The sequence below is a fragment of the Theobroma cacao genome, chromosome 2 (genome assembly GCF_053813885.1).
Source record: "Theobroma cacao isolate CCN51 chromosome 2, ASM5381388v1, whole genome shotgun sequence".
NCBI lineage: Eukaryota > Viridiplantae > Streptophyta > Magnoliopsida > Malvales > Malvaceae > Theobroma > Theobroma cacao.
Window position 1 is genome coordinate 39,499,792 of NC_142640.1, and position 72,089 is coordinate 39,571,880.

The 72,089-nt window shown below is 32.9% G+C and overlaps 4 protein-coding genes and 1 long non-coding RNA gene across 6 annotated transcripts; 2 read left to right on the top strand and 3 right to left on the bottom strand.

Moving 5' to 3' along the window:
• Positions 1-19,106: 19,106 nt before the first annotated feature.
• CLE26 (CLAVATA3/ESR-RELATED 26) lies at positions 19,107-21,046 on the top strand. Its single transcript, XM_007044376.3, has 2 exons — positions 19,107-19,693; positions 20,761-21,046. Exons 1-2 carry the CDS (start codon positions 19,401-19,403, stop codon positions 20,798-20,800), a joined length of 333 nt encoding a protein of 110 aa, XP_007044438.2. The 5' UTR covers positions 19,107-19,400; the 3' UTR covers positions 20,801-21,046.
• A 3,930-nt stretch (positions 21,047-24,976) lies between these two features.
• Positions 24,977-30,280, top strand: LOC18609327 (serine/threonine-protein phosphatase PP2A catalytic subunit). The gene is made up of 6 exons (XM_007044377.3): positions 24,977-25,634; positions 27,133-27,247; positions 28,868-28,976; positions 29,059-29,136; positions 29,499-29,690; positions 29,783-30,280. Exons 1-6 carry the CDS (start codon positions 25,382-25,384, stop codon positions 29,954-29,956), a joined length of 921 nt encoding a protein of 306 aa, XP_007044439.1. The 5' UTR covers positions 24,977-25,381; the 3' UTR covers positions 29,957-30,280.
• Positions 30,281-30,719: 439 nt separating this feature from the next.
• Positions 30,720-34,034, bottom strand: LOC18609328 (structural polyprotein). 2 transcript variants are annotated; one of them, XM_007044378.3, is made up of 4 exons: positions 33,781-34,025; positions 33,541-33,655; positions 31,991-32,260; positions 30,720-31,087 (listed from the first exon to the last, which is right to left on the bottom strand). In XM_007044378.3, exons 1-4 carry the CDS (start codon positions 33,876-33,878, stop codon positions 30,971-30,973), a joined length of 600 nt encoding a protein of 199 aa, XP_007044440.2. In that variant the 5' UTR covers positions 33,879-34,025; the 3' UTR covers positions 30,720-30,970. The 2 variants fall into 2 exon arrangements, with proteins under 2 accessions (XP_007044440.2, XP_088659352.1); XM_088803226.1 differs by lacking the exon at positions 30,720-31,087 and adding an exon at positions 31,137-31,349 and having other exon boundaries at positions 33,781-34,034.
• Positions 34,035-37,268: 3,234 nt separating this feature from the next.
• LOC18609329 (putative inactive receptor kinase At1g27190) lies at positions 37,269-39,577 on the bottom strand. The gene has a single exon (XM_018115029.2). It carries the CDS (start codon positions 39,340-39,342, stop codon positions 37,504-37,506), a length of 1,839 nt encoding a protein of 612 aa, XP_017970518.1. The 5' UTR covers positions 39,343-39,577; the 3' UTR covers positions 37,269-37,503.
• A 6,454-nt stretch (positions 39,578-46,031) lies between these two features.
• LOC148764258 (uncharacterized) lies at positions 46,032-48,371 on the bottom strand. The gene is made up of 3 exons (XR_016024771.1): positions 48,246-48,371; positions 47,513-47,596; positions 46,032-46,644 (listed from the first exon to the last, which is right to left on the bottom strand). It is a non-coding gene; the product is annotated as an uncharacterized LOC148764258 (long non-coding RNA).
• Between the last annotated feature and the right edge of the window lie 23,718 nt (positions 48,372-72,089).

A 72,089-nucleotide genomic window follows, 5' to 3' on the forward strand; every position in this document is an offset into this window, starting at 1 on the left:
CTAAAGCAGAACAAGAAGAATGATCGATTGCTGAAGAACAAAAAATAGCAAGCTCAAGGCTAAAGCAAGAAGAATCAACTTGTAAAGAGTAGAATGATTAATTCCTTAGAAACAAAATGCTCCAAGGTACAAAAGAATTGAATTCTCAAAAGGGCACTAATCGATTTTTGAAGATTGACAATTGTGACCACAACGTTTTGAATTTTTAATCCCTTTTTCTCTTTCTCTAATGGGTAAATTTTGAGAAAGGCTATAAATACCTCTAAAAGCTTATTTCAAACAAAAATAGAGGACCAAGGAAGAAAAAAGAGAAGATCTTTATTTTAAAAGAAGAAAAAAGCTTCCATTCTCAAGTTCACACACTCTACAAATTGCTCTCCAAATATAGCTTCAGCCGTTAAGCTTAAAATCATTGATTTGCATAACTCTCTTATACTCTAATCTATCGATCAGCCTATCTAAAGGCAGAAACCCTTGTAATCCACTGTTGATAAGCTATACCTCCTTGAAAAGGTACATAGGTTATACTTGAGCCTTAAAAAAGTAAGGTTGGTTATACCTCCATTAGAAAAGGTATGTAGGTTGTGCTTTGACCTTGAAAGGCAATGACTTGTTGATAAGTTATGCTTGATCTTGAAAAAGCACTTGGCTATAAAGGTTATGCTTGAGCTTATTTGAGAAAGGCAATGTTTTTAATAGATTCAAACTCCTTGTGGTATCAAAGGAGAGGACATAGGCATTGTGAAGCCAAACCTCTACAAAATTGTGGCTAAGTTCTTTCCCTCTTCTGTTACAACTTTACTTGCTGCATTTACCTTTCTTGGCATTTATATTTACTGTTCTTCTAGATTAGTAAATAAAGTTTTGATCTTTAACTGTTTTTCTAAGAAAGGTAAAATTTTTTTATTAAAAACCAACTCACCGCTTCTTGGTTGTTGTGTTACAAGCTTCTTCATCTAACAAGTATATTGAGCTTTAACACTTGGTATAGGAGTTGAATATAGTAATTTTTTCATTCAAGTGCTCATTGAACATCTTTCTCCAACAAATGGCATGTTCCTTATTGTGCTCACCTTTCTTGAACTTCATGAATGTTATGCCCACATTTTATTATATACATACATACATATATATGTGCGGCATATTTGATTATGGTCATCTCAATGTCTCAATGATTAGCCATAGTTGAGTGATTGAATAGCTATACACATGACTTGATGATTTATGGCTCAAGTGTATTAACGCCCACACCTCTAAACCTTTTTGATACAACAAAAAGGAAAAAAAGATTTATGAGCATATTTGAAACCTTTTTGAAACAACTTCCTACATATGTTGGGGGGGAGAATGTGGATTTAAATTCATTTTAAACTTTCTCACTTGAGCTTATATGGTGTCAAACAAAAGCTTAGAGACTAATAGAGTTAGGGGGAGCTTTTAAAAGAGGATTTCAAATGCAAATTATGCTCATAATTTTGTCATATAAAAAAAACAGATTGTTATCTTTAAAATGATTATAGTTTTAATTATGACAAAATGATCAAATTTGCTTGAAAATTATTTGACTGATCTTTGATGAAATCTAGAAACAATTTAACTCTTAGACATTCGTTCTCACATGACTTCAAGCTTGATTGTTTTTAGTTGTGTGAATTCTTGAAGTTATTCAACTCTCACACACTAACTTCATAAATGCCTACAAACTTGAATGACTTTGTTGTATGAAAGTTAAACTTGCTTGAATGGATCTGTCACGACCCAAATTTCGGGCCATGACCGGTGCATGGGCCTAATGGACATAGCCCACTAAGCCCAAGCAAGCCTATTGATATGACCTGTTTATCATTCCATCAAAATTTCTAAAGTCATATTTCATAATTTAAAATCAAGACAATGCTATTCATTACCAACTCATAATGGCATTAACAATCTAATATGCATGTGCTGTCTAAACATATGTATTAATAATTTACATTGGGTCTATCTATACACAACAAAAGAGTACTCGACTTCCAGAGGAGAGACTCGGACGAATGTACAGCTGCTGAATGCCAAAACACCTACCAAGGGTCGAATATACGAAGACACCTCGACCTAGTTACTAGCTGCCTCGTGATCTAAAAACATGAAGTTGAAAGCAACGAGTATAAACCCAGTGAGTGAACAAGGAAGGGAACGAGCAACAATAAGGAAGAATTTGAAAATCATGATGCACTTATTTCAAAACAATGCAATTTAATTTCATTCTTAGTAAAACCCCTTATTAGACCCTTAAAATAGTTATTCACTCGATAATGATGAATCCATACATAACAAAGAATTTGAAAAATGAGAGCTTCAGTAATACACAAACAAGTCCAATGAAACGACGAGTCCTCGCTGCAGCGAGAATGAATTTTTGCTGCAGCGACACTTGACTTAAATTATCAACTAGCCGAGGGTTTCTTAACTGGCCTAGGGTTTCTCACCCAAACCTCCTCATTTTAAACTTACTTCATTTATTCCTTAATGTTGGAAGTCCATGCTCAACTATGGTACCAAAGAAATGAAAAATAGGGTAGCAACCGAACCAAATGAGGAGCAAAACATAAAGTTTTTCATTGCAGCGAGATTGAATCTCACTGCAGCGAAATTTTGGTCACAAAACATAAAGTTTCCCGCTGCAGCCAGGAGCTACAGTAACTTTCTCGCTGCAACGAGAAACAGGGCACCAGCAAAAATTCCCCATTCCCTCAAGCAAAGGCCACCCTGTTCACATGACCAACACAACATGAAAGTCATATAATTTTCCAAAGTTTAACATGTCAAATTTCACATGCATTTCAACCATATACATATTCATGAACTTTCTATAACACACATATTTATACATGTATATATATATATATATATATATCATCATGCACACTCTCTCATCATCATCAGCTCATGTGCACTCCCCACTAGCACATGGCTGGGTCATCATTGACTTATGCGCACTCCCACTCGCACATAGCCGGGTCATCATCGGCTTATGCGCACTCTTACTCGCACATAGTCGAGTCATCATCGACTTATGCACACTCCTACTCGCACATAGCTGGGTCCACATCAACATACAAAGAAGCACCCAATGCATATCATACATATTATCATATTATGATAACACATAAACCATTGTATAGCACATTTTCACAATATAAAATCACTTCACCGAAGGCTTGTTCCCAAGGTACATTTTTAAAGGAAAACTAGATTAAATCTTTCAAATGTTTGTACAATTACATTCACATTCCCAAAGCAAATTTTGAAATGCAAGTCCACTCACCAGTATGTTGTTGGACCTTTAATCGACTATGACTTCCCTAATGGTCCAAATGGGGCGATAGAGCTTCTTTGGAACCTACCATTACATTAGCATCACCATTATGTTAATTCACATACTATAAATCCTAAAAGCTATCTTTTAGCTAGCTTTCAATTGCCATTTAAATGGCTATCTATTTTCACTACCCTAATCACTATAAAATGAGTGGATAACCTCAACTATAAAACATTCACAAGTCTACTTACCAATCATTCTCAACACTAAAAATCAACTTTAGTTTACTACTCACCTTGATAGCTTTGTAACCTTGAAATTCTTTCCAACAATTCCCAAGCTATTATAGGGGCCTTCTTTCTCTTTCTTTCTCTAAACACTTAGCTAGTGAGAGAAAGTATGGAAGGACATTTTTCAAGGGTTTTAAAGTGAGAAAGTGAAAGAGCACAACGGTTCTAGTCAAAAGGGCACAAAGGTATGAAAATTAGAGCTAGAAAGAGAAAGTTATGAAAGTTTCATATCAAGCTTCCATGGAGGATGGAAGCAACGTGAGATGGAAGAAGAAGAAGGAGAAGAAGTTGCTAGAGAATGAAGAGGTTGCTGGAAGAAAAAGATATTATAGCTTAAGCTTATCCATTCCACTTGAAATTACGAAAATGCCCTCGACTAGTTAACTTGTTCTCCTCTAATCCTTCATGCAATCTTTTTGCTCTTTTAACACTGGGACAAGGTCTATAATAATCTACAAATACTCGAGTTCATGAAAACTTAGAAATTTTTACTCAAGGTGAAAAATGACCATTTTGCCCCTGTTGTGAAAATTATTGAAACTTTTAGTTTTCTTTGTGTTTTCATCATTACTCATCATTTATAAGATCTTATACCTATTTAGACCTTAAAATATAATAAAAATTTCTTCTGGGAGCTTATTAGAGGAAATGACAAAACTACCCATAGCTTGTGTTATGGCATCTATGCCTAGTTACAAGCCTATAGAGGTTGAGGTCTCACAGGATCTTTTTATGATCTCCCTAACAATTACTCTTGAGATGACTAGAATTTCAAGATAGGTTCACAAGGTGAGGAGTTTACCTTAAGCCACTCAAGGATGATAAATTTCCACAACATTATGCTCAATACTTGACTACAAGGAACACATAGTCAACTATATGTACACAAATAACGAGAAAATGAAGGCAGCAGTCGACTATATGGCTTGGGTAATCGATCTATTAGCAGAATGCATAAGAAGCTTGAAGAAAGGAAGCATCAGTCAACTATAGAGGAAGCACCAGTCGACCCTTTGGCAAGAATGCATGAGAAACTTGAAGAAAGCTAGCACTAGTCAACTATAGAGAAAGCTTTAGTTGACTACTAAATGCAAAACTAAAAAATGAGGAGCTCTTAGGAAGTGGATCGACTATATGACTTATATACTCAACTATTAGAGTTAAAACTCAAAATTTTAAAAGCCATAGTCAACTGCCAGATGTCTATGCTCGACTACAGATGAATGTTGTCACAAACTTCAAAAGACTAATAGCTAGTTCTTTATCTGATTCAATTCCAACAGCTACAAAATTCTTTCAACTATAAAGAAGACCATTTGCAAGCATTTCAATGTGTGGAAAAAGAGAGAATAAGGTCAAACTCTTGAGAATCAAAATCTTGAAAAAAAAATAGAGAAATACCAAGGAAAATCAAGCATTCCTATTTGAGCAAAAATTTTTTTGTGCTTTCACTCTAATCTTTGTACCCATTATTTAGGCATTCTCCTTCCTTTGTACTTACCCAACAAAATCTACCTCTTAGAGGCACTCTTGCTATTCCTTATTTCCATCCTTGTAATGGTTTTAACTTAGCCTTGAAAAGTTAGTATGGGTTGTGCTTGCTCCCTTAAAAGGCATTATGACGGTTTTGATAACTCTTATGAAAAGGCAATTAAGGGCTGCGCTTGAGCCCACTAAAAAACAATTATAAACGTTATGGTTGAACCTTGAAAAAGCCATTGAGAGGGTTTTGCTTGATCTCGTTTAAAAAAAAAGCATTTTCCATAATGGATTTGAAACTCCTTAGTGATCCAAATGAGAGGACATAAGCACTTCAAAAAGCCAAACATCTATAAAAACATTTGTGTCATCATTTTTACCATTGCTTTGGTTTGTTGCACTTTATTTAAAAAACATCGATCTCATAAATTACTTGCGTTCTTATTTACATCTTTCACTTCTTATTTTGTGTTTTTGTTCAATTTGTTTTTCTCCTTTAGCATGTGCATTTCTTATTGAAAAGATTTTTTAGAATAGTTCTTGATTTGGTTTTCATAAACTTACACTTGAAAAATGTTTTAAGCAGTCTAAAAGTAATCTTTTTCGTATCTTCATTTGTGTAAAATTGCTATAATTTGGCATGTTCATTAAATCATTCAAGAAACTTCCTTTGCAATTTCTGAAATTGTTTGCTATTCTAGGATCGACTATTGAATCATCATAGTCGACCCTAAACTTGTTTTTTCAAAAGAATCACAGGCATAGTCAGCTATAGCACTCTATTTCAAGTTCTCTAAATTTTTAAAGTCCAATTCACCTCTTTTTTGGACATTCTTGTCACTTATTTACTAAGCTAACATTTCTAACGATAAGTTAAAAGTTTATGATATAACATTTTTGTCTTTTGATTCAGGACAATTGTAGGAGTTCTGTTTATAAGATAAGTAGCTGTCAAACTAGCATTATCCCAAAAATTTGGTTAATAATGAAGATTGAAATAAAAGAGATTTAGCTACCACAAGAAGATGTTGGTGTTTTCTCTCCACAACATCATTATGCTTGTGTGTTTCAACACAGGAAAGACTATGAACAATACATGTTTAAAAGTAAAAACTAGCCGATCTAAATTTTGAGCGATTGTCTCACTGAAATTGCTCGATTTTAGTATTAAATTGTGTAAGAACAAAATTATAAAAAGTAGGTATTATAATTGTAACATCAGACTTTGACTTCATCTAAAAAATCCAAGTAAATCTAGTTAAGTCATCCACTGTTGTAAGAAAGAATTGATGTATAGATTTTTTAGCACATGGCTCCCAAATATAAGTATGGATTAGATCAAATGATGCAACAACTGATTGAACATGAATTGGGAATGGAATTTTCTTTTGTTTAGTTAATTGACAGACGTGACAAACAGAATTCTCATTGAAAGAAACATGAGGATATAATTGTTGAACAAGTTTTATCTTCTAAATGATATATGACCTAGTCTATGATGCTAGAGGTCAAATCCTTCAAGAATTTTATTACAAACTAAAGCAAAAATATTAGAAACAAAAACAACAGGTCTTTGAGACATTTTATCAAATAGCTTGCATTGCATGAGAGACAGGCCAGTCTTAACTTCAACAAGACCAATTCTTGTCCATGAAGCTATGTTTTGAATCATGCAATACTTATTAGTAAATATCACACAATGTCTCTTTGAAGAAGTTAGTTGACTTACTGACAATAGATTAAAATTAAAAAATGGTACAAGAAACACATTATCAAGTATAAGGATAGAACTCATTTAGACTTTTCCTATATGTGTTACCACTACTTCTACATTATTTGGTAACTGAACTGTAACTTCTTTGCCAGGTCTATGACTAATGAAAAAATGTAAAGAACATGTTATATGGTCTGTAGCTCTAGTGTCCACAATCCATGATTTGTAATTAAACATGAACACATTTTGTGCAATATTTGATGCAAAAGAACATATATGAGAATTAAAATTCGAGTGAGTAATGATACTAGTAACAATAGATGGTTGAGATGATGTAGATACATGTTGATTCTGCTATTGATGGTTAATTTCTTGATTTTGTTGATGTGGTGACAAAAAAATTAAATTGACAAGTGGTGTTTACTAAGTAGGTATACCATCAAAGCCCTATAGATTGTGCTCATTGAGAAGATTCATAAGCTTCTAATATGACTTTTTTTTTAAAGACTAATTTGACACTTGACTATTTTCTTTATCTTCATGAGATTCAAACTCTAACTGATTGGCAGGATTACTAAATGACGAGACTGATGACATAGCTTTCTTAGTATTGTTTCCATTTCCTCTAATGAACGTAAAATTCGGAAGAAAGCCAATAATGCAAGAACATTTATCTTTAGTGTGTCCAACTTTTCTGTAATTTGAACACACCAAATCATTCTTGAACCTTTCTTTTCCCTTGGTTGTAGCAACCATGACTGTTGAATCAGCTAGAGGTCGAATTTGCAATTGATATGACCTCTATGTTTCCTCCCTCAAAACTAAGTCGTACACCTCAATTAAACTTAGGAAAGGTTTGAGCATAATGATATGCAATCTTAAACCCAAATAGCTCTCATTTAATCCATTAAGGAAGCAAAAAACATTATCTTGTTGCATCATATTAGCATATTTCTGAGTACAGCTTCAAGTACACTTACCACACTCACAGTGAGGCAACGATCTATATTTTTTCAACTTTTCCCAAATTCCACTAAAAGCTCAATAAAGTAATCATCCACATATTGAACTACTTGAGAAATATTGCAATATAAATTCTATAAATTGCATATTTTGGCCTCATCAAGTAGAAAAAACATTCTTTGAGAATTTTCTAGATCTCTTTAGCAGATTCCTCATAAAAGACATTAATAGCCATCGGTGGGGAGATAAACTCTAGCAACCATGCAACAATTAAGTTGTTCCATTGAGGGCATGGAACATAAGTATCATCTTTGACATCTGGCTTAAGAATAGATCTATCGTTGAAGCATGTTTTATTCTAAATTGAAAAAGCTAAAAGGAAATATCTACTTCATGAGTGATAATTTACAAAGGTTAATTTTGGTGTTATCACCACAAATCCATGATTATCTATGTGACAAAGATGAAAAGAGAAATGTGGATCTTCAGTGACAAAAACTTGTGATTTTGAGGTTGAATCTGACATTTTGATTGAGAAATTTGATGACCAAAGCAAAGATTAATGATCGATTGTGAGAATTTTTTTTATGAAAGTCAAGCTTAGTAAAAAATGAAAGGAACAAAAAATGAAAGAATCAAAGAATTGAAGAAATTTTTCAGAGAACCCCTAATCACATCCCCTCAAATACCATGAAAAAGATATCAAATGGATTTTTTGTATTCAATCAATAAAGTATGTACAAGAGAAAGGGCTTATATACTATCACGACCCAAATTTTCGAGCCATGACTGGCGCAAGGGCCCAATAAATGTAATCTATTAAGCCCAAGCAAGCCTATCGATTTATCCTACTTATCATTCATCAAATATCGCTAAATCATATTTCATACTTTTGAATCAAATAGTGATATACATTGCCAACTCGTACTGGCATTACTCCTTAAAAATTTACATACAATGTCTACAACATGTATTCTAATAATTTACATTAAGTTTGTCTATATAAAACAAAATAACACTCGACTTCCAGCGGAAGGACTCAGATGAATGTACAGCTACTGAATGCCAAGACACCTACTAAAAGATGGACACAGGTCTACAAGGATACCTCGTCCTAGTTACCGGCTGCCTCGTGATTTGAAAACATGAATTTGAAATGGTGAGTATAAACCCAGTGAGTGAATAAGGAAGGGAACAAGCAACAACAAAGGAAAATTTAAAATCGTGATGCACTTGTTTCAAAACAATGAAATTTGGTTCATTCCTAATAAAACCCCTTATCGAGCCCTTAAGTGATTAATCATTTGAAAATCATGAACCTATACATAACAATCATTTGAAGAATGAAAGCTTCAATATTGCACAAGCAAGTCAAATACAACAACGAATCTTCGCTGCAGCGAGAATGCATTTTCGTTGCAGCGACGTTGAGATTTAGTTATTAACCAAATGAGGGTTTCTCAACTGGCCGAGGGTTTCTCACTAAACCTCCTCATTTTAAACTTAACTCATTTAATCCTTAATGTTAGAAGTCCATGCTCTGATATGGTAGCAAAGAAGTGAAAGATAGGATGGCAATTGAACAAGATAGGAGACCACTGCAGCGAAATTTCTACCCAGAAACAGAATGTTTCTTGCTGCAGCGAGAAGCTACAATGTCATTCTCGCTGCAGCGAAAATGCATCCTCGCTGCAGCGAGTTTTTGGCCAGTGTACCCCTTCAAAACCCGAGAGTTTCTCGCTGCAGCGAAATATAGGGCATCAATGCAAAATTTACCTTTCTCCCAAAGGAAAAACCACCTTGCCAAAAGGTCCAAACCAACATGAAAACACATAACAATTTCTCAAAGTTTAACATGTCAAGTTTCACATGCATTACAACCATAACCCATTATCCATCAATTTCCTATAACACACATATTTACATGTATATATATACATATATACCCATCATCATCATCACCAGCTCATGCGCACTCCCTACTCGCATATGGCTGGGTCATCACCAGGTTATGCGCACTCCCTACTCGCACATAACTGGGTCATCCTCAACTTATGCGCACTCCCTACTTGCAAATAGCCGAGTCAATATAATTACACAACATTATACTCAAGCATATATGTATATCAACATAATGCAGCCACATAAAAATCCATAATAATCACATTTCATAACATTAACCTTTTCTCAAAAGCTTGTTCCCAAGGCATTCATTTTCATAAAAAATTGTATAAAACCAATCAAACACTTTGTCAAATCCATCATATTCCCAAAATCAGTTTTGAAGGTAGTCCACTCACCAATTGATTGTAGAACTTTTAATTGACTCAAATTCCCCTAATGATCCAATTGGAATGATGGGGCTTCCTTAAAAACCTAGGATCACATTAACATAAACAATATATTAATTTACACACTATGAACTCTAAAAGCTATCTCTTAGCTAGTTTTCAATTGCCACTTTAAATGGCTATCTATGTTCACTATCTTAATCACTAAAAAGTAATGAACATACTAAACAATAAAACAGCTCATAAATCACAATTACTAGCCATTTCTACAGCTAAAAATCAAACTTGGTGCATCACTCACCCTAGGTTTCCTTTGTAGTTGGATTCTCTTCCAATAGCTTCCAAATCAATGGAATGATTCCCTTTTTCTTTCTCTAGAATGCCCAACTAGTGAGAGAAAGTATGAAAACAAGATATTTCAAGGTTTTTGAAGTGAGAAGATGAAATAGCACAAGGGTTTATGGAAGGGTGCACCAAAAGCATGAAAATTGGAGCTAGAGAGAGAAAGTTGTGAAAGTTTGAAAATCAAGGTTCCATGGAGTTTGAAGAAACGTGAGAGAGGAGAAGAAGAAGAAGAAGACCAGCTGCTGGAAATTCAAGAAGGTGCTGGAAATTTCCAGATATTTATAGGCCAACTTATCCATTCCCATAAAATTATGAAAATGCCTTTCCACCAATTAACTTATTCTCCTCCAATCTTTTATGCAATCTTTTTACTCTTTTAACACTGGGACAAAATCCATAATGGTCTAAACATACTCGGGTTCATAAAAACATAAAATTTTAATCGGAGGTGAAAAATGACCATTTTACCCCTGTTATGAAAATTGTTGAAACTTCTAGTTTTCTTTGTGTTTTCATCAGCACACATCGTTTATGTAGTCTTATACCCATTTAAGCCTTAAAATATCATAAAACTTTCTTCTAGGAGCTTATTAGAGAAAATGACGAAACTATCCCTGGCTCGTATTATTACATCTATGCTTAGCTACAAGCCTATAGAGGTTGGGGTATCACATATACAATGTGTAGTAGTATTAGATAAAGAAAAGATTCTGTTACAGAAGACGTTATAATAAGACCAATCACACATGATGCATGTGTTCCTATTATATTTGCAACTAACTAACAAATCATTATCATATATAGAGCACATGTTTAATCTTCAACCTTTATCTTTAAGAGTAAATACTTGATTTTAGCTATTAACTTATTATTTTTCTAAAAGTTATTTAACAGTAAATATAATGCTATAAGTAATGAGAACAACCTGAATAAGTAAAATAGCTATATCACGCAGATAACAACACAAATTGCCTAAAATAAGTGGTAGGTTTTACAAGATAGTTTCATTTTGGGATATTCGAAAGTCTTTGGCTTTATGGCTTAGATATGGAGACAATTAAGAAGTCTTCCTCTTAATCTTTTCTTGAAGTACAATTACTTTTCCATTCTACCTTTTCCATCTTCCTTTTAACTTAAGATGAAATCTCATTACACCAGTAATACTATCTATTAGAAATGCCCATTACTTTCTTATACTTAGCCCATCTCCACCCGATTCTTAGGTTTACTCTATCGTTTACTTATTCTCTACACTTTGTAATAACCATCTACCACAACATTCAATATGTTATAGACTTTCAATCTTTATCTCTATTACCTCTAGTACATCATTTTTACTTATTTACAGTACTACCTCTTTTTATACAAGAACCCTTCTTCTTATCACAAGAACCGTTCTTTATTTTGACAACTCCATTGGGGAGGAATGCTTGCAATAAGTAAATTTTACTAGAAAAATCATACGTTATTCGAAAAAATGGACAATTTTACCAATAATCAAGATGCACTTATTCCCACATACATCCAAAACCTAATGAAAATGCTCCAAGCTTCTCAATAGAGGATGCAAACAATGGAGGACAACAATAAGGTGGTGTTTGGTACCTTATAATACAATGTAATTACAAGTAATGTGATTGTAGGGAAGATAACATCGTAGTGTTTGGTATATAAGCAAAGTAATAATTAAAATGCAGGAAATATAACATTGCAACATTTGGTTTACGAATACTTTACTGGGAATGTAATGTCAATTTCTAAAATTACCCTTATTTATTAAAATACCCCTACATGTGCATGTAAGAAAGCCTTACTCATAGGAAACCCCTATGTACATGGGAAACAAAATATATTGATTCCAAAAAAGCAAGAAAAAGTAGTTTTGGTCCTAATGATTTTAGATCAAAAGAAAATAATTTTAAACTTTTCCTATGTTCTTATTAGAAAGAGAAAAAGAGAAAAAGAGAAAGAGAGAAAGACTTACTTGTTTAAAGAGATTTATAAAAAAAAAAAAAAAAAAACCATTGCTTTGCTCTAAATATTGCTTTATTTTGAATTAGAAAAAAATTCACAACAACCTTATATTTACATGGCATAAAGGATCAAGATTTTAATTGAAAACATTTACTTTCCTTTTAAGATTAATTAACCTCTTTAGTTGAATTTTATTTATATATATATATATATATATATATATATATATCCTCATGTATGGAAAAAATATTATTTTCAATAAAATAATTTCCATGTAAAGGGCAATAAAGCAAGAAACACAAAGCAAAAAAAAAAAGGTTTTCACATAAAAACAAGAAAGAAGTGTTAAAGATGTATGCTCAAAACATTTATACATACAAGACATTAGCATGACTTTGTGCACAAGGCATTAGCATGCCACCATGCATGGTGTACATGTTGTGCCAATATACCACCACGCATAAGGCATTATAGCGTAATACATACATACATACATGCATACATATATATAACTTTTCCATATTTCAAGCTTTAAATTTATTCTTACAAGTCACCCTATCTTTCACTTCTACATTACTAATGATGTCTAAGAACTTCTCAAGCCAAAAATTCTCATGTAGGGGACAACATATAAATACTTGATTTTAATTACTAACTTATTACTAACATTAAGCATAATACTATATAAAGAGTAATGAGAACAACCTGAATAACTAGAACAGTTATATGATGCAGATAGTAGTGAAAGTAGCTCAAAACAAGTGACGAGATTCACAAACTAATTTCACCTAAGAATGTTTTGGAGAGCTCGAGTTGGTAACTTAGATATAAAGATAGTTTAAAAGGTCTTCCTCTTAACCTCTTCATACTTTTCCTTCTTAGTTTTTTTTCCTTTTTCCCCATTCCCTTTTACATAGGAGCAACTCTCATTATACCATTAATAGTCATATGTTAGAAAAAATCACTACCTTCAATGACCACATCATAAGGTTTCAATAACTATTACCCATTATGTATATTAAAGGTATTTTCTTTAAATGTTATCCATTATGTACATTAAAATTCTTTCCAGTACTATTAGTCAATATGTGCATTAAACTCTGTTCTTGAGTAATTGTTTCTTCTTACTCTATATGTCACGACCCGGTACTCTCCTCGAGCCCGTGACAACCGCCGCGATGTCTCAATAAATATTCATTATCCTGAATGCCAACCGAAACCTCGCAAGGCTTAATATCAGTTTTCGCACCTCCCTTGTGAGCAATAATTACTAAATATCATATTTTAAAAGATTATAAGCTATTTTCAAATCAAAACAATAATAAAAATATTTTCTGTCTCACAATGGCATTTTGATCATTTTTCTCAAAAATTTTGAAACCTGCTGAAAATATAATATATATATAGGGGAAAATACACATTTCATAACTAAAAGCAAGTTTTTATGTCTAAAACATTCATTTAGGGTGAAATTGTAACTAATAGAATAAAATAAAAATATTAAATGAAATATTCTATTTTCTTATAAAACAATATTTATAAAACTCTGCGTAAATAATTTTTATAGCGTAAAAGCAAAATAAATCCATACATACAATAACACAGATAACCAGAGTATGTAATTTAATTTACAATGACGCGTGGGCCCCCGAATGACCAAAGGTAACAAAGGTTGTGGACCTACAATTTTTGAAGAGGTGAGTCCACTAATAACCCTCAACTTAATCAACTATTTACGGACTGTCCTGATCTTGGAATGAGTGGAAAGGAGGTTGGTGAGTTTATATAAACTCAATGAGTAAACAAACATCATCTAAAATATCTAAAGTCGAGTAAATAGAGACAATTTAAATTAGTTCATCGTACTATGATTCATAACGTTTCAAACTCATTTCAACTAAATAAAATAATTTCATTTCACTCAAATAATCAACATAGCTTATGAATTTCTTAAAAATTTGGCTCGTGCCAAAACTCATTCTCAAGGATACCTTGGCCAGGGCATCTAACCGAGTCCGTCAAGGCTATTAAAGAAAAGTTCATATACGCATAAAACACATTTTTACGTTTAAAAGCATAGTCGTTCCTTGGCGTTGACTGAGTTCACCCTCACGTGGTGGTTTAGCGTGTCGTGAACTCTAAAGCTTTACCTCAGGAGATACCCTCCAAGCCTCTCATACCGAGGTAAAATATAATCGGGTTTACCGTGCCGCTCTCTAATAGGCTGGTCCACGAAACCCTGCCTACTGCAGTGACTAATCAATATCCCACCAAATCAATAAAAGTTTCGACAGCATGACATGGTAATTATATTACTACCCAGCCTGTTAAGGCAAAATAAACAATTCATACAATTTCAACACAATTTCCAATTCAGCCATTCATGCCAATATCACCATAAGCCATTTAATTCAAACCATAAATTTACAACACAATCAAACAGTCTCCAATTACTCAATTTCTAAAATCATCATTCAATTTCAAAATGATTTATAAAACTCATTTCATTTAATCACATTTTACTTATAAAACATAAGGATTTACCATTTAAACTCATTTTTCTATAAAATCACAAAAACGAATAAAAACTATTTTAGATAATTAAGATGATAATAAGGTTACTCACAATATTGGGAGTCAAAGTACTCCTAGTCCCAGTCTTCGAGTACAATCTCCTTACCCTTATCAGAAATTTCACCACCTAAACATAATGCACAACAAGCAATTTACTATATTTGTACTAAACCGTTATAAAACTAATTTAGGCTCTATATGAATGCATGAAATGGGATGCGAAATGTTCGGATTATTATCTAAATATGGTGTTCTACATAGCTTCAATTATGTATCAAAATAAAATGGTATTGGCCTAATTCGATCTATACACCAGTTAATTGGCCAATACATCCAATTCAACTCCAATTAACTTGATTCCACTTCCAACACTCCAAGTCATCAATTACAAGTTAAATAATATGTAATATCACAAAAATCCATCATCAATATCTTCCTTGTAAAATTCAGCCATTGAAGGTTTAGTGTAGAACATGTAATTTTCATGCTTGATTTTTATACCTTACATCATAAAACAACTAAAAACACCTAAATAGCATGAAATTTATCAAAGTCCATTATCCAATTTCTCTCTTGAAAATTTCAGCTAAGGAGTGTGGGTGAAGGGCATGAAATTTCTTGCTTGTTTTTCATACTAAACATCACTAAACAACTAAAAACACTAAGATACCTTGAAATCTAACCAAATAAATCATCAAATCTTCTCTCCCTAAATTCGGTCAGCCATAAATTCTTCATGAGATCTTGAATTTTAACCATGGTAATTGAAAAAGAATGCATAGGAAAGGTAGATCACAAGCTAGAATTAAGAAATTTTACCTTTACTTGCTTAATTCCTTGAAATCCAATAAATTTTCTCTTGATTTTCTTCTCTAGGGTTTGTTCTATGCTTTTTCCCTTTTGTTCTTGCCTTGGTCAGCCAAGAGAAATGAGATGGGAGAGTTTTAGTTGTATTTATAAAGAAAAATATAATAATATTAAAGCTTGACACTTGTCACCATGTGATTGGTCCATGCATAAAACTTAATAATTAAGCATTTCTTCTCCACCACATAAAATCCCTCAATTATCCAAAGTATAAAATGAATTTCATGGGTTTGACAAGTGTCAAGGTGGTGTAAAATTTCAAAAATTCTAATTACGTCCTTGTGGACACGTGAAATGACCTTTTTGCCCTTATGTTTGAAAATTTGTTGAAATTAAAATTTTTCACTTCTCAAGCTCAAATTATGTTCCAAATAGTCAAACTTGATCAAAATTTCATCCACCATCAAAAATTTACCCTCAGATGGAAAAATGACCATTTTACCCCTACGTTATGAAAATTCTAATTTAACTCCAAATCAATCCCCGAACTTTGAATCACCATATTAAGTCATTCTAAGATTCAATAACTCTTAATTGCATCTTAAAATCTTTATTTGAACTAGTTCGAGGCTTAAATCAACTTAGTTGTACCACTAGGTACACTACCGACTTTTGACGATTTTTTTGAGGTATTCAAGTATGCAAGCATGTTGTGAAATACACAAATGACATGGCAAGTATATTATAGAGTAGAGCTTGACACTATATATATAGCTTTGACAATTCATGTTGGCAAAACAAGATTTCTTAGGAAGAGGTAGATAAACATTCACTATAAGCGTTTTTTCTCTAAATAGTCTTTTTCAAATTCTCTTCTACTTCGCCTTTCTCCACTCAATTCTCAACCTTACTCTGTTGCTTACCTATTCTCTACACTTTATCTATCACCACTTGTCATGACACTTAATACTTTAGGGACTGTTTAACTTTTTTTCTCCGCCGCTTTCTATACATCTTGTTCACTTATTTGAAAAACTATCTCTTCTTATCACAAGAGTCACTCTACACCGTAAACTTAAAGAAGACCAAGAAAGAGAAGTAGTGTAAATCTTGGTTTTTTTTTCTTTTGATTTTGAAAAGAGGGATCAAACTCGACTTTTTGAGTAAAAAAACCAACCATTAAATTAAGTGCTCAAGTATATGCATATTGAAAGATTATAGTAAAAATCTAATGATGAACAATCCTATATATTGAACTCTTTACAGCATAGTATTTGCCTCTACGAGACATGGTAAAGATAAAAGGCCTCTAATTTAGTGGCGACTTATCTTTCTTGTGCTAATCATAAAATATATTAATTAAGACAAAACTCAATGATTATCATCTAGATTCAAGACCTACCGAGCATGAATTTTATCTCATTTTATGTTTATTTGTTATTTATTTAGTTATTCATTAGTTTTTTTATATATAGATATAGATATCATGTGGTGTTTAATTATGAATGATTTCTAGCTAAATTAAAACTAGAGATGTAAACGGGTAGAGTATTTACTAATTTTTAAGTATCCAACTCCGAAACCATTTAACTATTAAGGTATTTGAATCTTATTAAAACTCTCATAAAATTGCAAAACATTATCCAAAACTGAATCTTAATAGTAAAACATTATCCATTAATTATATGAATTCGTTAAATACTTGATTATACAAGGCAAATTTTTTGTATTTAGATATCTGTTTAATAACCCAAACCCTAAACTTGAATAAAAAATATTTTACATTAATTCATATGTAATTTGCTAATAATTAAAATTTAAATCATAAAAAAATTTTCATCCTTTCGAACCCCTAACCTTGTCCTATTTACAAAAATTTGTTTATTGAAAATTTATGAAAAGTTTACATTATGTGCTTGGAAATTTTATGAAAATTTTCCCTTCTAACAATAAAATTTTACATATTTAAATTTTGCACCATAGTTAGACTAATATAAATTAATATTATATTTATTAATTTATAAAAAAGTAGGTTGATTGAAATGGAAAAGATTATCTTAAAGCTAAGAAGCACAAAGGTTCAAATCTCACTAAATTTAAAACTTTTATAACATTATATATAATCGGGTTCGGGTGTATGGTATCCTAAAAGTGATACCCAAAACCTAGTCAAATTTGTGTTGGCTTTTAAAAGCCTTACCTTAATTCGTCCCATAACCGAATATAGAGTACCTAAACCTTATGTACTTTAGTCCGTCTCATAACCAAATATAGAGTACCCGAACCCTACGTTATCGATACCTCAGGTACCCATATAACAACCCATTTACATCCCTAATTAAAACATCTAAATTCTAAAGCGCTGGATTAATATTCTAGCATTTTCAATAGCAACCCCACCAATGAGAGGCTGAATTCATTGTGTCTTGAGTGATACTGTACAATACAGTTTGTCACGTACCTATATAAGGTAGGCTCTTTTTCTGGCTTTTTGGACAACTTACATAATTGAAGTTTATGAAATAGTTTGATTCCAAGGAATAATTTCTCATATTTGTAGAGATATATAATTCCTAAACTAGCTAGAACGAGATTTCCAAAAAAAGAAGAAAAAAAAAACACTTGCATTTAGCGTTAAAACCTTTGATTTGGCAGCTTAATTATAACTTTACATGAGACAATAGATATATTTATGATGTGCAGCACAATTAGATTCCTCGGCACCATGTTGATAGGAGGAAAATGAAAATTCATTGAGATATATATATATATATATATAATAGATATATATGTAAAGTCATATTACTAAAAAATGTGGGTAAAATAATAATGAATAATGAATCGAGTATGTTTTCTTCTTATAGAAAAGGATAGGTTTATAGGGTATAGAAAAATGTAAGTTGTTTCCTCTAGTTATTTATCAAAGAAGGGAGATAATAACGATTTCTCTTCTTATTTTTCATTCATCGTACATATATATTTACATTTTTATATATATATATATATATATATATATATATATTTAATTTTTATTACGGTGTATTGAATCTCTTACTTTTCTGTCATACAAAACACTAGAATATGATTAATCTTCTAAAAAGTACCAATTGCAGCCAAAGTTATAAAGAAGTTATGCCTCAAATCTTTAGAGCCGTATATATCACTTCCAACTGCATGGAGTATCTAAAGTATAATGCTTTCTTCTTCTCGTAGGTAAGGCAGGTCGTCTTTTGGTAATTTAAGTGCATGAAAATACCCAAACTCAAAGCAAAAGAAGATCAGCGTATAAAGCAAAGGGGTTCCCTCCATGTCACGTTCGAAACCAGCTGTGTCCTCTCTCTCTCTCTCTCTCTCTCTCTCTCTCTCTCTCTTCGAGAAAGTGCAAACAGAATCGACGTACTCCACCACCTCTCTATAAAGAATACCAACCATGAAGTGAAAAAAACAACTGCCTCATCACCTAAAAAACAAAAAATTCTTGCCTTAACCCACCCTCTCTCTTTATCTTCTTTTCTTCTTTCCTCTCTTCCTCTTATAAACCGTATTCCAATCATCATTTAACGATAATAATCTCCCTTTAAAACTCTTTTTTTTCCTTCCCTCCGTCCTCTATGTCCTAGAAATTAAATATAGGAAATATATATAAAGGAAAATAATTAATCATGGGCGGTTGTGGTAGTAGTAGTAGTACTAGTTCTTTGTTCTCTAAAGCCCTGTTTGGAACACTCGTAGTATTGGGGTTTATCTTAGTTTTGTTAGTTGGGACACTGCAAAGTGAAGGGAACGAAACAAAGACGACATTAAGAACTGAGACATCATCATCGACGGGAAAGCTGCAGGAGCATGCGAAGGTATTAGGTAGAGGAAAGTCGTTGATTGATGGGCATCCGCAGCTGGATCTCAACTACATGAGCAAAAGAAGAGTTCCTAATGGACCAGATCCTATTCATAACAGGTGTGGCTTTATATACTGTACATTTTCATTATCTGGCCAACATAAATTATATGCTATTGTATGTGACAACGTGGTTGAAATTTATTATCAGTTTATCCGAATAATATGCATGGTTTGCATAAATAAATATATATATATATATCTTTTTGTTTTCTAATATCATGGGAAAGAATAATTTTTGCTTTTGAATAGCCATGGGAAAGAATAATTAGAATATATATATATATAGCTAATTTGGTTTTCTTCCTTCCTTTTTCTCTCTGTTTTTTTTTCTTTTCGTCAAGTCTTCAAGAAGTGTTATAATTAGTTGTAAATATTTTTGCATGCTAAAGTTTTTATTCCAGTTACAAACAACTTTAAGACCAAAATCATTTAAGTAATTTGTAATCTTTTCTTCAATTTGGAGAACGTGTTACATGTATTGTTATATACTAGGCATTATGTGTACACATTTGCCTTTAAATTTGAGTGTTTAATACGCATAAAAAAGATGGCTTCTTCCTTAATATTTTACAAAAAAAAGAATTGTTATGAAATCCTGGAAGCTTATATATATATGTGTGTGTGTGTGTGTGTTTGCTTTTAACTGTTACATTGAGTCCTTTTGTACTTGTGGTCCGTTATGTTTTAATCCCCATTAGCCACTTACAACAAAAGAAAAGGAAATAAAGCCGGTCTCTTCACTTTACTCCATCTCTTAATCTTGCTTATCCAAACCTAATTATCGTTAGCATACTGCATTTACAAAGCCTTTAATTACTTTTTTGTATGGTAACTTTTTCTTTGGTCTTTTCTTTCTCTCCTTTTCATTAGTTGTAATCAAAATCTGCAATAAACCTTTTTTTTTTTCTCTTTTTCGAACTTGGGTGTGGTGTAGCTGATTACCAAATCAGTAAAAGCTGACCAAGCAACTCCTAAGCACACAATGAATTGCCATTTTGACGTACATAATTTTTTTTAAGTAACAAAGCTGGTTAAGTAATTAAATATATTTACCACTTAATTAGATGATTGATTTGTGATCCTATGTATAATTATCGATTAATTAGTCTTTTCCTTTTTCACAGGAGAGCTGGCAACTCGAGACGACCGCCTGGACAAGCTTAGGCATCAAAGTATGGGAAGCTTCAGCCAAAGTGCCAAAGATGACCACAAAGGCCAGCGTATCTGCCGTATCTTGTATGTATGTATTTTTTTTTTTTTTGTTTTTGGAAGTGGGACTTTAAATACTGAAAATATTTGAATATCCAATTAAACCTGCATGTATTTTTTTTTTTTAACAAACAAGAATTGTTATGGAGAGACGTGCTGGGAGAGGAGTAAACAAATGGAAGCTTGTTTCATACTACAAAATATGCTTCACCATCAAAAGCATCTAGGGAGAGAAAGATATTAAGCAGATAGGTAGCCTTTTCTATATCAACTTTAAGTGTCTCTATCTCTTTTCTTAAAGAAAATATATTATAATTAGTTCGTTAATTGTGGGAGAAGAAAAACGTGAGCAACAGATATGGAGTTCAATCTTTGCATGATAAAAAACCAAAGAAGTGAGAGGGAGTGAGGGAGAAGGAGAGAGATAAAGAACAGTAGGTGAGAATTTGGAAGTGGGGAAATATGTTCTTTGCAGCCATGCATGTATGAGAGGACATGTACCAAAATCCAAAATCCGCCTACCTGTCAATCAATGGTTCTTTGGCTTTGGGTGCCTGGGTTTAATTACTGTACTTGTCAAAGCTTTGAGTTTTATTCTAGAAAAGGTGCGCACTGGGCATGAGTTCCAAAACTAAAGTGAATCCACCAATTAAAGGTGTAAGCTCCTAAAAGAAAAAGTTGTTTTACATCTTTGTGTGTTAGTCTTTTTCTCTGGATTCTTTGGTGTGGGAGCTGGGACTGTTTTGGTCTTTGGGTCCATTCAAACTTAGTAAACATGCATGAGATTCTTATATCTCGATCGTGGCAATCCAAGGAGAACACAAAAGAGAGAGAAAAAGAATGAAATAAACAAATACATACATACATGCATACGTATAGTCGCTATATATTCTCATCATAGCCAACCAAAAATCAAAAGAGGGCTGCTCTGCTCTCGCCACGCAAAATTTAACCTTTTTATTATTCAGTCTCCATCTTTTGTTGTTTGCTCTAAGAAGCAAAGCAAAGAAGTGGTCTAAAGTAAGATAGATTCAAATTGGGGCATTTACTAAAAAGGGAAAAAGCAAAAGGAGATGCAAGCCGGTGAAGCTTTTGCCTGCATTTTGCATGTGAGAGAGTCGCCAATCAAAAACACAAACCAACTCCCACATTCATTGTTAAGTCCAGGACGAATTGAAAGACTGCATAATGGTATTACCCAATCTATGGACTGAACTGAGCCCAATATTACAATGGGCTTTTCCTATTACTTACTCATGTCCTTTATTCTTTCTTCTAGTTTTGTATGGTCTTACCTTATAAGAATTTTATGAAATTCAAGAACATAACCATATTCTATATGAGGTTGGACATATTCAACGCTCCAATCATAGTAGAAAATTATATGTTTTAGGCTTTGTTTTATTCACTTTTGTTTCTTTTTTTTTTTCATATGTCAATTTCATGGACCTAGTCTGGCTAGTAAATTATCTTACTAATTTAATTTCAAAACCATACTACAATAGCAAAAAAAAAAAAAAGATTCCATAGTAACTTTAATGCCATGTATGGATAGCGAAAGAAAATGAATAGCAACGTATTTAGGAAAGTGTTAAGTTGCAGAGAAAATTCTCTTGTTGTAATTCCGTTTTAATTTGGGGTGATATATTGTATTGGCTCGAGCACGGATAAAGTAATAGTCTCAACATATAAAGCATGAATTTAAAAAAAATCAAATAAATTTTTATTCTTTTGTTACGTTCAATCTAGTTTTTATATTTTTATTTTGGATCTAATAATCATTTTAAACTTAATGATGAACTAACAGTTATTAGTCAAAATATCACTTATCATTTTTTATACCATATGAAGCTAACATGTGGGGCGAAAATACCACGTAATTATAATCATTCACTGTGATATATCAATATATCAATTTAGAGTATAAAATGATAAGTGGTGTTTTGACTAGCAACAATTAATCAATTATTAGTCAGAATGATATATTTTATATAAGATAAAAATATAATGATTTGATTAATTATAATAAAAGATTAAAAATTTATTTAAATTTTTTTAAATAATTCAAAACCTTTTTACATATTGTGCTTTAATATTTTTATCAATTCATCATATCATATAATAATGGAAGTATATTACTTAATTTACATAATTCCTATTTTATATTTATATTTTATTTTAATAAATAAAATAGGTAGGTTTCGAGCTTAAGAAAGGATTTAAGTTTTCATGAACATTTTTCAATTCAGAAGAAAAGATAGAATTTTAAGTCAAGCCAAACCTAAGGTTGCTACAGTCTATCTCAATTTATTCTAGCGTCATGCTGAAGAAAAAGGAAATGTGATTCCTCGACTTAGTTTCATTTGGCTTTCCATTTTTTGAAAATACCTAAAAAAGAAAATAATGTATGCACTAAATTCCCCCACTCTTTCCTTGTCTCCAATTATCCGAAGACAGTTCAAGGGATAATGCTAGGTATGGATTTGTAAAGAATTTGAACCCTAAATTTATCTGAAAATGATCCACTAAATGTTCATTTTTTGGATGGCATCTCATGGCAGTATAAAGACATGATCATCTTTTAGATGTGCTCAAGCCTATTAACAAGCAGATGGGAGTATGGACAAAGATACCAAACATGAAAAGAGTCCATTAGCAAACTAGATTCATGAGTCTCCACACAATCAATTCAATTAACAGAATAATGGCACAGCACTTCATTGCCACCAATCGGCAGTACTAATAATTATAACTTTCTATTTAGATAATGAATAGTTTAGCTGCCTACAAAATTATCGGTAAAAATGTATTAGCTAGCATAATTCCCTCAAACATATTGAAAGTTAATCAAGTGCAAAGTTGAGATGCAAACAGGTAGGGTATTCATTCTTTTTTAGATACTCAATCCATATCCGTTTAATTAAAAAAATACCTCAACTTTATTAAAATTTAAATAAAATCACAAAAAATTATCCATAATATAACATTATCCATTAATTAATTGCTCCTATCCTTTAAATATTGATTAAATAACTTAAACAACAACTTAAATAATTAAAAATCATATAAAAAATTAATTTTGTATTTATTAAAAAATTGAGTTGAAGGTAAAATGTATAAAAGTTCAAATGTCACGAATTATAAATTTTTGAAATGTTATATATAATATTTTGGTACATATTTAATCCCTAGTAAAAAGATAGAAAGATGCATATTGTCACAAAAACGCTTATTTTGAGGGGTTTTTTTTTTAAGTTAAATTCAAATTTGATGGGGATTTTCGAGCTTTCCTTTTTAAAAGCAAAACTCGAGCTCGATCCAATAGATTAACTTTTATATAACTATTTAAAATACATTTTAAAAATAAAATTTATTATCTTTTCAAACTAGATCAGACCACCCACCTCAAGCCTGCAGTTTCACCATGTGCAACTCCGACCGGAATGGAGCTGGACTTACGGGCCTGAGGTGATAGCCCTATCCCTAGCCCCAGCCCCGAGAGATTATTAGTTGAATATTGGACACCATTTAAGACATTCTCATTAATATCTACCTATAATAATAATAATAATAATAATAATAATAATAATGATAAAAATAAAAACTACGGACAAATTATAGCAGACGTTTCTAAAGGTGGAATCCCAATTCAAAAGCCGAATCAATCTTCTTGTGTTTTATTTGACCCAGCAATATTCACAAATTTGACTAGTTTGGTGTTGAAATGAAAAGAATGAAATCACAATAGATTCCTTGACCATTGTTATTTTATTGTTGATAAGCTTTGCTTGACTAATCATTAGTTGACATTTAATCGCCTTCTTATTTTGAAATTAAAAAGAAAGAGAGAGGAGCCAATTGCAAAGGTTGCTAACTTAAGCGCGACAACCAACAATTAAATAAAAGGAGTTCAAAGAATAGCAGCTAACGGACACGTGTCGATCACTTTATGATTTTGACTCGGCGGAGCCACCGGAGAGAGAAAAAAGAAAAACTTTGGCTCCCTTGTATTTTAATGTTGACGAACACCACAACAAATATTTATCCATTATTTATTTAATTCAAATTTAAAATTATTGCTGAAAGGAATTTCAAATTTCAACCAAAAATTAGTAAAAGGGCTAAATTTCGCCATTTCATTTGCTTTGCATTTGAGTTTCATTTCACACTGATCTCTCTCTTCTCCGTCTGTCTTAAGCATTTCCCTTTCTACGACAAAAGAAAGAAAAAAAAAATCATTTATTAAAAGGAAAACCTAAATTTGCTAGCAGGGCCTCATCTCTCCGATAAAATAAAAAGTTTAAAATTCTTTGTCTCTGGGAGAGTGATGATAGATAGATAGATCGAAAACGAATCCATAGCAAAAACCTAATCTCCAAAACGCCGCGTTACGATCCTAATCCCCTACGCTTCACGGATCGAAATTAACCGATCCGACCGGTTGTTAGTTATTCATTTTCTCGACCGTACTGTCAGTGGTGAAAGGGGAAGGGGGACGGGGGGATCAGGTGATCGGACGGTGGAGGAGGAGAGAGGATGCCGTCACAGGGAGACCTAGACCGTCAGATCGAGCACCTGATGGAGTGTAAGCCGCTTTCGGAGGCGGAGGTGAAGGCGTTGTGCGAACAGGCACGAGCCATACTTGTGGAGGAATGGAACGTGCAGCCGGTGAAGTGTCCGGTAACGGTATGTGGTGATATTCACGGACAGTTTTATGATCTAATAGAGCTGTTTCGGATAGGAGGCAATGCGCCGGATACTAATTATCTCTTCATGGGGGATTATGTAGGTCAGTTACTTACTTTGCTTCTTGATTTGATTCTCTTTTTTTTTTTTTTTTTGCATGAGTTTTTGAAAATTGATGTGATTGAGTTTAGAGCACGGAAGTGGAGGTTTCTCTTTATTCTTCGTTTTCTTTTTTTTTAATGAAAAATATTTGGTGAATTTTCTAGTCTCTGTAGCTGAATGGGCGGTTTGCTTTTTGCTTGTTATTTTTCCTTTGTTTTGGAAATATTTCATGTTATATCATGTGAAATTTTTGTGTGAATTAGTCAATGAAATGTTATGTGATCAGATCTGTAGGTACGGATCCCTCCTAGCTGGGCATGAAAAATTAAGAGGGATTAGTTAGGTTATTTTTAATCTTCATATGTTGATAAATTGCTGGATTATTATATTTAAATTGTAATAATTCCAATGGTTTCATGATCTATTATCGTTTTATTAAGAGCCTGTTTGGCCTGGTTTTTTGTTTAGCTTATTATGAAGCTTTTATGAAAAATAATAATTTTTAAAATTAAGTTAAATCTGTTTGATAAATTTACTTTTATAAATATTTTTTTATAAATAAGTTATTTGATAAAATAATTTATATAAGTTTTAATTTTGATTAAAATTACCATAATAGGTATTTAATAAATAATTTGCTATTAATCACAAATTCTTTTGTTCATAATGGAAAAATTTAGCTTTATTTTTTTATTATTAAAGTATTTTTATATAACATAAAATTTATAATTAATAATAAATCATATAAAAATGAAAACAGATCATGTTGGAATTATTTTTAATAGATGAGGACATATTTGAAACAAAAAGAAAAATTTTCTTAAAAAAGAGGAGAGAAAGCTCCTCAGCTTTTTCTAAAGCTCTTTTTTTCAAAATTTTATTCTTTAGAAAAAAGCTGTTTATCTTTTTAAGAGCTTCTCCAAATTCTTGTTTGGCTTGGCTTTTGTTTTTAAGAGGTGGATAAGTTGAAAAAAAACCAGACCAAACAAGCATTAAGTTTGTGATAAATTTACTGTTTGTTTTGTTCCTTTGATGATTAAAACTGCTGAGAATTTGGGGCGGGATTGAGCTTCGTGTTACTCAGATAATGTTGCAGCTATTTTGCAAATTTTTATTTATGGGAGCTAGCATTTCATGATAAGCTATTGGTGTTTGAGCTTATCAGCTTGGACCGAGATGTTGGCCACTGTGCTCTCTTACTTCCTTACCCCCTGGGGAGTTGTATTATCTCAGCTCTGTGAGACTAAACTTTTATTGGGCTAAGGTTGGAATTGTTTAGCTTATCATGGGATGTTTGCTATGATTAAGAAATACTAGCTATTATGTGTGTCAATTTTATGTGTTAAGCTGTAGCTACCTCATCTAAGGTTTTAGATGGTTGAGGGGAGAAATTAGTTCATTTTATAGTGCTTCCTGTTACTCAAATAATGTTGCAGCTATTTGCCAATTTTTATTTATGGGAGCTAGCATTTCTTATAACCTTCGCTACATATGTGCAGATCGTGGGTATTACTCGGTCGAGACTGTCACACTCTTAGTGGCCTTGAAAGTCCGTTATAGAGATAGAATCACGATTCTTAGAGGAAATCATGAGAGCCGGCAGATAACACAAGTGTAAGATCTTTTCACATACCTTTCATCCTTTTCTTTACTGATATTATAGACTATGCTGACAAAAAATCAACCTTTATTTCTTACTTTCGAACATTGAGTTGAGTGACCTTAAGTTCTTATACATGATGAGGAGCAATATAATGTTAAACACACATAAAGGTGATGCATTCTTTATAATAAGATTTTCGGAATGTGTTTTGTATTTTGATTTAGATTGGTTTAGTCTCGAAGCTACCCATTGTTTCTACTTTTTCAAATTATTCTGCCTTTTTGAAAGGAAAAGAAAAAGAAAAAACCTTGGCTTTCTGGCTTTTGCATGTATATTCTCTTTTTGGAAGTTTTTGTGAGTTCTGTTGCTCATAATGTGATTCTACCTGCCCATGGCAAAAGGTGACAACTGTTCTCCACAAATTATGAGTTGTCCTTCCATATGTTTTAAGCATTTTGCATTGGGCAAAAGGAAACTAATTTGGCTTTGAAACTTATCCAACAGTACTTTTGCTGTTGGGTGAATAATTATTCTTAAGTAAATCTCTGAACTGCTTGGTTTTTGTGATCTGTGAAATAATTCATTTAAATTAGGGGTTGCTTAACTGATTTGAATACATTGGTAATTGAGCAAGTTTAGCTAAGGATTCTCCTTGGTGTTATTTCTAACATTAGAGTGGCTAATGCTATTTTAATATTTCAGTGGGAGGAATTAACTTGTCTAAACCTTACATTTGCATGCATGTGTGCATGCATGATAGAGAGGGGTTCTTGTGTTGGTTAATAAGGTCTGTCAAAGCATCAAATCAGCATGATTACTAGTTAGCAAATTATTATTGCATTACACAATGTTTTGATGATACTCTTACAATTAGCCTTGTGTGACCACACTATGCATGTAGCCTGTTTCCAAAAACTGTTAGCGTGGGGCCGACTACCATGGAAGTGTGATGTTAAACCCACTCCCTCCTCATCCATCCTTTTCTTTCCGTTTTCCCTTTTTGGTGTGCTTTTTTCACTTCTTAAGTTTCCTTATTTCCAATGGAAGAAAACTACAGAGCATAGCTATTTGGATTATGCTTAAATGCTCCCTTCCCACCAGACCTTTTTCTTCCCCTGTTTGCTTTTCTCAGTACGCTTTTCAGAAACTATACAGCATTATGCATACTGCCTAAATGTTTGATTTAATCAGTTTGCTGATTCTGCTCAGTCACATTTATAAACTCTTGTTGAGTATTGCACTTGTATAAGAAGACAAGATTTGTAAGTGTCTGGTACTGCAATATAAAATTGATTTACATGTACTGGAACCAAGATGAAATAGATTTGAATTGTAATAATTCAATTCTCTTAATGTTAAAAATGCACTAAAGCCTTGAAAAGGCCAGACATTCCTCAGGCTGAAGCGATGTGTAGATAATAGAGATTATGAACCAGCAGTTAGAAATGTCATGGTAACTCATGGAAAGGGAAACCACATTGCTATCTAATATATAGAACAGAATTTTGAAAAATCATGGGAGTTAGTTTATTAGTGTTTAGAACTTGCTGACATTGTACGATGAGGTGGTATATGGGGTTGCTATATTAACTCTAACTAAAAGGTTTTTTTTTTTTTTTTCCCCTTTTCAGGTATGGCTTTTATGATGAATGCTTGAGAAAATATGGAAATGCCAATGTGTGGAAGTATTTTACCGACTTGTTTGATTATTTACCCCTCACAGCTCTTATTGAGAGTCAGGTTTGACTATAATTTATGGCAGACTGCTTAAGTTGATTAATATCTTGACAGTTTCTGACAGCTTTAGAATTTTACGTCTCAGATCTTCTGTTTGCATGGGGGACTTTCACCATCTTTAGACACATTAGACAATATTCGAGCATTGGACCGTATACAGGAGGTATGTGTACAAGTGATTCTCAACATTTCTTAATCGACTTGATCCATGTCCAAGGAGAGTACTGGTAATTTGCCATGTACTTTAAATCATACAATATAAAGCAAGAACATGCACAATCAACTAAAAGTATGAAGGCTTGTTAAATTATGATTGATAGGAAAGTTGAGAAAATGACCAAAAATTTGGATCTTAGTATTAAAATTTGTCATTTCCTTTTGCATCAAGAGTGTAACTGAAATTTGGTACTAGTTAAGTTGCCTCTGGTCTTTGCTGCATTATATGGAAAATTTATGAGCTTCATTCAGTAATTGGTTGGTTCTTTTGTCTGTAATGATGGTATTGTGTGGAATTATTCATGGTAGGTTCCTCATGAAGGACCAATGTGTGATCTCTTGTGGTCTGATCCCGATGACCGCTGTGGGTGGGGAATATCTCCTCGTGGTGCTGGTTATACATTTGGACAGGATATTGCTGCTCAGTTCAACCATACCAATGGTCTCACTCTGATTTCAAGAGCCCATCAACTCGTCATGGAAGGATACAATTGGTGTCAGGTGTGAAACCTAAAGGAAATAATGACTGATCTTTTGGTAACATGTTTTACTTTTGTATTACTATTAATTATATATTATGTGCTCTCCTTTAGGAAAAAAATGTGGTTACTGTCTTCAGTGCTCCAAATTATTGTTACCGTTGTGGGAACATGGCTGCAATTTTAGAGATTGGGGAGAATATGGACCAGAATTTTCTTCAGTTTGATCCAGCACCTCGGCAAGTTGAGCCCGACACCACACGCAAAACTCCTGATTATTTTTTGTAATTTTTTTTTTGTTTTTTATGTTCTGCTAGCTGTTTCTTGCCCCTGTTTGCTGCTGTATCTCCTGTAGATGTGTCTTGGAAGCAAGGAGCTTTTTGTTGTTTAAGTTGAGGTTCATCGACAACAACATTCTTTGATTTGGAGTGTGTCCTGCTGCTGCTGCTGCTGCTTTGTTAATGTGCTCAAGAATCTCATAGCAGTACACTGATGAAGGCCCCAGTGGCCGCATGTCTTGTATATTTCTCACAAGAAGGAAGCAGCAATAACATGTTATATCTTGTTCTGTAATTTTGCACTTCCAAGATAGAAAGCAGATTTTTTCCAGCAGCTTATGTGTCATCGTCGTTTTGTTTTGACTCCCATGAATTACACAAGGAAACTTCGAAAAAGACACCAAAATTAATTTTACCGCACTTCCGAAGTATGTGGCAAACAAGCCTTAGATTACTATACAATTCTGGACGTAATTTGAAAGTCATCCTGAAAATATGATTTCATTGATCTTTCCATCTTTAATGGTCTCTGTATTAATATGCCAATATGTTGTAACGAGGAATTTTAACTATTTTTGTGAGAGATGTACTCGAGTATTTACCTGTTTACTCTGTTATCTTAAACACAAACATGTCAATGAACAGTGTGGGCACAAGAAACCAATGCTTGGACGCAATGTCTTCTGACAAGTGCACCACAGGATGCGCAACTAGAATTGCTACTAAAATCAAAGAATAAATCCGAAGTCACATCATAATGACATTATAACAGCTCAGTATGAATGGCACCTTTCTATCATTGCTTACCAAATACCAAGAGACCACCCAAAACGTTTTTAATCCTTTCATCGATGATTGCAGAACTACCAAGAATGATCATTTTAACAATTTCACCGCAAGATGGAGGGAAAAAAAAAAAAGAAAAAGAAACAAACAGCAAATGCCTTGCCCTTAAATCTGTTCTAAATTGCTTCAAAGCCCGCAGTTATCAACAAAGTTGGTTTCATATGAAAGGGCTTCTAAATCAAAACCTAGAGTTGGGCTGTATCCTCCCAGCTGCTGCTCCTGGCATGGTAATGCTCCGCTTTCTTCTTAAGAATACAACTGAACCACTAATAAGCAGCAATCCAAATATAATTCCCTGCACGTAGTAGTTTTGGAGTATCTGCATCAGCGATGACACAAAATCATCTAGGTAAAAGCTATTTATCTCTAATTACTGCCTCCAGTTTCAGAACTAGCCAACATTTGGTTTAAGTGTGCGACTGAGAGTAATATACTAACAAGTGATAACAATCAATCAGCAATTTTGTATTCTCATAAGGACTCTTGGTTGACAAGGTGATGTGATGCACTCCATTGATATGCACGTATAGTCACCGAAAGAAATGTCCAGCTCTGCTCTGTTTTATAACTTCCAAAGTAGACATCAGTCACAGAAAATATAACTAGGAAAGTTAACCAAAGCTAGTGTTAGACGGGCTCCATAAGTTGTAGATTAATACAGGCTGGCTGGAAAGGAAGAGAATGCAGGACATACTCAATCTCCTCTCATGAATTTTTAAAATAAGGAAGACAAATATTAACAGAGCTTAGCGCTTGTTCTCATTACGTGTTAGGCTTTTATGGTAGGGCAGAAGCAAAAGGAATCTGAATAGCATATGAAGTATAATAGACAGTGAAACATCAAAGGTACAAGACTGCAGGATTCCGGTCCAAAACTAGAAACCAATTTCATGAGAAAAAGCTGTTAGTATGAGTTTCAAATGCCTTATGCAGCTAATTAATTAATATATTGCTTGCAGATTGAAGATTGAGATCCAAAATGCCACGACCAAGGCAATCTAAAGCAAAATGGAATAGACAGTCAACCATCCAATTCAAACTACATTTTCAGAATGGCTACATATATTTCAAAATTCCAGAATAAACACTATACTAAATATGTAACCTGATTCTCATTTCGAGGAAAAACAAAACATGATTCTTTTCAAATCAATCAAATGTAAAAATCAGTGAAAGATAAGAACCATAAGGTACATACCTCAAAACCTAGTACTGATAACTTCTCTTCATTAACTGTTTGCATGCAGCTTCTGTAGGTAATATAGGCGTTTGAGCTGCCCCCAGATGTGGATGAATCACCAAGTAAGCTTCTACGCTTTCCTGAATTTTCATTATTGACTGAGATTTCAAGATCAGATCTACTTTTTTCAGATTTTTGCTCATTTTCAGCCTTTGAACCATCACCAGTTTCTACACATTTGAAAGGGATACGATATCCTGTCTCACTGCATCGATATTTTTCATCACCCTGGAAACAAGTAGTACTCTAATTAAATCCCTCAAACAATTAAAAAAAAGAGGAGGAAGAAATAAGAGCCATAAAGATTACAGAGGGCTAAAAACCAAACAAACAAAATAGCAAATGCATGGCAACATATTAAATTTACTGATTATTTTCTAAAGATTATAAGCAATATTAATAGAGCCTTCAGTGGCTGTAATATGTGGAGGTGGCAATGTAATTGAAATATAACAGTTATTTTCTTCTTTTATTGCTTGGCTGGCTATCTTGAACAGATTTAAGTACCTTATCCAGAACTCAGTCATGGGATTTTCCTTACTTTCTACTACTTGAGTAACTCAGAAGTGGAAAGCTGAAACCACTTGTTTTTCACTTGAAGCTACTCTAAAGCTGTGTGGAGCAGGGTGCAGCAAATGTCAGGGATCCAAAGACCTTCTGGAGATTGGGATACTGAGCTTGCCTGGGCTATTTCTGTGCTTAAAGGGAAGACTATGTCTTCTTTGCTGCTGCATCTGGCTTGCACTGCCTAATGCCTATTATCTGTTATATTTGGAGGGAGAGGAATTCAAGAACGTATACTTCCAGAACATTATCTCCAGATGCCACTTTTAATCAAATAGCCGCTGATATTCAAGCTGGATTTTAATTCTTTAACCATTAGTGTTACCAATTGTTTCCATGTGAAATTTTGTAGGAGATGAGGGATTGTTTCTGTGTAATCCTTGATACTGGTATTTAGGCTCAGCCTATATTGTACTTGAGTAGCAGGGTTCTCTTCTTATTTGGATGTTGAAATAAAACTTCAATTATCCAAGGAAAAAAAACAGTTATTTTCAGATGTGACAAGGTAATACCCAGAAAAGTTGAAGAAGATCACTAAATAGTAGCAGGATCACGAACTTGATTTAATCCATCTTTTCACATGAACCTAAAGGAAGAACATTAGAGATGGATATGAATAAGCTACTTGATTCACTACTGTTACTAATTCGGCCAACGCTGTCTTAAATTGGAGATGTTTACCAACTTTCTCAGGAATTAAATTGTTCTAACCTCGAAAATAAAATTAATAATGTTGTAATTATAAAGATTAAAAAAAGCCTCTTCACCAGAAAACTGAACTGAACTTCATTTATGTTGTTATATGTTTCTACTAAAGCCAAAACTTATAAATTTATAAACTGAAGCTAAAACCTTTAACAATTTAATTAACACATTAAAAAAAATTAAAATCAATCAAAATAAGATCATAAAATAGGATTCCGAATGAAGACAAAAGGAGAGACCTTCTCAGAGTAAAGGCAAGGAACGCAAGGACCAGAAGGAGAGCAATCGAAAGTACGGTTACTTCCTTTTGGAATTTCTCTGAAGCTCATCAAAACCCTCTGCCCAACTCGTCCACTGAATTAATTCTCAAAATCGGGTTTGAAATTTAAATTAGATCAGATGCAAAATTGACATTCGATATTCATTGGAAAATAGTAATAATAATAATAATAATAAAGAGAGAGAATTTGAGAAATTACTGCTGGTAATCAATCGAAGAAGCTGAAGCTAAGACGGGAAGGAAGAAAAGGAAGGAAAAGAGGAGCGGAACAACAGCTGATGAATTTGAAGATCCCATTGCTTTCTCGTTTTCTTTTCTTTCTTCAATTTCTGTTCGATTTTTTCCTTCTCTTTTTTCTTCTTTCAGTTCTCTTCTTTTTCGCCCAGGACACCTTTCACTTTACGTTATTACAAAACTACCCCGATAGCTTTATGAATTCTCATTTTACCATTTTATTACAACGGATCATGTTTGCACAGGCACTCGCAGCCAGGTTCTCCCCTTTTAGCTATGAAGGCTTTTCCTTTTTCTTTTTCCATCAAATAAGTAAATCATCATTTTATTTTTTATAATTAATTTTTTTTCAAGTAATTCATAAGCAAAATTATTATTTAATTCAAAAAAGAGAGAAAAAAAAAAAACCTTATAACAAGAACAAACTGCAAGGTACTTACTTAGAAAACAAGCAATTGTGAAGAATTAATGTAGGTGCTTGAGTTTGGTCACTAATTTATTAGTTTTATGAGAATTATTTTACAGCAAGTATAATACTATGAGGAGTGTAATAAGAACAATCAAAACAAATAGAACAATTATATTGGATCACCAATAATTCTGGCATAATTATATAAGGTATGTTTTCTTTACTAATTTAACCATTTACAACCAAAAATACATTTGACAAGACAACTAATTCTTTTTCTTTTCTCTTTTCTATTTGAAAATTACAAATTGATTCTATTTCTTTACTATATGATTGTTGGCGATCCATTATTTATCCATTATCAATAGGTTATGCATGGCATAAAATTATGAATAATGTTCCATTCACCTTTTTATAGTATTTGAAAATGTCTAATGTGATATTTACATTAAAAAAAATTAATTTGATATTCAAACTTTAATTCTGTTTATCAATGTGTCTCAACTTTTAACGCAGTTAAAAAAAACTTAATGATGTGTTCATGAATTAATCAAAACACACCATCAAGCTAAAAATATCACGCTATTTTTTGGTGAAAGACTAGAACAAATATACAACACACTCCTTCATTAATATATTTTAAAATTTACTTTTTTAAAAAATAAAAATTAAAAATTAAAAAAAAATTATATTTTCAAAATAAAAAGTAAAGATTTTATAAAATAAATTTATATTTAAAAATTTTAAAATTAATTTTTCTTTTTTAAAAAAACTAAAAAAAAGCTTTTAGCGTTTTTTCCTTTTTCTCCAAAATTTAAATTTTATTTTAGAATAAAAAATTGTAAAATAATATTTTTATCATTTGAAAAATTAAAAAAATAAAAACTTTCATAAACATTTTTTTATTTTAATAAATAAAAATAGAAATCTTTTTAAAAAAACTTATTTTACTCACCGTTTAGATACTCGATATCTGAACCCATTTATAAATAAATATATATAAAATATATTATATGCTTTTCCAAACCCATTTATAAGTAAATATATATAAAATATATTATATAGAAAAATGTTTACGTCAAAAATTTATTTTTTAATTATTAAAAAAGGAGTTAAAACTTAAACTTTTTAACAATTATAACATGTGTCCACCATATGGCAATTCTAATCAACTCACAAAGTGACGTGGCATTTATTCACATGATGCGGTTTGATTGATTCATTAACATAAACTACATATATTTTAATGGTGTTAATTAAATGTTGGGACATATATAAAAGTTTGAGTAACACATTCAACATGTTTTAGTCTGAATACCAAATTAGATAGACAATTGCATGAACCTATAAATTAACAAAAAAAAATGTCAACATTTTAATGTGATATTAAGGCTCACATTATAAACATGGGCAGTTTGGTGCATAACGTTGTGAAGGGCCCTTTCAGTTCTCCGGCCCGGAACCCGGAAAAGAAATACTCAGTCAGCTATATTTCTTCTGTCCATTCATCGCATTTCAACACTGGGTACCAAAAAAGAAAGGGCAGATTCTATCCTTAAACAATGTTAACGATCCCATTAAAAACAAGTTTCTTCTTAATTTCTTGTCTGTTCATCGCCTACAAAGTTTGATAATGGATGTTTGATTCATTTAAACAAGCAGCAGGCTCAAGTATTAAGGGCTTGTGTTGTAGTGAAGTTAATATCCACGAGTACAGGAGCTAAGAGACCTCCTATCCTGGATCGTAGTGAAGCCGCTGATTGGTTTTTTTTTATCCCTACGCAACGTAGCCTGAACTGTACTCTTCTCACTTCTCACCCTTTTCCAAACTTTAGTTTCAGGTTTCCAGAGATGGAGAAGAAGATCCAGAAAGTGTGAGAGTTCGAGGGCCGGGCCCCGCAATCACGCAATTATTTGATGCGGCAGGAGCATGGAGTACTTTTTGTCGGAGATAACATACTAGTAAAAGCTAGCACTCAATTAGATTGATTGCGTTCACGCAGATGGTGAGACCTTAAAAGAGTTGCCATCTCAATATTGAAAATTTCAAAACTGGAAGACATAATCTCCAAGGAGGTCCAGGGCAGGCAGTGGGGTCTGGGGCACGTGCTTTTGTGTTCCAAGGACACAAGCTCTGCTCCAAAAATCAGACACAGAAAGACCATATATGAAAGATTAGCACTTGTCTTAGCTTAACCCCACGTGCCCGGTTGGGTTCAAGAAAGCACCATTTCATGGTCCCAACCAAAAAGATGAACACACTATGATAAAGGAGATAATGTTGACCATCCCATCGCTTCCTCTGTTTCCAGGATTGTAGTTAATATATCACGGGAACGCTGTGAGTTGGCTGCGTTCTTCATGTAACTTTCCAATCGAATCTTGAGTGAATGAACTGATCCGGATTTTAATGCAAACGCACATTGGAAAGAGGAAAACAGAAAAATGGAGGTCAAGTTTACAGGGGATTCGTCAATCTATTCTGCAGTGAATACGTAGGACCTGGATATCCATTGAACACTGACCTTGATAGGGCGCCTTCTCAAGGCTGCACAGCTGACAAGGCATTCGTGAGACACAAAGTTGGGACGGCCAATAAGATTTTATGAGATATGAGCTTGTAAATGGAACCCCCTTGTGGATTAAAAAACTACGCTTCTGGTACATAGGATAATTATTCGTGGTTTGATTTCAAAGATGAAGACTTTTGAGGCATTATGGATATCTGGTGCAGTGCATCATAAAATCACTTGTCCAAGTTAGAATCTTGAGTGATGAGTTGTAACTGATAAAAAAAAACAGAAGGAAATTTCAGCGACTTGGGAGCTTGCAAAAATGAGCAAAAACAGAAAACGGGGGCCACATCAATGCAATAAATTAGCATCGCAACAAAAATTGATGATCAGATTTCTTTTCAGCAACATTAACCTGGCATTATCATTTTGAGTTGCAGTAATCCTGCTATGGATACCTAAGCTTTCAAACTGGGGCGAATTCAAAAGCAGAATTAAGCATTATGAGGATAATAAAGAAAAACTTTCAACTGCATTGAAGCTAGTGACTAGAGTGCATAATGCTTCGTGTAATTTACAGAATTATCCAACAAATTAGCACTAGAACAGGGAATCCTGTTCCAAGTGGAAATGATACCAATTGCTGAAAATGCCTTAAAAAGAACATCGCATACACAAGGCAGATATGTCCAATCGCTGCAACTCTCGAAGAGGATAAACCAGTGTTTTTCGCACTTCTTATCCCATCCCCCCCCCCCCACCAGGGTTACTCCTTGTGATCATGATCTTGTCTCCCAAAGATCAACGGAAAATCATCATAATGTTCAAAGAAACCATGTTTCTCAGCCATGCTCTTCAACGATTCATAAACCTGGTACATAGAAGGTCTGTCCTTTGGCCTGGGAACCACACAAGTGCAAGCAACTCTCAGAAACTGCATAATTTCATCATCATGACCCTTCCCACACAATGCTTTATCAATAGCATCCTTGCTTCGACCTGTGCTAAACAACTGATTAACCCAATCCACCAAATTCCCTTTAAATCCTTCCTCCGCAGTGCTAACCCCAATGGGTTTTTGACCTGTAACCAACTCCAACAACACAACCCCAAAACTGTAAACATCCCCTTTCAAAGAAGCAACCATAGTACTAGAATACTCGGGAGCCACATAGCCAAACTCCCCTAAATCCCCGTTCACAAACGAACTATCATTGGAATCACGCGACCCCATCAATCTTGCCAACCCAAAATCCGTTATTCGAGCATCCAAATCATCATCAAGAAGCACAACATTGGAACTAAAATACTGATGCATGTGCGGCGGTAGGCATCCATGGTGAAGCCAAGCTAAGCCTCTAGTCACACCAACACCAATCTTAAGCCTAGTTGGCCAATCCAAAACCTCAAACTTCCCATTCCCAAAACCACCCAGGCTTCCCCCATGCAACTGAGAGTACAATGTCCCGTTTGGCATATGCTTATAAACCAAAAGCCTCTCTTCTTCCACCACACAAAACCCTAAAAGCGGAACCAAATTCGGATGCCTAAGTTGTCCTAACCTGTTCATTTCCGATCTAAACTGTTTCTCACTAAGCTTACAAGCGCTTAGCCTCTTAATCGCCAAGGCAGATCCGTCCGGCAACATCGCCTTGAACGAAACTCCTGTCCTCGTCGAAATCACCGCGTTTTCCGCGTCGAAATTGTTCGTCGCCACCATTAAATCGGCCAATTTAATCTTATTTATAGGCTTTTGAAATAAAGAAACTTGAACAAGCTTGTGAGATTTCAACAATTCAATCCAACTACTATCATCTTTACCATCAATGCCGTAACTTTTCTTTCTTTTTTCACCTGCGGCGCCAGCTCGGAGAAAGAACCACCACCAAATCGCGAAACCGACGATTAACGAAACGGCGGCGCCGATGACACCAGCTATTATGATGATTCCAAGACTTTTACCGCTCAATCCACCGCATTTCGATAACGGTTTCCCACAAAGTCCACTGTTACCGTCAAAACCGTCTTCCCCAAATCGCGCCAGATCAGACGGGATAGAGCCAGACAAATCGTTGTCCGCAACGGAAAACCGTTTAAGCCGGTCCAACCGAGCGAGCTCGTAAGGGATCGAACCAGACAATTTGTTATTGTCTAAAACGAGGTCGTTTAGGAACTTACAGTTAACGATCTGAGTGGGGATGGAACCGGAGAGACGGTTACCGGAGAGATCGAGGCGTACAAGGTAAGGAAGCCAAGAGCAGATATCATTAGGAATGGGACCGGACAGAGAGTTGTTGGAAAGATCCAGAATCTGGAGGCTCCGACAGTACTTTAAAGAGTCCGGTAACTGACCCGACAGCTTCATAGAAGAGAGCAGGAGGCTTATGATTCGGTTTTCCTTCTCGTTCCAGCATGAAACGCCGGTGAGATTGCAAACGAATGTTGACGAACGGTTGTTGAAGGTCCACGTGGCGAGAGGGGAGTCCGGGTCGGTGAGAGAGCTTTTCAGGCCTTCGAGACAAGTGATGTCATCTTCGATGGCGAACGAGAGGAAGAAATTAAAGAGTAAAAGTGAGGAAGATACAAAAATGAGATTCTGCTTCATGGCTGAGCTGCCGCGCGTTTGGATACTTGGCGGTAGAGAGAGAGAGATAGGGTTTGGGTTTTGTTTTTGTTCTGGAGAGGGAGGGTGGGGTGGCGGTTAGAAGGGGAAAGGAAATGGAGGAGGAAGATGAGGAAAATGGGCAGCTGCCATTTGACTGTTTGGGGCCAAAGAAGAGAAAGAGAGAGAAAAGGAGTTGCTCAGCTCAGCTGCTGCTCTTTTAGCTTTTTTGACTGCCTGTTGAATTTTCTCATGTCTGGCTTTGTCTTGTCTTGTTTCACTACCCTTTTTGTTGGGTTATTTAGTTTTATAATTATTATTACCACCTGGATTAGATTTGCTTTCTCAAAGCGGCGCCGTTTTACTCGGTTTGGGAAGGTAGTTAAGCCAGATCAAGGTCAAACAAAGGAAGGTAATTTACTACTAGTAGTTAGTTTAGCAGCAATTGCAATTTGATTGAAAGAGGTGGGTCTTAATCAGGGGATGAGATGAGACAAAGCAGCCTAGCCTAGTTTTGGGTTAAGTGGGTTGCGGTGGAGTGGAGGGCAGATTTACCTAAATTCTTGCATCATTAGATAGGAATCTTTGCTCATTTCAACACTGATGAACACGTAATATTCTTCTTTCAGCTTCAATCACAGGGGAAGGGTCAGGGTGCCTTTCATTAATTTCTTTCTCTTTGTTTTTGGAATTTTCCTTATCTGGTCAAAGGAGTGCAGATCGATTTGCAATCATTTTCAATCATATCATTTCAGGTTGGGCTGAGTGCTTCGCTTTCATTTTAAGGCCCAGGCTTAGGCTATCCTATATAGGGCCCTATACGTTATTAGAGGAATAGTAGTTGCGAATACGTTTCGATGTGACCAAAATTACAGGCTCTTGTTCACTCACATCAACTGTGAAGACCGTGAGAAGAGGTGAGTGGCATCTTTTCAGAATTTTGTAATGCAAGTTCTTTTGATTTACCCCGCCCTCTTTTTATCTTTTTTTATTCAGAATACATTCGACATTCCCATTACTTAATAAACAATAGTATGAATAAATGATCCAAAATAATTTAAATTCGAAATGATCCGGCCAAACTCGATTCGGTACGTGCAATTACCAACTCTATATACTATTATTTGTTATAAATAGTCCAACGGTCAAAATAATCACTCATTTTGGTCACTTTCTTCTTTTGAATGGTTGAGGGAGGGACACTTGTAAAGCAATTCTTGTAGTACAAACAATAGTGAAAAACAAGCAAAACGAAGGTGAGCTCAGCAGGCACGAGTTTTTGGTCATGAGTTGCTCATGATTGAACAATAATGGGAAGAAAATACATGAAGGGAAAACAGAAACGCCACACATGGAGAAAAAAACGATTGTAGATTGAATTGGGGGGAATGGGGAATGTCACATCGGATAAGTAGATTATCAGATGGAGCACTTAAGCTGATCATGCAACCAAAGGAGAGATTCTCACTTCAACTTTGGCTCAAAAAGAGTAACCCCTTTTTTTCTTTTTTGGAATGGGACCGTATGTTGTTCTTAGCATTAAGAAAGGCAAGCATGATGGGAGAATCCCTGCCCAAAGCCTCTTTTTTTAATAAATGGGCCATCTTGTCAAAAGGAAACTGATAAGTCTAAAACTCCATGCATGTTAAGCAATTGATTGGCAAGAGAGACAGCTCGAAGGAGATCAAACGAGTTAGAATCAGTGCTCTCCACTTTTGGGTGGATATTCAAACAGATAGCAAATGGTGTAAAGTTGACGTTGAAATCCACCAATTCTTTGTCATCCTATTGGAAGAATGGTTCTTTCTTTCTGTCTATCTACTCGTGACACTCTAAATGAAACAAAAATGAAAAAGGAGATACAACCCTTGCAACTCGTGAAATTTCGATCCTAGTCATGCAATAAGTTAGTGCACGCGTGAAATTTGCGGAGTGCTTTGTAGTAACCTTAACAGTTTAAGATCCCTCTGTGTGTAATTGCTATGAAAGGTAAAACAAATTAATCAACTGTGTTGTCCAAAGGATTAGAATATGTAATGCTTACCAATAGAGACGTTTCTTTCTTCTTCTTCTTTTTTTTTTTTATAAAAGGTGAATTTCATTTATTAATAACTATCAAGACAATTACAATATAAAAATTCATCAGATGGATACAATAGTAAACTTCCTCATTATAATTCTATAGCTTGAAAAAAGAGTTTCGTTAAAAACCTTCACATAGAAAAACTCATTGAGATAAAACCCATGAGAAGAAAAAAAAAAAAAAACCCTTTTAACATGCCAATCTAACTATCAGCTACTTGATAACATCATTCCTAAAAGCAGTTTGGACCCCAACAGGAAGATCATTCAAATCCCACCACAACTGCTGTTCCATGTCCAAAACCTAAACTGATTTGACAATTTCACGAGCCGTCCCATTCGCCGAGACAAAGATGTTGAAGGCTATATATTTGGCTTACAAATTATTTGGCTTTGAACAAAATTTGCTTCATTTATCCAAAAAGTAGCATTTTGAAAAGAAACGCAAGGTTGGGACTCAGGAATAAGGATTGTTCTTCCTCACTTCCTTTCTCAATTTTCCCCTTTCTTCTTAATTATGTTTTTTAAATACATACATGCATATATATAAAAACTTTACGATTAAAAACGTAATCGAGTCATAATAGGAAACGTCCTCAAGTTCAACTCATTAAAATGTTCTAATTAACTAACTTAAACTTGATTGAATTTATTTAATTTATACTTGAACTTGATTTGGAAAAGAAATTTATTTTATAACTAGACTCTATTAAGCTAATAAATGTCATACATTTCATTTTATATTATTTATTTCCATATTATTTATTTTTAATATCTCCATTACTTATTTATTGCTTTTCTGCATCTCTTTTCTTTTTGTTTCCAATTACAAAACTATAAGATTTAATTAGTTATAAATACTGTTGAAAAATTAGTTTTAAAATCAATAATCTTTAAGTTAAATTATAATTCAATTATGTATTTTATGTTGGATATATAGTATCTCATAAGATTTCAATATCCTACATTACACAAGCACAAAAGATGTTAGTGCTTTATACAAACAAACCCATTATAGGTTTGTTGTAAGGAAGAAAATAAAGTGAGTTCATGTGCACATGAGATTGGACCAAGCCTTGAGAAAATACGAATTTTCCCCTTGTATTTTTTTTATTTTATGTTATTGTTGATTCTCCTTTATTCTCAGTCTATAAATACGTTATTCCTGATTTTACTCTATCCTCAACCTATAAATACAGCTTATAAATTTATTTTATGTTATTGTTGATTCTCCCTTATCCTCAACCTATAAATATGTCATTCTTGATTTTACTCTATCCTCAACCTATAAATATGTTATTCCCGATGTCACGACCCGGTACTCTCCTCGAGCCCGTGACAACCGTCGCGGTGTCCCGGTAGACACTCATTGCCCGGAATGTCAACCCGAAACCCCGCAAGGCTTTACTATTAGTTTCTCTGTTCCCTTGTGAGCAACTATTGTCAAATATCGTGTTCTAAAAGATTTTAAGCTGTTTCCAACTTTAAACAAATAAAATATTAATTTTTCGTCTCACAAGGGTATTTTGGTCATTTTTTTCAAAAATTTTGAAACTAGCTAAAACGTAATATACAAGTACAAAACACATAATTCATATTCAAAATGAGTTTAAAAGTTTAAAATCTTCATTTAAAACGAAATTATGGTTATATGAATATAATAAGAAAATAAAATAAATATTAAGTAAAATATTCTATTTTCTTATAAAACAATATTTATAGAGTTATACGTGAATAATTTTTATAGCGTAAAAGCTAAATAAATTTATACATACTTAAATACAGTAAGTCAAAATATTTAATTTAATTTACAATAACAAGAGGGCCCCCGAATAAACAAAAGTAAAGAGGACTGTGAACCTACGGTTTGAAAAAATACAGATCCAACGGTAGTCCTCGATGAGATCAGCTATCTACAGTCTATATTGAATCTGAAATGGGTGGAAAGGAGGGTGGTGAGATTATAAAATCCCAATGAGTAAACATACATCATCATAAACATCTAGAGTTGAGTACATGGAGACAATAAAGTAAATCATTATAAACTGAGTTATAGCATTAGAACACATTTTGTTCAAAACACGTAAAGAGGCTTATGAATCTCATAAAAATCTAGGTTTGTACCATAAATCCATTCTCGGGGACACCTTGGCCGAGGCATCCTACCGAGACCGCCAAGGCTATTAAAATTCACATTTCACATAAATCATGTTTTTGTTTTGAAAACATAGCCGTTCCTTGACGTTGGTTGAGTTCCCCCTCACGTGGTGGTTTAGCGTGAAGTGAACCCTAAACTTGACCCCAAGAGATACCCTACACGCCTCTTCGTTCGAGGTAAGAATATAATGGGGTTTACCGTGCCCCTCTAAAAGGCTGGTCCATAGAAACCCCATACTGCAGTGATTAATTAATATATAATCCACCATATAATAAAACTCAATAACATGATATGGCAATTTTGTAATTCGCAGTTTTTCAAGGCAACCAAACAATTCGCATTTCAATACAATTGCCAACTAGCCAATCATGCTCGATTTATCATAAGCCAGTCAATTTAAACAATCAAATTGTCACAATTAACAGTCTCCGTGTACTCTATTTTTCAAAATCATTATTAATTTCAAAACAATTTATAAATTAATTTCATTGAAACTCATTTATTCATAAAATATGAAAATTTACCTTTTTAAATTCCTTTTTCCATAGAATTCATGAAAGCATCTAAAAACCACCCTACATAATTAAAATGACAGTAAGTTTACTCACAATGTCTAGAATGCAGACTTTCGAAGCACTCTGTCTACTAGTCCTCGGATGCAATTTCCTTGCCTTTATCGGAGGACTCACCACCTTGACACAGTGCAAAATCGAGAATTTCACCAAGTTGGTACTAAATTAAAATTAAACTAATTTCGACTACCAATGTATGATATGGAATGCAAAAATGCACTAGTAACTATCTAAACTCAGTATTGGCCTAATTCGTCTTATCACCCGATTAAATTCCTAATGCGTCCGTTTAAACTCCAATTTAATTCTTTTCAGTTTCTATACCTCAATTGCACCCAAATTAACTTAATGTCCCTCAGTGTGGTGCAAATTATCAGTCTCGATAGTAAATTACGAAAATACCCCTAGTGGATAAAAATTCGTACTTTTGCTCCGAAAATTCCCATTATTTTTCTAGGCTCATAATTCATCATTTCTTAACCAATTCTACTAGAATAAAAATCAAACTCATCCTCACTCAATACATGGTAAATTCAGCCATTAATGGTTGTGGGAGAAAATGAATTCTTTTCTTGTTGTTTTGTTTCTAAATATACTAAACTAACTAAAAACACTAACATAAATTAAAATCAAATAAATCCAACAACTTTCTCTCTCCTAACCCATTTTGATCAGCCAACAATTCATCATAAAAACATGCAATTTGAGCATGGAAAATAAAGAGAAATGCTTAAGGAAAATAGATTTCAAGCTTAAGTTGAAAAATCCTACTTTTTTCACTTGTTTTCCTTGATTTTCCACACTTTTTCTCTTGAAATTCCTCACCTAGGTTTTGTTTTTCCTTTCTTTCCCTCTCTTCCTTGCTTGGCCAAATATTTGGGGAATAATGGGCTGATTTGTGCTGATTTTTAAGTTAAATAATAAAATATCCTAAGCTTGACACATGGCATTTTCTAATTGGTCTATTTTTAAAATTTTAAAAATTTAAACATTTTATCTCCACCACATGTTTAGTCAAGGGTCAAAGATGAAGATAAAGGAAGACCATGTGCTGGAAAAAATATCCTGATGGTGGAAAATTACAATTTTGCCCTTGAGGTGGCAAAATTACCATTTTACCCCTATACTCCAAATTATACCGAAATTAAAAATTTTCACTTCTAAACCTCAAATCATACTCCAATAAGTCAAATTATACTCCAATAAGTCAAATGGGGCCCAAACATTTTTTTCTAAAATTCCCATTTTGTCCCCAGGTGGCAAATGACCATTTTGCCCCTGGTTAGTGAAAATTTCGATTTGACTCCAAATTGATCCTCAAACTCCAAATTACCATTTTAAGTCATCCATGAACTGTGAAACTCTTAATCTCACCTTAAAATTCTTATTTGATCTAGTTCGAGGATTAAATAAACTTTGTTGTACCTCTAGGTACAATACCGACTTTTGTAAATTTTTCGGGACTCTCTTAGCATGCAATCATGCTATCATCACATGTATGTCATGAATAATATTTTATAAGGTCAGGCTTTACACCTGATTTAACTTTATCCTCAACCTATAAATACGTTATTCTCGATTTTACTCTATCCTCAACCTACAAATACATTATTGTTGATTTTCCTCTATCCTCTATCCTCAGCCTATAAGTATGTTATTTTTTATTTTACTTTATCCTCAACCTATAAATACAGCCTATAAATATGTTATTCTTGATTTTACGTTATTGTAGATTCTCCTTTATCCTCAGCCTATAAATACGTTATTCTTTATTCTACTTTATCCTCAGCCTATAAATACTTGTAATGTTATTCTTGATTCTTCTCTATTCTCACTTATAAATATGCAACATTATTCCTTATTCTCTTTTATCCTTAGTGTCACGACCCGGAACTCCCCATCGAGCCCGTGACAACCGCCGCGAAGCCTCGACAAACATTCTTCACCCCGAATGTCGATCGAAACCTCGCAAGGCTCTCGTATCAGCTTTCGCACTTCCCCGGTGAGCAATAGTTATCAAATAATCAAAATACGAAGGATTACAAATCATTTCCAAATCATAACATAACATTTTTTTTTTGCTCATAGGGGCATTTTTGTCATTTTTGTCGAAAACCTCGAAACTTGCTAAAAATGTAGTAGGTAAGCCGAAAATATATATTTAATGATTTAAAAAAAAATTAAGTATCTAAAACGTTCATTTGAAGTGAAAATTTGACCATTTGAATATAATAAAAATATTCAATAAAATAAACTATTTTCTTGTAAAATAATTTTCATAAAACTATCGATACATAATTCTTATAGCGTAAAAGATAATTATATACATATATACTATAAAACAAATAACCAAAGCATAAAATTTCTTTTACAGTGACACGTGGGCCCACATCTATCCAAAATGCATCGGAAGCTGGAAACCTACAGCTTTTACCGATTCGAGTCCAAATGAAAGTCCTTGTCAAAATCAGCTAACTATGGAATTCCCTGAGCCTGAAATGTGAGGAAATGAGGGTGGTGAGATTATAAAATCCCAATGAGTAAACAGATACCATCTAAACTATCTAAAGTCGAGTAAATGGAGACAATTAAAATAAATCATCATACTGTAATTTCATTACCTTTCAACTCATTTCAACCAAATAAAATCAATCCATAAAAATCGAGAAATCAACTTGGCTTATGAATTTCTTAAAACTTTGGCTCGTGCCAAAACTCATACTCGGTGATACCTTGCGCAGGGCATCTAACCGAGTCCGCCAAGGCTGTTAAAATTTTGTGTACACTTAAAATATATTTTTGTTTGAAAAAAATACAGCCGTTCCTTGGCGTTGGCTGAGTTCCCCTTCACGTGGTGGTTTGGCATGAAGTGAACCCTAAGCTATACCCCAGGAGATACCCTACGCGCCTCTCCGTTCGAGGTAATAATATAATGGAGTTTACCGTGCCCCTCTAATAGGCTGGTCCACGGAACCCCCTCTGCAGTAAATAATTAATATATAATCCACCAATCAATAAAATTCATTCTAGCATGTCATGGCAATTTATCACAACCTAGCCTCTCAAGGCTGAATACACAGTATAAATAATTATAACACTAAAATCAGTTTAGCCATTCATGCTCATTTATTGTCATAAGCCATTCAATTCAGAACCATAAATTTGCAACACAAACTAGCAGTCTCCAATTACTCTATTTTCAAAACCAATATTCGATTTTTCAGAAAATTTATAAAATCATTTTATAAAATCACAATTTTCCTTAAAACATAACAATTTACCATTTAAACCCATTTTTCATAAAATCACATAGTTGTATAAAACTACTCTAGATAATTAAGACGATAATAAGTTTACTCACTATGTCTAGAATGCAGACTTTCGAAGCACTCTGTCTACTGGTCCTCGGATGCAATTTCCTTGCCTTTATTGGAGGACTCACCACCTTGACACAGTACAAAATCGAGAATTTCACTAAGTTGGTACTAAATCAAAATTAAACTAATTTGGACTACCAATGCATGATATGGAATGCAAAAATGCACTGGTAACTATCTAAATCCGGTATTAGCCTAATTCGTCTTATCACCCGATTAAATTCCTAACGGGTTCGTTTAAACTCCAATTTAATTCTTTTCAGTTTCTATACCTCAATTACACCCAAATTAACTTAATGTCCCTCAGTGTGATGCAAATTATCAGTCCCAATAGCAAATTACAAAAATACCCCTAGTGGGTAAAAATTCATATTTTTGCTCCGAAAATTCCCATTATTTTTCTAGGCTCATAATTCATTATTCCTTAACCAATTCTCCTAGAATAAAATCAAACTCATCCTCACTCACTACATGGTAAATTCAGCCATTAATGGTTGGGGGAGAAAATAAATTCTTTTCTTATTGTTTTGTTTCTAAATATGCTAAACTAACTAAAAACACTAACATAAATTAAAATCAAATAAATCCAACAACTTTCTCTCTCCTAACCCATTTTTTCAGAATTGAATTCATCATGAAAACATGTAATTTAATCATGGAAAATAAAGAGAAATGCTTGGGAATAAGAAAACTCAAGCTTAATAGAAAAAATCTCACCTTTTTCACTTAATTTCCTTGAAAATTCACACTTTTTCTTTGATTTTCTCTCTCTAGGGTTTTGTTTTCTCCTTTCTCTCTCTTGTTTCTTGCTTGGCCGAATGTTGAAGAAGAAGAATGGGTGGGCTGATTTTTTTTTTTTTGCCTTTTTATTGTTTAATGAAATAATATTATTTTATTCATATTTTAAATATTTTATTAATTCATTTTTTTTTCTAGCCATCCACTTGTCCTATTTTTTTCACCATGCATTCCCTTTGACTTATCCAAGTCTTAAGTGAAATTTCCAGATTTTTCCAAAGTTTTGGTGGAGCAAATTTTTTAAAATTACACTTTTGCCCCCGAACTTTTCAAAAATTATATTTTTACCCCAAAAATTGAAAATTTTCCATAATGGATAATTTTCACTCCTCATACTCATTTCACACTCCAAATAATTAAATTTGATCAAAATCCTTTCAAAAAATTAAATTTTCGATTCCGAATGGTAAAATTACCATGTTACCCTTTTACTCCAAATTATACCGAAATTAAAATTTTTCACTTCTAAACCTCAAATCTTACTCCAATAAGTCAAATGGGGCCAAAAATCTTTTCTAAAAATTTCCATTTTGTCCCCAAGTGGCAAATGACCATTTTGCCCCTAGATAGCGAAAATTCCAGTTTGACTCCAAATTGATCCTCGAACTCCGAATCACCATATTAACCCATTCTGGGACTTTAAAATTCTTAATTTCATTGTAAATTCTCTATTTGATCTAGTTCGAGGCTTAAATCAACTTTATTGTACCTCTAGGTACAATACCGACTTTTGTAAATTTTTCAAGACTCTCTTATCATGTAAACATGCTATCCACCACATGTATGTCATCACAAATATTTCTGTAGAGTCGGGCTTGTCATCTTCTCCCCCACTTGGATCAACCATATGATCCTCCTTCTTGATTGACTTCGACATCCGGCTAAATATTAATATTTTAATATTATTTTATTAATAAAATATTATTTTATTCTAAAAATTTTATCTTGTCTCCTTGGTACCAAAAATACCTTATTATGCCTCACTTGACTTCCAAATCGCCTTTTATCTCACAAATTCTCCTCCGATAAAATTATTATTATTTTATTATTATTTTCTCACTTGCGAAACATTTTATCCTAAACTACTCCTTTCGTCTTTTATCACTTCTAAACATTTTAATTGACCTCAATTTGCATTTGATCAACTTTATTTATCACCATATCAAAGTATGGGGTATTTCAATCTCCCCCACTTAAATAGAATTCGTCCTCGAATTCCCGTCGATGTTGCGTTATCAATCTCCTTCTATGATCCTACTCCTTGTTCCTTCTATAGGGACATTCAATTTATTTCCCTCGTTCACCTTCAGTTCAATTAAATGCTTTATTTAAAGCAATTATCATCCTTTGGAATCGGATCAGTAATACTTTTCACAACCATGATCTCTTATATCTAGACACTAAGCATGCCTTTATCACCATTAGTACATTTGAACCATAACTTCATCTCAATTATACCGATTTCGATCACATATCATACTTACTTATGTATACCTATTCATCGTTTTATTAATTTGCTCCATACCAATTTTCTCAACCTTGATTCATCCATCTTATACTGGTCCAAACCCTTCCTTTAATGGAGTTCCATTAAAAACTTAAACAATTCAAGGTTTACTTTCAAAGTCATTCATAACTTTAATCGTTCATTACATGTCTGTTAACACTTTAGCTCACTAACCTCTCTGGACACTATTTCAAAATCTCCCAATTACTGAGAACCATTCTTCACTTTAGTTAGTAAAATTATCAATTTCATATATACATAGATACATGCATTTTCAAATGTCAACATCTCTCTTTATATATAGGAATCCATGTGTTCACATGCCTTGGACTACATTCCCCCATTATTCATCCGTATCCCAATCCTAGTTTCAATATAATAATTCTTATAGTGCATGTCAACCTTCTTATTATACTTGTGTATAACTTCATATCATTCATATCATTTCCAACCATATGTTTGAGTTTCCTTATACTATATATCATTCATCACAATGTCATCTCCATTGAATTATAATCTATTATGCGTGTATGCTTTATAATCCTATTGATGCCTCAAAGATTTATCTTAACTTGATCATTGCATCTCATGCAATACCACAATTCCTAAGAGTCATCCTTTTGTCCTTAATCATCTTTCATGCCTCTATATTACCTTGTATCTTTCTTGCATTACGATATTGATTTGTCACCTAAGACTCGAACCCATTTGAATCATGTATGCCTTAAGCATTTTCGAATTCCAATTTCCATAATATATTAGGAAAGTTTCATTATCTGACTTCATTTTCAAGGTCAACTTCTATCATCCTTTGTTCCACTCCTTCATATGAACATAACATCATTCTTCCTTAACTAATTTATAATTTGTACTTGAAATTGTAAAACTTAAAACTAGATTCTCTTCAAGTATTTTTCAATACTAATACTAATATCACTCTCAACTTACAACTTCTTTTTATAATCACATAACTTAGTGCTTGCTTTAACGAGATCCAGAGCAAAACTTCTCTTGAGTATTTCCTTGGGAATATCTATCTTAAACTTATGTCTCACAGCATGTGATCCCTTAACTTGTGATTTTGCCGTTAGGCTTCTCAGCAAGTTTTAAAAATTTTACGTTTCATACTTGCTGTGTATGATTAGAATCTCTTCTCAAAGATGTTTATGTATTCCTAAAACATTTACTCTTAAAGATATATAAATACATACTCATCCATTCAACTCCTAACTCATCTTCATAAGTTTCTAGGGTGCCACACAATTAGCCTCATGTTGTTACTAACCCTTGTCATTTTACTGTATCAAAACAGATATTACAAATTCTCATAATGATATTCTATATAAACTGATTTTCTATACCAGTCTCGTAATTCTTCCTTCACACTTTCATTACTTGGTATCTCATCTCAATATAGTCATCTCAAGAATCTTTCAAAATTTTTTTTTAATTATATGCCCATATACAACGCAATAAAGAAGTTTTTCAATTCATTTGGGTAAACATTCTCTAGAATATTTAAGACTCCCAGATAACAAAACACAATGACCAACAACCAAAATTCAATTTGTAAGCTCATTATTGTGTCACTCCCATCTTACTCATGTATCATAGGCGTGAGGTATTCGGAGCAGTATAATGTTGAATAGTCAATGCTGAAGTACTGTAGCTATTAGAAATTTTCTCATCAAAGCTATTTGTCTGTATTCAAAGTCACCACATCAATCATTCTCAACCAGTGGTTTCCCTTTTAGATATATATCATGAGTTCCATAAGTATAGGTACCTTCTATTTTCTTGTCATACACACTAAGCCAGATTAATACTTTCATCTCATGTCATCTTTTGACTTTTATCAACATTCATAAAATTTCACCTCATAACATCCTTTCCATACAGTGTAATAAATTCATGATACATGTACCATTCTACACATAAGTTGCTGACTATCTACAACTTTCCTCAAATTTATTGTCATCCCTATCCAATTATCTTCTTTGTCTTATACTCCAATAATCTTATTGACTTTCGATATAATTAACTACGAAAACAGCTCAGCTTCCTCCTTATTTTATTATCACAATCCTTACTGAATCAAAATTTTATATTCCCCATATTCCATAATTTAACTTCATTGGGTTATATTTGTGCCCAACTATTACCTCATAGTGTCATAACATCACTGAATAATCCCCTTCATGCTTAAATTACAATCATTAACTTAATCACATTATCCATTCCGAATGTCATTTATAACCTTATTGCTTCCTTCTATAACCTTCCTCAATAATAATATTACCAATTTATCTCTGTTATACTAAGAGATTCCCATACATATCCAATTATTTAAACTGCTATTTTACATTCCGTTCGAGTCATACAAAATAAAAGCCACTCCTAACTCTTTTACACAGGTAACTACTACATCTTCCCTTAAACGACACTTGCCTAGATTTATGACAATACAACTTCAACTAAAGTATTAAACATCTTTAGGTTCCTCATTGTCCTGATCCGGGCACATCAATGGATCCTCTTCCTCCTGAGATTTTCTCCTTTGTTCTTCAATCCAAGCTTGTTGTATTCTCCTATATTCTTCATCACTCACCGGTGCAGCATTTCTTCCACAACCGGGAGCAAAATGTCGTACACCTGACACTTTTCTAAGGGGTTTACTCGCCACTGTTACTTTTTCCTTATCCTTTTCTGATTGTCCCCTTACATTTCTCCCACAGCTTGGTGGAAAGTGTCGGATTACTGTCACGCTCTTCCTAGAACGAATACCTCCTTCAGCTATCCTTAATTTCCCCCTTTCTTTAACATGTTCCTTAGATTTTCTCAAAAGGGAACCTCTTATGCTTACATTAATATTATTACTATTTGCACTTTTTGGACTACTCGGTTCGAGTTGCCATCGGCTCTTAGCAGTAGAATCTAGCGATCCCTCGCTAATACTATGAGAGGCGTCGGGACTACCGTCTCTCCTAGACATGGTGTATGTGTCACCAGCGCACCTCAAAACCTATATGCAATCAAATAGTAATTGTTTAATTATTTATGCATATCAAAAATAGGTAGATTTCTATATGTAGATGCATACATTCTATTCAATCTAACCTAACTTAACTTAACTTAACTTATCTTAACTTAACTGGACTTGGGGCCACGCAGTGTCAGTGTAGATTTCTTAAAATAACCTTAAAATCAAAAACTTTAAAATCCAAAGCTTTAAAATCAAAATATCTGATCTTTAAACCATGCTCTGATACCAATCTAAATTGTCACGACCCGGAACTCCCCATCGAGCCCGTGACAACCGCCGCGAAGCCTCGACAAACATTCTTCACCCCGAATGTCGATCGAAACCTCGCAAGGCTCTCGTATCAGCTTTCGCACTTCCCCGGTGAGCAATAGTTATCAAATAATCAAAATACGAAGGATTACAAATCATTTCCAAATCATAACATAACATTTTTTTTTTTGCTCATAGGGGCATTTTTGTCATTTTTGTCGAAAACCTCGAAACTTGCTAAAAATGTAGTAGGTAAGCCGAAAATATATATTTAATGATTTAAAAAAAAATTAAGTATCTAAAACGTTCATTTGAAGTGAAAATTTGACCATTTGAATATAATAAAAATATTCAATAAAATAAACTATTTTCTTGTAAAATAATTTTCATAAAACTATCGATACATAATTCTTATAGCGTAAAAGATAATTATATACATATATACTATAAAACAAATAACCAAAGCATAAAATTTCTTTTACAGTGACACGTGGGCCCACATCTATCCAAAATGCATCGGAAGCTGGAAACCTACAGCTTTTACCGATTCGAGTCCAAATGAAAGTCCTTGTCAAAATCAGCTAACTATGGAATTCCCTGAGCCTGAAATGTGAGGAAATGAGGGTGGTGAGATTATAAAATCCCAATGAGTAAACAGATACCATCTAAACTATCTAAAGTCGAGTAAATGGAGACAATTAAAATAAATCATCATACTGTAATTTCATTACCTTTCAACTCATTTCAACCAAATAAAATCAATCCATAAAAATCGAGAAATCAACTTGGCTTATGAATTTCTTAAAACTTTGGCTCGTGCCAAAACTCATACTCGGTGATACCTTGCGCAGGGCATCTAACCGAGTCCGCCAAGGCTGTTAAAATTTTGTGTACACTTAAAATATATTTTTGTTTGAAAAAAATACAGCCGTTCCTTGGCGTTGGCTGAGTTCCCCTTCACGTGGTGGTTTGGCATGAAGTGAACCCTAAGCTATACCCCAGGAGATACCCTACGCGCCTCTCCGTTCGAGGTAATAATATAATGGAGTTTACCGTGCCCCTCTAATAGGCTGGTCCACGGAACCCCCTCTGCAGTAAATAATTAATATATAATCCACCAATCAATAAAATTCATTCTAGCATGTCATGGCAATTTATCACAACCTAGCCTCTCAAGGCTGAATACACAGTATAAATAATTATAACACTAAAATCAGTTTAGCCATTCATGCTCATTTATTGTCATAAGCCATTCAATTCAGAACCATAAATTTGCAACACAAACTAGCAGTCTCCAATTACTCTATTTTCAAAACCAATATTCGATTTTTCAGAAAATTTATAAAATCATTTTATAAAATCACAATTTTCCTTAAAACATAACAATTTACCATTTAAACCCATTTTTCATAAAATCACATAGTTGTATAAAACTACTCTAGATAATTAAGACGATAATAAGTTTACTCACTATGTCTAGAATGCAGACTTTCGAAGCACTCTGTCTACTGGTCCTCGGATGCAATTTCCTTGCCTTTATTGGAGGACTCACCACCTTGACACAGTACAAAATCGAGAATTTCACTAAGTTGGTACTAAATCAAAATTAAACTAATTTGGACTACCAATGCATGATATGGAATGCAAAAATGCACTGGTAACTATCTAAATCCGGTATTAGCCTAATTCGTCTTATCACCCGATTAAATTCCTAACGGGTTCGTTTAAACTCCAATTTAATTCTTTTCAGTTTCTATACCTCAATTACACCCAAATTAACTTAATGTCCCTCAGTGTGATGCAAATTATCAGTCCCAATAGCAAATTACAAAAATACCCCTAGTGGGTAAAAATTCATATTTTTGCTCCGAAAATTCTCATTATTTTTCTAGGCTCATAATTCATTATTCCTTAACCAATTCTCCTAGAATAAAATCAAACTCATCCTCACTCACTACATGGTAAATTCAGCCATTAATGGTTGGGGGAGAAAATAAATTCTTTTCTTATTGTTTTGTTTCTAAATATGCTAAACTAACTAAAAACACTAACATAAATTAAAATCAAATAAATCCAACAACTTTCTCTCTCCTAACCCATTTTTTCAGAATTGAATTCATCATGAAAACATGTAATTTAATCTTGAAAAATAAAGAGAAATGCTTGGGAATAAGAAAACTCAAGCTTAATAGAAAAAATCTCACATTTTTCACTTAATTTCCTTGAAAATTCACACTTTTTCTTTGATTTTCTCTCTCTAGGGTTTTGTTTTCTCCTTTCTCTCTCTTGTTTCTTGCTTGGCCGAATGTTGAAGAAGAAGAATGGGTGGGCTGATTTTTTTTTTGCCTTTTTATTGTTTAATGAAATAATATTATTTTATTCATATTTTAAATATTTTATTAATTCATTTTTTTTTCTAGCCATCCACTTGTCCTATTTTTTTCACCATGCATTCCCTTTGACTTATCCAAGTCTTAAGTGAAATTTCCAGATTTTTCCAAAGTTTTGGTGGAGCAAATTTTTCAAAATTACACTTTTGCCCCCGAACTTTTCAAAAATTATATTTTTACCCCAAAAATTGAAAATTTTCCATAATGATATGATATACAACTTATCCGACTACCGCTTAAATGCGGTGTTGACCTAATTCGGCCTATTATCTCCAATTTAACTCTAAATCAATTCTTCTCACTTTCTACACTCCAATTATAACTAAATTACCTCCATGACTGTGAATGAGATTCAATTTATCAGTCTCGATAGCAAATTACGAAAATACCCTTAGTGGGTAAAAATCGTATTTTTGCTTCGAAAATTTCCATTATTTTTCTAGGCTCATAATTCATTATTTCTTAACCAATTCTCCTAGAATGAAAATCAAATTCATCTTCACTCAACACATGATAAATTCGACCATTAATGATTGTGGGAGAAAATAAATTCTTTTCTTATTGTTTTGTTTCTAAATATGCTAAACTAACTTAAAACACTAACATAACTTAAAATCAAATTAATCTAACAAGTTTCTCTCTCCTAACCCATTTTTTCAGAATTGAATTCATCATGAAAACATGTAATTTAATCATGAAAAATAAAGAGAAATGCTTGGGAATAAGAAAACTCAAGCTTAATAGAAAAAATCTCACCTTTTTCACTTAATTTCCTTGAAAATTCACACTTTTTCTTTGATTTTCTCTCTCTAGGGTTTTGTTTTTGTTTTCTCTCTCTTCTTGCTGGTTTGGCAGGCCATGGGGTGGAAGATGGGCTGATTTTATGCGTTTTCATAAAGAAATAATAAAATAATAAAGGTATGACACATGGCATCATGTTATTGGCCCGTTTTTAAAATTTTAAAAATTTTAATCCTTTTTATCTCCACCACACAATTAGTCAATGGTCAAAATAAGGATAAAGGAATACCATGTGCTGGAAAAATGTCATGGTGGTGGAAAATTACAATTTTGCCCTTGGGGTGGCAAAATTACCATTTTACCCTTTTACTCCAAATTATATCGAAATTAAAATTTTTCACTTCTAAACCTCAAATCTTACTCCAATAAGTCAAATGGGGCCAAAAAAAATCTTTTCTAAAATTTCCATTTTGTCCCTAGGTGGCAAATGACCATTTTGCCCCTAGATAGCGAAAATTTCGATTTGACTCCAAATTGATCCTCGAACTCTGAATCACCGTATTAAACCATTCTGAGACTTTAAAATTCTTAATTTCATCGTAAATTCTCTATTTGATCTAGTTCGAGGCTTAAATCAACTTTATTGTACCTCTAGGTACAATACCGACTTTTGTAAATTTTTCGGGACTGTCCTAGCATGCAAACATGCTATCCATCACATGTATGTCATGATAAATATTTTTATAGAGTCGGGCTTGTCATCTTCTCCCCCACTTGGATCAACCATATGATCTTTCTTCTCGATTGACTTCGACATCCGGCTAAATATTAATATTTTAATATTATTTTATTAATAAAATATTATTTTATTCTAAAAATTTTATCTTGTCTCCTTGGTACCCAAAATACCTTATTATGCCTCACTTGACTTCCAAATTGCCTTTTATCTCACAAATTCTCCTTCGATAAAATTATTATTATTTTATTATTATTTTCTCACTTTCGAAATATTTTATCATAAACTACTCCTTTCGTCTTTTATCACTTCTAAACATTTTAATTGACCTCAATTTGCATTCGATCAACTTTATTTATCACCATATCAAAGTATGGGGTATTTCACTCAACCTAAAAATATGCAACATTATTCTTGATCCTCCTCTATCCTTAGCCTATAAATTCCAACCTCCACCTCAATTCTCAACACATCTCAATTCCCACATCTTTTCTTCTCAGTTTGTATAACGTTATAAAATTTTTTTATTGTAATTTTTTATTTTTTCTTGATTTTGTACAACATTATTGCAACGTTATTCTTGATTCCCCTTCATTCTCAACCTATAAATATGCAACATTATTCGCTTAATTTTTTTCAACGTTATTCCTAATTCTCCTCCATCCTCAGTCTATAAATATGCAACGTTATTCCTAATTCTCCTCTATCCTTAACTTATAATACCACCCTCCACTTCAGTTCCCAACACACCTTAACTCTCACATCTTCTCTTCTCAACTTGTATAATGTTACAAAAATTTTTGAAACGTTATTCTTGATTCTCCTCTATCCTTAGTCTATAGATATGCAATGTTATTCTCTTGATTCTTGCAATGTTATTTTCGATTCTCCTCTATCTTCAGCCTATAAATATGCAACCTTATTAACTTTATTATTGATTCTTCCTTATCCTCAACCTATAAATATACAATGTTATTCCTGAATCTCCTCTATTCTAAGCTTATAAATACCAGCATCCACCTCAATTTCCAACACACCTCAGCTTTCACGTCTTATCATAAATTTTTTTTATTTTCTCTTGATTTTCTACAACGTTATTCCTGATTCTCCTTTCTTGATCTTTTGCAACATTATTCCTAATTTTCCTTTATCCTCAGCCTATAAATACCAGCCCCTACCTCAGTTCTCAACACAATTCAACTTTTACATGTTTTCTTCTCAACTTGTATAACGCTCTAAATTTTTTTTATTTTCTCTTGATTTTTTGCAACGTTATTCGTAATTCTCTTCTATTCTTAACCTATAAATGTCAACCTCCACTTCAGTTCTCAACTCACCTCAATTCTCACAACTTCTCTTTTCAACTTGTATAACGTTACAAAATCTTTTGATTTTCCCTTGATTTTCTGCAACATTATTTCTGATTCTTTTCTATCCTCAACTTATAAATACCAGCCTCCACCTTAGTTACCAACACACCTTAGCTCTCAAATCTTCTTTTTGCAGCTTTTTTACCTTTCTCTTATTTGTTTCCTTCATTTTCCTATTTTGTTGGGTTCTTTCTTGCTATTCCTAGTATCCCTGATAGTTTGTACAAACTAATCAGGAAAATTCTGTTGAATCTGGGAATAACTATTATAATCATTTTGCACCGAGTTTTTGTTGGGATAAGGCCTGCAGCCAATTGAGATTGGTTAAGGCTTGGTTCCAATCATGTAATGATATCATTCATATTGAATGATTAGAGTTTTTTTTTCATCAATAAGACATTAATTATAATGAGTTATAAGTCTAATTAGATGAAATCTATGAGATTAAAGCATGTAATGAGTTACAATTATGAGCTCCATATGCATTAAAGCATAATCTCAAAATATTCCTAGTCAATGTATCATTGAGGCTAGACATTAATAATGCTTAAAGATAGGTACATTCTATGTTCCTTACTTTGGAAGTAAATAATCGATCTCATAGATTGAAGTATAGAGATATTCGAAACTAAAATGTAAGTGCTTGTCAATGAGAGCAAGTTCACTGAACATGACCCACCATGAGAAAGGCATTTGGTAATACACTCTAGTGTCTATGCAACACTTCTCATGTGTTAGTCACATAAGTACTCCCTAGACTTGAGACGCCAAGTTATCTTATATGTGGAGTTCTATGCTTTAATTTCATCCCTACGGGTGCCTAACCAAGGATGCCTTAACAGAATGATTTTAGGTATAATATGAAGCATGTGAAGGCAAATAAGTGATCAAGATAGGAAACATCACCTTAAGTGTTTTTAGAGGACATATCCTATCAGTTCTTGGTTAACATTAGCTTATTGAAGTCCTTGGTCAAGGCGACTTGGAGACTATGAAATGGTTTCATAAATCTCTATAAAGCTAATGCTATAACAATATGAATGAATATGGAGGTAAATAAAAGTAAACAATCTACTAAGCTTTTATTATCTCCGAGATATATAATAAGAGAATGAATTACATTGATAGACTGTACACTGAAAGTTTATCAAAGAACCTTTTGACTCTCTTAGCAACTAGGTGGCCATGATGTATTGCTAAATGTCAATCTTGGTCTATGGAATTGATTATAAATTAATTGATTGAAATTTATATTAATCAATTAAGTCATTAATCAATTCCATTGCCAACATGTTAAAAACCTAATGGGTGTCACACAATGATTGCATTTGAATTAGATTGAAAGAGTGATGATTTAAGTTAGACTTAAATCACATGCTAGGTAATTAACTTCTATAAACTTAATTAAAAAGAGTTTAATTAAGTTTTAGGCATAATATATAAATAGTTATAATTATAATGTCGAAATTGTAATAATATAAAGGAAATTATTTCAATTTAATTTCCATTGGGTTTAATTAAAATAGTTTAATTAAGTCACGAGCTTATATTGTAATGTGTTATAATTTGGAGGGCTTTATTGCAAAATTAAAGTTAATTTTAACCTAGCTATATAAATCACATTTAACTATTTTTTCAAAGTAGTTAGAAAAGAAATAAAGGAGTTTTCTCCTTGTGTGCCATAACCTACTTTGTGAAGAAGAAGAAAAATTGTTTTTGAAGCAATTTTTCAAGTGTGTGATTCAACCATCCTTGTGAGAAATGGAAAAGGATAAACGTTATCCTCTTTTGTTAGCACAAAAGCATAGTTAAAATCTCCCTTATTTGTTGAAAGGTTCAAGTGAAATCGTGTGTACTATTATTGAAGGTCAAGAGCTTGATTGGCTAGGGTTCTTGCTTCTTATGGTGTTCGCAGGTTGCATTGAGAAGATTGCTATTCCAATTAGAAGAACGTTAGTAAAGTTAACTTTTAATTTTATGATTTTATATGTCATTCTATGTGTTTAAATATTACCATGGTAACCCGTGGATGGAGGTATATTTTATTTTTAAAAGTTTTAATTTTCTTTTCGTTATGCAATTTCTAGCATACACTCCCAAAAGTTTCATACTCTAAAGGATAGTGTTTCACGTCTCATATTAGTTTTTGTTTTCATTTACTTCATTATTTTGCCAACATTATATATATATATATATATATATATATATATATATATATATATATATATATAATTATATATAATTAATTAGAAGAAATAATTTTCATTCAAGAGGTTTTATCAAAAATAAACTTATGCTTGCTAGTTTAAAAAACACCCATAATCTCTTTTTAGAAAAAGTTATGGGTGTTAGGATTCCACTAGTCTAACTAATATTTGTTCAAAGTTTACTTTAAATATAAAAGATATGTTATGAACAAATATGTGAATGTCCATTATGTTATGACCTAAGAAGATCAAACCAAGTCAAACAGCCCAATAGGCAAGATATAAGAAATATGATATGATTTTAATTCTTAGATAAAATTATATTATGATTATGATTCAGAGGGTTGTTGGCCTATAAATAGGTCTCTCACTTCATTTGTAAATACATACTTGAATAAGATCTACTTACTCCCTTTAAATACTTTCTCTTATTGTAGACACTTTTTTTTTTAAATAATAATGAATGAAAATAAAAATAAAAACATAAAAAATAGAAATAAATTAAAAATAATAAAATAATAAAAAATATAAAAAAAGGGAAATAACTGAGCATATGCTCAGCCATCCCTCCCCAATAACCATCAGAGTGCATTTAATGCACTTGAAAAAGGAAGGGATGAGGGCTCTGGTTACCAACTCTTTGGTCCCAAAACCTCCACTACCGGGTTGTCCAAATTTTTGGACAATCCGGCTTTTAAGGGAGGACACCAACGAGAGCTAAAGGGGAGATTTTTGAAAACCAGAGAAAACGATCCAAAAAAAAACCAAAAAACACAAAAACTACCAAAAGTCCTAACCTCTAGCAACTGGAACCACAATCCACAAGAATAAAAAAAATAAAAAAAATAGATAAAAAAAAAACCAAAAACGATAGAGGTAGTGGGTAATGGGGGATTTGTGATTTGAGGGTTAGATCGAGATTTTGGGGTGTAGATCTGCTGATCTGTGGCAGTAGAGAGAGAGAAAGAGAGTAAGTGGGCGACACCGACTGGGAGAGAAAAAAAAAAGGAGAGAGAAAAAGAAGAGAGGAAGATAAGAACACCGGTGCGACGTCGACCGGGAGAAAGGAAAGAAGGAGAAAAAGAAAGAAAAGGAAAAGGAGAAGGAAAGAAAGAAAGAAAAAAAGAGAAAAGGAGAGAAGAAACCAGCAGGGAGAGAGAAACAGAAAAAGAGAGGAGAAAAAAAAAGAAAGAAAAAAGAGCAAAAAAAAAAATAAAAGAAGCTACTCTTGAACGGCACCTTTTTGGAATAATTCCAAGGCACTAAACAGTGCATGCTGCTGCACCTTAGATGGTCTACCAAGGTCCACATGACTTTATCTTTTTTTGGGCTATTCAAAGCTTACACAAGGTAAGTTTCAGCTTGCATGCTTTTTACTTTGATGTGATCTTTTTGTTTATTATGATGACCCAATTGGTTATGCTAAAAATATATTATTAAGAGCATAAAGTTAATTTAATTAGGACCAAAAATATATTATGTAGAGATTATGTGATGTTTTAAAGTAGAAAATAACAACTGTCGTAACGTGCGGGTCCGAGAACCCGACCGCCAGATGCGAATGAAAGCTTTATATAAAACTAGGAGTCGCCATCAATCTTTTTTACTAGGTGCGATTGGTCACCTATTGACTCGATTCTAATCGGTGAAGTCTTAAATTAATTTTAAGCCCTTCGAAAAGAACCTTAAACTGATCTACGTTTTTCTAGATCTAAGTTCGGGAGTACGATTATGCTCGGGAAAGGATTAGCACCCCCGGGACGCCTGTTCCATGAACTGTACCATTTTTTAGATTATCTTATTAGGCTTTGATTTTTAAGTTCACTATATTTTCTTAGTTATTGTTCTCTTATTTTATCTCATATTTAACCTAAAATGGAATGCAAATGTGAGGAAAGATGAGATGCATGGCGTGAGATAAAAATGTCGGACGAATGACCTTTTTATCGAGGACGTTTTTCCGAATCCGCCCATCATACTGGTGGGATCCGGGGTGTTCTCTCACCTAGGAAATTATCCGAGAAACTCGCCTTCGCAAATTCAACGAATAATTCCCATCATCGGGGTTATCGTACGTTTTTCTTTAAAAATAACGTTTTCATGCATAATGAACTTAATTCAGACAAAAGCCTTTTATTAAAGATGTTTCTCGAGCCCTCCCATCATACTGGTGGGACCCGAGGACGTCTTTTTACCTAGAAAACTTTTTGAGAAATACCCGCCTTCGTAAGATCCTCGAAAGATCCCATCATCGAGGCTTAAACTCGAAAACAAAAATATTTATATGCAATGATGCAACATATATATATGCTATGCTGATGCAATTATCTACTTTCTTTTTGTCATTTTTTATTATTTAATTATTATTTTATTTTATTTTTTATCATATTTTTTATTTTATTTCTAATTGTTATTATTCTTTATATTTTACATTTTTTATTCTAAGTTTCTCTTGTATTTCCCGTTTATAATTAAATAAATTGTTTATGGTTCCATGTTATTTTAGTGGACAAGAATTTTATTATTTTTTTACTATTTTTTATATTTTTATATTATTTATTATTTTTATATTTTTTATATTTCGATTATTATATTATTATTATTATTTTTTGTAAGCAATCTTTTATTCAAATCTAATGCCTAAAATTTTATATCTATATTTAATTCCATTTTTTTTACTTTCTATTTTATTTTTTTTATATAACATTTTATTAATCTATAGTTTATATCACTAGATATTTAATGTTTAACTTTGAAATTATTTATTGTTTTGGAATTTCCTTGTTGATAGTTTATTCTACTTGTCTATTTATTTAATGTCATGGGTTTTACCTTTTCATACATTTATTATATATATACATTTAAATTATTATTATCATTTTTATTTTTTATTTATTATATATATATTTACCTATTATTTGTTTATTTATTATTTTATTATTTATTTTTTTGAATGATTTTGTGTTGTTAATTTTTATTTTTATAAAAAATTTCGGGATTTCGAAATCGAGGCCCTCCCATTGTACTGGTGGAACCTTAATTTGAATTTCGAACCTACGAAAAAATTGGCTCGGGATTGCGACTTCTCGCGTCCCGACCAATCATCCCATCATCAATAAATTATATTTGTAATTAATATCGTGGTATTTTTTATTTGTAATTAATATCATGGTATTTTTTAAAAGTTAAATTTTCTAAGATTGATTCTCATAATTATTTTATTGTAATTATTTTAATAATTAATCTAATATTTTCCATTTTTTAATTTAATCCATACATATTTTTTAGCCTACCATTTATATGTTTCATTTATTTTCATATTCATTATTTATCTCTATCTACATTTCTCTAGAAACACATTGTCACGACCCGAAACTCCCATCGAGCCCCTGACAACCGCCGCGACGTCTCGATCGACATTCATTACCCGGAATGTCAACCGGAACCCCGCAAGGCTTTAATATCAGCTTCTCATTTCCCCTGTGGGTAACTGTTTCCAAATACCACATTCTAAAAGATTTTAAACTATTTCCAACTTAAACAAATAAAATAATAATTTTTGTCTCACAGGGGTATTTTGGTCATTTATTCCAAAAATCTCAAAATCATCTAAAAATATAGTATGTAAGTGGAAAACACATATTTCATAATCAAAAATAATTTTGGATGTCTAAAACATTCGTTTAAAATGGAATTATGACTGTTATAATAAAATAAAAATATTAAATAAAATATTCGATCTTCACATAAAACGATATTTTAAGAACACTGCATAAATAATTTTTATAGCGTAAAAGCAAAATAAATTCTTACATACCGTAATACAGATAACCAAAGTATAGAATTTAATTCACAGTGACACGTGGGCCCACGAATGACCAAAAGTATCAAAAGAAATGAACCTACAGTCTTTGGATGTGGCAAGTTTAACTGTAATCCTCGCCGATATCAGTTATCTACAATCTATTCTGAGCCTGAAATGGGTGAAAATGAGGGTGGTGAGATTATAAAATCCTAGTGAGTAAACAAACATCACTCAAAATATCTAAAGTCGAGTAAAATGAGACTATTAAAACATTTCATCAAACTGTAATTTATCATCTTTCAACTTATTTCAACCAAATGAAATCAATTTATTTAAAGCAAGTAATCAGTATGGCTTATGAATTTCTTAAAAAGCTTGGGTCATGCCAAAAATTATTATCATACTCAGTTATCTAGGATACCTTGGTCGAGGGCTATCCCAACTGAGTCAGCCAAGGCTATTAGAAAGTCGTGTTTTTATTTTGAAAACACAGCTGTTCCTTGGTGTTGGTCGGGTTCCCTTTCACGTGGTGGTTTGGCGTGAAGTGAACTTTAAAGTTATAACTCGGGAGTTACCCTACTCGCCTCTCCAACCGAGGTAAAAATATAATAGGATTTCGTGCCCCTCTAATAGGCTAGTCCATAGAACCCAGCCCACTGCAACAGGTCAAACCCACCATACAATAAAATTTTGATAGCATGACAGGGCTAATATATTACTACCCAGCCTGCAAGGGTAAAATAAAGTAATTCATACAATTCATAAAAAACACAGCCCAGCCAGTCATGCTAATACAATAACATAAGCCATTAATTCAATTTTAAATTTACAACATATCAGTGGTCTCCAATTACTCTATTTTCAAAATCGTTATTTCGTTTCAAAACAATTTATAAAATATTTTCATTTAAACTCATTTTGTTTACAAAACATAAAAATTTACCATTTGAACTCATTTTCATAAAATTCACCAAAACCGAATAAAAACATACTTTAGATAATTAAAATGATGGTAAGGTTGCTCACCGTGTCTAGAGTGGGGATTTTCGAAATACTCAGACTACTGGTCCTCGGGTGCAATTTCCTTGCCTTTATCGGAGGACTCACCACCTTGACACAGTACAAAATCGAGAAATTCACCACATTGGTATTAAATTGAAATTAAACTAATTTAGACTACTAATGCTTGATATGGAATGCAAAAATGTCTAAATTTTTGCCTAAATGCGGTGTTAGCCTATTTCGGTCTTTTACCCGATAAATCGATATACGCGTCCATTTAAACTCCAAATTAATTTTTTTCAGTTTCTATACCTCAATTGCACCCAAATTGACTTAATGTCCCTCAGTGTGGTGCAAATTATCAGTCCCGATAGCAAATTACGAAAATACACCTAGTGGGTAAAAATCCGTATTTTTACTCCGAAAATTCCCATTATTTTTCTAGGCTCATAATTTATCATTATTCATCATAATTCCTCAAATAAACATCAAGATCAGCAGCCAATATTCCCCTAGAAAATTCGGCATAATGGGTTTCAATGGGAGAAAATTATTTCTCTAGCTTATTTTTGCTATATTTCAATATAACCTAACTAAAATCACTTAATTCAATTAAAATCAACCAAAAATCAAGTTCAAAACTCATCCATGGAGGTTTGGCCAGCATGGGTGTCCATACCCACTTTCTAATTTTGGATGGAAATGAGAAAAAAATGCATGGGTAGTGAAAATCACAAGGAAAATCAATGAAATTTACCTTTTTAATGCTTGATTTCTTGATTTCTTTTGATTTTCCCTAAATGTTTTCAGCTAGGGTTCTTATTTCTTTTCCCCCTTTTTCTCTCCTGGTTTGGACAGCTGAAGAAAATGAGAATTCTGGAATTTTGACATTTTGAAAAGCTAAAATAATATAATATTATTTTATTCATTTTTTTTGTTTTATTAATTCCTTAAATTCTAGCCATCCATTTATTTCCAAATTTTCACTATACACTTGTCCCACATATCCATAGTTTAGATAAAATTCTCAGACTTATCCAAAGTCTTGGTGGAGTAATTTTTGAAATTTACACTTTTGCCCTCGTAAAAGTCAAAAATTATATTTTTGCCCCAAAAACTGAAAAATTGCCCATAGACATATTTTTCATCCCTTATACTCATACCATTCTCCAATTTGTCAAATTTGATCTAAATTCTCTCAAAATCTCAAATTTTATCCGTGGGTGGAAAAATTACGATTTTGCCCATACACTCCAGAAATCATCAGAATTAAACTTTTTTACTGCCAAACCCTCAAATTATACTCCAATACTCAAATCATACTCCAATAAGTTAAATAGGGCCAAAAAAAATCTTTTCTCAAAATTCTCATTTTGTCCCCAAGTGGCAAATGACCATTTTGCCCCTAGATAGTAAAATTTCGGTTTGACTTCAAATTGATCCCCAAACTCTGAATTACCATTTTGAGTCATCCCTGAACTGTGAAACTCTTAATTTCATCTCAAAATTCCTATTTGAACTAGTTCGAGGCTTAATCGACTTAATGGTACCATTAGGGGCAATATCATCTTTTAACTATTTCTCGAACTTCCTAAACATGCAAACATTCTATTGAGCATGTAAATGACGTTGTAATTATTTTATAGAACAGGGTTTGATAACACTATCCCCCTTAAAATAAAATTTTGTCCTGAAAATTTCACTTATCAAACTCAAAGAAAATGTGGAGTATTTTCTTCCATTATTTCCATGTACTTCCTATTTATCTCACAGGTATGAAATATCAATCTTCTTAATCATATTAATCCATGTCGTACAGCTTAACCATGCTATAGATCACATTTCCTTGATATTATCTCCTTGACTATTTCTCAAAGTCTTTTATGTTTACATAGTTCAATTTCTAATAAAATTTCTTATCATGGTACTACCTACATCACTCATCATATATTAAGTTTGAATCTTAGTTCACTAAAAATTATTCTTCATTTTAGTTGATCACAATATCAACCCCACGTATGTGTATATGCCTTATAATCCCATTTATGCTTCCAAGATCTACCTTGATTCGATCATTGAATACGATGCAATATCATAATTTCTCAGAGTCATCCTTTTGTCCTTAATCATCTTCCATGCCTCTATATTACCTTGTATCTTTCTTGCATTACGATATTGATTTGTCAGTTAAGACTCAAACTCATTTGAATCATGTATACCTCAAGCATTTTCGAATTCCAATTTCCATAATGTATTAGGAAAATTTCATTATCTAACTTCATTTTCAAGGTTAACTTCTATCATCCTTTGTTCTACTCTTTCATATAAATATAACATCATTCTTCCTTAACCAATTTACAAATTGTACCTGACATTGTAAAACTTGAAACTAGATTCTCCTAAAGTATTTTTCAATATTAATATGAATATCACTTTCAGCTTACAACTTCCTTTTTATAATCACATAACTTAGTGATTGCTTTCACGAAATCCGTAGCAAAACTCTTCTTGAGTATTTCATTGGGAATATCTATCTTAGACTTATGTCTCACAGCATACGATCACTTTGTGACTTAGTCGTTAGGCTCCTCAACAAGTTTTAAAATCACACATCTTATACTCATCCCGTATAACGTATAATTCTTCCTCAAAGGTATTTAAATATTCTTGAAACACATAATCACTTATTTGCTCTTTCATACTCCAAGTATATCATTTCCATAAAGGTATACCCAACTGCTCATATTTCAATTTATCTCCAAGAGTTTCTAACATGTCACCTAGTTTACTTGTGTTGTTACTAATCATTTCCTTTCAACAAAGTTAAGACAAGATCAATATATTCTCATAACAATATTCTATATCAACTCATTTGCTATATCATTATTAAAATCTTTATTTACATTTTTCCTCACTTGGTATTGACATTTCTTATTAGTATCTCATACATTCATCTAACCTTTCGCTCGCTTCCTCATTAGTCTTTAACAAGACTTAATCTCTTATCTTCCTTATTTCTTAAGATTTGACTTCAGTTATCATATTATTCATCTTAACACTCCCCATGTTAATTTATTTTTATGTAACCATCTCAAAAACTTTCTAGCTTTTCTTTCTCTTACATGCCAATATACAAGGCAATAAAGAAACTTTACAATGTCACTCATCATCTTTATCTTAATACCTCCCCAATGCACTTAAGATTCCAAACAACAATGCTTAGCATGAAAACCAATGACCATTCCTTAACTCGTAAGTTTCATCTTCATGCCACTCTCAATTTGCTCATGCTTGCTAGCCATTAAGGGTTCTTAACGCGATAGCGTTTGATAGTCAGTACTGTGGTGTTGCAACTGTTTGAATTTACTTTATCCTAGCAATTCTTCTACCTTTAAAGCTACTATCTCAATTATTCACAATCGTGTGGTTTCCCTTTGAGTCTATACCACAATTAGCAATAATAACTTTCAATCACAAGTACGCGATCAGAACATTGATTTAATGTCTTTATTTTGCCACTAACATTCATATATCTTTACCATAACATTTAGTACGAGTTTGCTTAAGCAAAGATCTCCAAATTTATTCATAGCTACATGTATCTCAGATTGCACATTACTTATCATCAGTCAATAAATCCCACTTTAGAATACTCTTTCCATATTGTATAGTAACTTCACCATATAGTATCACGACACTCTATTCCTCCATTCTACTATCATGTATACTCCACAAAATTTAATTAGAAGATTCACGTACCTTAACTAATGCTAATTCCATTTAATCATATCTTAAATACTCCAAACTTGTAAATTACAACTCCAAGTATATGTTCAGATTTTGATAATCCTTATATATTTCATGAAAACTATAACTTACAAACTAGCTTTCTATCATATGCACACTATTAGAACATTAACTTCAACATGTTTAATTCTCCTTTGGTGATATGTTAATGTAAAACCCGGCCCTATAAATACATGTCATGACATATATGCACTGAGTAGCATGTTATTATGCTAAGAAAGCACCTAAGAAAAGACGAAACCCGGTATCGTACCTAACGGTACACTTGAGTTGATTTAACCTCGAACTAGTTCAAATAGGAATTGTAGGATGAAATTTAATATTTTATAGTCTAGGAATGACTAAAAAAATGATTGTTCGGAGTTCGAGGGTTCATTTGGGGTAAAATTGGAAATTTTGATGTTCAAGGGCAAAATCGTCATTTTGCCACCTAAGATAATAATTTGATCATGGAGTGAAATTTTTGATCAAGATTAACTATTTAGAGTATAATTTAATGATAGGAAGTGAAAAAGTTTCATTCTTGTGATTTTTGGAGTGTAGGGGTAAAATCGTAATTTTACCACCCGTAGACAAAATTTGAGATTTTGAGAGAATTTAGATCAAATTTGACAAATTGGAGAATGGTATGAGTACAAGGGATGAAAAATATATCTATGGGCAATTTTTCAGTTTTTTGGACAAAAATGTAATTTTTCACTTTTACGGGGGTAAAAGTGTAAATTTTAAAAATTACTCTACTGAGAATTTGGATAAGTCTGAGAATTTTATCTAAGCTATGGATATGTGGGACAAGTGTATGGTGAAAATTTGGAAACAAATGGATGAAATTTTTAAAATGGGCCAATGGGAAAGTGACACGTGGCATTTTTAAAAATAAAATAATATTATTTTAATGAAAAGTCAGCCCATTTAAACCCCATTTTAAGTGCTGGCCGGCCATAAGGAAGAACAAGAGAGGAAATAGAGAGGAAAGGAAGAAAAAAAGAAAAACCAAAGAGAAACAAGAAAATTCAAAGGGGAAATCGCGAATTTCGTCCGTTTACGCGTCTAACAGTAAGATTTTTCGATTTTAGCTTGATTTCTACCTTTCCTATGCCTTTATTTCCATTGGGCATGCTTGAGGAGAGAGATCAAAGAGTGACACCATGTGCTGGCCGAAATTCAAGGGGGGGGGGGGAATTTTGGAATTTTTAGGTTTTGATTTTTAGTTAAATTGATAGTTTTAGTTAGTTAAATGTGTATAGAAATTAAATTGGGCAAGAAAGCATGAAATTTTCACAATACCCACTCTTGGCTGGATGCTCAATGCTGTACAATGATGATGAATTGATTTTATTCTAAGGGAAATGAAGAGAAAATGATGAAAAATGATTAAACGTGATAGAAAAACAAAGTAGAAAATTAACCGAGTTAATGTCCCATTTTTGGCCAAATTTTCCAAGAAAGAGAGTGAGCTGATTTTGGTGATTTTAGAGGGATATTGGCTGATAATTAATGGTTAGAAATCTTGGAGAGAAAATGGGACAATTTAGAGCTAAATGGAGGGCGTTAGCAATTTATCAAGTAAAGTGCCAAAAATAGGTTAATACTGCGTTTAAGCCATTTTTGGCTATTGCATTTCATACCATGCATTAGTATAGGATTTAAGTCAAATATATAGTGATTTAGCATTAATGTGATGAATTGTGTAAATTTTTGCAATGTGTCTAGGAGGAGAGCCTTCCGAAAAAGGCAAGGAAGTCGTACCCGACGAGTAGTGATCAGGGCACTTAGAAAGCTTTTAGTTTGTACAAACTATGAGTAAACTTATTATTATTGTAAATTATCTAGAGTTTATTTTTAAATGCCCTTTATGTATTTATGAAATGAAAACGAGATTAAAACGGGATTTTTGATGTTTTAGGAATAAATGTGACATATAAAAATATATTGTATTGATTATGAAAATTGAGTAATTGGATGCTGCAAATTGACTTAAAAAATATATATTTTCCTAGGAATGGCTTATGAGAAATGAGTATATGTGGCTATATTTTGTGAGTGCATTTTGTGAGTGCATTGGAAAATTTATGTAAGTTGTTTTTACTATGCAGACTGGATAAATAAATAAAAGCCACGTTATACTGTCAAAATTTTATTAAAATTGGTGGGTTAGTCACTACAGTGACGGATTTCCGTGGACTGCCTATTAGAGGGGCACGATAAACCCAGTTATATAGTTATTCCGATTGTAGAGGTGATGAGGGTAACTCCCGGGGTAGTATTGGAGCTCACTTCACGTCGAACCCTCACGTGAATGTGTAACTCGGCCAACGCCAAGGGACGGCTTATTTTAAAAATAAAAATGTGTTTCACGTGTGAATATTTTAACACCCTTGGTGGACTCGGTTAGATGCCTCGACCAAGGTATCCCCGAGGATTAGTTTTGGCTTGAGCCTTGTTTTAATAAAAGACATAAGCCTTAACAACTATTTTGGTAAATTACAAATATTTTATGGTTTAAGAAATAAATTGAAACATTATGAAATGGGTTGAAATTTGTTGTTTAAACTTGCCTCCATTTTACTCGCCTTTAGATATTTATGATAATGTCTGTTTACTTATTAAGATTTTATAATCTCACCACCCTCTTTTCCACCCATTTCAGGTTCAGTATAGACTGTAGATAGCTGATCTCATCGAGGACTACCATTGGATCTACATTTTCCAAACCGTAGGTTCACAGTCCTCTTTACTTTTGTTTATTTAGGGGCCCTCTTGTTATTGTAAATTAAATTAAATATTTTGGCTTACTGTATTTCAGTATGTATAAATTTATTTAGCTTTTACACTATAAAAATTATTCACGTATAACTCTATAAATATTGTTTTATAAGAAAATAGAATATTTCCCTCAATATTTC

Coding starts and splice junctions, on each gene's coding strand:
- CLE26 (XM_007044376.3), top strand. CDS start 19,401: ATGGGCGGTTGTGGTAGTAGTAGTAGTACTAGTTCTTTGTTCTCTAAA. Junction 19,694..20,760: donor CCAGATCCTATTCATAACAG/GTGTGGCTTTAT, acceptor CCTTTTTCACAG/GAGAGCTGGCAACTCGAGAC.
- LOC18609327 (XM_007044377.3), top strand. CDS start 25,382: ATGCCGTCACAGGGAGACCTAGACCGTCAGATCGAGCACCTGATGGAG. Junction 25,635..27,132: donor CTTCATGGGGGATTATGTAG/GTCAGTTACTTA, acceptor ACATATGTGCAG/ATCGTGGGTATTACTCGGTC. Junction 28,977..29,058: donor CAGCTCTTATTGAGAGTCAG/GTTTGACTATAA, acceptor TTTACGTCTCAG/ATCTTCTGTTTGCATGGGGG.
- LOC18609328 (XM_007044378.3), bottom strand. CDS start 33,878: ATGGGATCTTCAAATTCATCAGCTGTTGTTCCGCTCCTCTTTTCCTTC. Junction 33,656..33,780: donor TCTTCGATTGATTACCAGCA/GTAATTTCTCAA, acceptor GAATTAATTCAG/TGGACGAGTTGGGCAGAGGG. Junction 32,261..33,540: donor CTTGCCTTTACTCTGAGAAG/GTCTCTCCTTTT, acceptor ACTTGTTTCCAG/GGTGATGAAAAATATCGATG.
- LOC18609329 (XM_018115029.2), bottom strand. CDS start 39,342: ATGAAGCAGAATCTCATTTTTGTATCTTCCTCACTTTTACTCTTTAAT.